We start from the raw sequence: 72089 nt of genomic DNA on the forward strand, positions 1-72089 counted from the left end.
ACTAATGAAATAACACTTATTATATGGGTATAAGTGCTTTACACATTATTGCACATTTTTTCATTTAATCATCACAATGACTCAATGAGATGATACTATTTTCTTCATTACAGATTAAGAAATTGTGGTTCAAAGGGGAAAAGGAATTTATCCAAAGTCAGATAATGACCAGATTACATAGTTACTTGGTGTGTCAGGCTTAGGCATTCAATCTCTACCAGTCCTAGCGGCAAACCAGAACCTTCTTTTCAGGGATGCTAGTGCTGTCTTCACCAACGAATGGTCCACAAGTCCCTCTGGAGGGCATCATTAGAGAGTGGCTGAGCAGGTGCGATATAATAGGTTCACTTCAATATTTTTACATCCTCAAGCCTTAAGCTTTTTTTCTCTATTGTATGCCAGAGAAGTTCTAGCAACTCAGCCATACTGGCTATCAGCTACCATGAGTCAAAGCTTCATTTAGCAACCTAGCAAATTGTTGGCATCATTACCAAGTGCTTGAGGTCGCACATTAAATCCCAAATCCCAGAGGTGTGCACCCATATTGATGAATTTGGTCCAACCCAACAGTGTATTTTATTCTCCTTGCTCTAATGCCCTTGGAGTCCATTTCCATGCAAGGTCCTCAGGATTGCCACTACAAATTACTAAGATCCTACAATTTCTTCAATGTTTATGTCATTCTCTCTTGGAGCGGACCTTCTCTATCTGGACCATACTGGGATCTACTATGGATCTGGAAGTGAGGAGGAGAGGTGGAGCAGAATATGAGGAGATTCAGTACCCCCTCTTGAAGGGAAATGCTATATGCGGAGTCTTTATAAAATTTTATAAGGAAAAATCTGTTCCCTTAGAGAAGTGAAAGACTGCTTCCATTGTCAGAAAAGATTGAGAGAGATTTTAGGGTTTTAGAGTTTTCAGCATCGCCTGTTTCTGCCCAGATGTTCCCATGCTAAGTTTCAGAGTCCCATTCCTTCCCAAACAAGCCCTTACCTTAGCATAACTTAAACAGATTGCTTATTTAACTGTTTTTGCAACTCTGCAACCTATACAATCACGTCCTGGGCATGTTTCCTAGCCATGTCTTCCTTACAGCTACATGAGACAAGAATTTTAAGGATATCAGAGAAACATACTGATTCTCCCCCCAAAACCTTGATTTGGGAGTGTAGGGCTTTAAGTTTATTATTACTTTTTAAAGCTTTCTAAGGCAGTCAGAAGTAGCTATATAACCCCCACAAATTTATCATCAGTGAAGCAGCAATAATAAATGTCCAGCTACTTGAGCTCTCAAATCTTGTTCTCCGCTTGCACTTCATCCCATGCTGCTAAGTTGATCATCTGAGTTAACCATGACATGCCATATGGTGCATTCCTCTTGTTAAAAAGATTGTCTGGGGCTCAAATTTCTAAACCTGTTTATATTTTTATCAAAGTCTATTATAATTTTATTGATTAAAATTCTGCAATATTGATAGATTAATACAATCTTGGATGGGGAAGTTGGGGAAAGGAAATACATATTCTAAAGCTCTAGGAAATATAAATTTTAAAATGAGATTTTTATCAAGTTAAAACCTTGAATTAAATGATCTGAATACAATGTGACCTTTCGACTTTAACTTCCTGTATGGAAAAAAGCTCAGAAGAATATTTGCATGTAGGTAATTACTTGAAAATAATGTTTTGGCAAGCATAAATGAATATAGAAAACTTAAAAGGTTTCGCATTGCACTTAAAATGCTCGTGTTTAAGGGAGTTAAGAGATACTAGCTGGGAAAAAATAACCTGTTTTGAATTTGATTCATGTTTGGAGAACACTTCAAAAGGTCTCCCTCTGTAATCCAACAAAGCCACTTGTAGCAATAGCAGTTATACCATTTTATTGCAAGTACCTCTTAAAGTCTCACCTAAATATAGACCCATGCTGTTTTTCCTTCACCCTTGACTGATAACACTTCTTTTGTGAGGTGGAGAGAAAGAATAATTTGGAAAAGGTTAAAGAGAGAATGTATATCTGGGTAGCCAAGATATACAAGATCTCAGGCAGTTGAGCGTGAACTTTTCTTTCATATTTCCACTTCATACTTCCCAGTTACAAATATAAAGATTACTTTACACCTATAAACAAATAAAGTAATGTCTGCAAAAAGACTAGATCATTGGGAAACTCATGAATTACATTTTGTTTTGTCCTCTGATATTTCAATATTTGTGACATTACTTAAAACACTGACATCCTACCCAGCCATAAAATAAAAACACCGAATATAAAAAATTTATATAAGAAATTCTGGCAAAACTATTCTCAGTTTTTTCTCCCTGTTTTTAAGATAACTAAGCCCTAAACCTTTCAAAATCAATCTAAAATCTTCACATATTCCAACTGCCTCAACACTTCTAAAATTGTATCCTTTATTATTTTAGTTTATCTACAAACATTCTAACACATTATTTTCGAACCTCACTTCTTTTTATGACTTTCTGTGAAAATCTTGGTTAAGAAAGGATAGCAGAAACAGCTAAAATTTAAGAGGTTTTTTAAAAAATCAAAGTGTACTTTCATAGTGGAAATGCACTTATCCAAAGCATTCAATTTGATGAGGTTTGACAAATGTGTGTGCACATAGAACCCACACTGCTATTAAGATACAGCATATTTCCATGACCCAGAAAGCTCTTTTCTGCCTTCCCTGTCAATTGTGCTGTCCACCCCCACAAGAAGCAGTTGTTCTGATTTCCATCATCATAAATTAGTTTCGCCTGTGACAGAACTCCATATTAATGGACTCATACAGTACATTTTCGTGTCTGTACTTTTTTTCCATAATGTGTTTGAAATTCATGTATAGTTTTTCAAGTGTCAGTAGCTCATTCCTTTTCATTGCCGAGTAATTTTCAATTGTATGAATATTCCACTGTGTATTTACCCACTTTTCTGTTGTAGAATGTTTGGGTTGTTTCCAATTCCATCTTGTTATTGAGAATGAAACTATGACTACAAATATCTTTTGGACATTTGCATGGGTATGCTGGAGCTGGCTCTCACTCCTCACTAGAGCTGATAATGTGTGTCTCTTCCTAATTCTGTTCAGTGACATTATGTTATTAGCTCACAATTGGCCTTAGTGGGAGTATTTACTCCACAGAAATTGGCAATGCTACAAATGAAGGCTTTAAAATATTTTACTTTTATTAATTAATTAACTTATTTTAGAACTGGTGGCTAGACATTTGCCAGCGTTCTACTGGGTATATATTTTCTTTCTCTTGGGTAGACATCTAGGAGTGGAATTGCTGAGTCACATATTCAACTTTATAAGTAGATAGTTTTCCAAACTGCATGTATCATTTTATACTCTATTCAACAAAGTATGAGAGTTGTGATTGCTCCACATGTTCATGAACATTTGGTGGTGGTCTTCAGTTGTAGTGGTATCTCACTGTGGTTTAATTTACCTTCACCAGTGACTATTGCATTGCGCATTTTTTCTGTGCATATTGGCTAGTGTGTATCTTGTTTTGTCAACTTTCTGTTCAAGTCCTTTGCTCATTAATGTTATTGTGTTGTTTGTTTATTGAGTTGTAGGACTTCTATATATATACGTATTTGGATACAAGTCCTTACCAGGTATATGTCCTGTGAATATTTTTTCATCTTTTCATATTTTAACAGGATGTTTTGATTATAGTAAGTATTGGAATCAAGTAATATAAGCCCTTATATTTTGTTCTATTACAAACTTGTTTAAACTATTCTAGACAGTTTGTATTTTCTTATATAGTTTAGAATCAACTGGGAATTTGATTGGGTTTGCATTGAGTGTATAGATTAATATGGGGAGATTTGACACCAGCATTCTGCATCTGCTTGACATTTGCATCTTTCAGTCTATGAACATGGGTTCATGGATTAAATCTGGTTTTTAAGACCTGTTGTAATTTCTCTCAGCAGTGTTTCATAGTTTTTAGTCAATTCTTTTGTTAAGGTTTATCCCTAAATATTTTATGGTTTTTAATGTCTGCTGTTCTAGAGATGTCCCTTCTTTGAGTTCTGATATTTGTAAATTGTATTCTCTCTCTTTTTTCTTAATCAGTCTGGGTTGAGGTTTATCAAGTTAATTAATGTTTTTAAAAAGTCATCTGTTTTCATTGATTTTCTGTGTCCCTTTTCTTTTTTTAAAAAAATGATGACTGCTTTTATCTTTATTTCATTCAAATTAATTTCAGTTTAATTTACTTCTGTTTTCTATCTTGTTAAGGTAAAAAAAAACCATTAATTTTAAATCTGCTTTTCTTTTTTGCTAACATAAGCATTTGAAGATATATATTTTACTTTAAGCACTGCGTTAGCTACATCTAAAAATATTCTCTACTCTTTCTTTCTGAATTATTCTTTGACCCATAATTATTTAGAAGTGGTTGCTTAATTTCTGAACATGTAAGGGTTTTTGTCTATGTCTTTTATTTATTTCTAATTTAATTTCATGTTAGTCAGATAATATACTCTGTAATATTTTAATCCTTTGAAATTTATTCAACCTTGTTTTATGACCAGTACATTGTCCAGGTGTTGAATATAGTGTTCTATAAATATCAATTAGATTAAGTTGGTTGAGTGTGGTCCAAATTTGTGCTGTTACTATTGTTTTTCCTCTGTAGTTCTAACAGATACTGAGGGAAGAGTGTTACACTATCCAACCACAATTATAGATTTGCCTATTTTTCCTTTATTTCTGCCAACTGTTGTTTCATTTATTTTTAAAGTTCTATTATAAAGTGCATACACTTAATGCATTAATTGTTTTATCATAATGAAACGTCTCTCTTTAGTTCTTTTAATAGTCCTTATTCTGAAGTGGTATACTTTGTCTAATATTTATATAGCTATTCCATTCCAGCTTTCTTATGATGAATGTTTGCACAGTATATCTTTTTCCCCCCATCCTTTTACTTTTAACCTACCTATGTCTTCATATTTGAAGAGAATCTCCTGAAAATAGCATATAGTTGGGTCTTGCCTCTCTGCCTTTGGATTGGTTGCTTAGTATCTTTACATTTAACACAATTTTTGCTATGGTTAGGTTTTTTGTTTTTTTTTTTTAAGTTTTATTTTGTCAATATACATTGTGGCTGATTATTGCTCCCCATCACCAAAACCTCCCTCCCTTCTCCCTCCCCCCTCCTCCCCAACAATGTCCTTTCTGTTTGCTTGTCGTATCAACTTCAAGTAGTTGTGGTTGTTATATCATCTTCCCCCACCCCGTGCTATGGTTAGGTTTAAGTCTACCATCTTACTATTTGTTTTCTAATTGGCCCATCTATCCCTTTTCTTTTTCCATCTTTTCTTGCCTTCTTTTTAACTAAGCAAATGTTTCTTAGTATACTTTACCTTTTTTGGCTTATTATCTGATCGTTTCATTTCTGTAGTGGTTTCTGTAGATATTACAATATACATTCTTAACCTATCATAGTACACCTTAAATCGATAGTATACCACTTCATATATATGTATAAACCATATATAAATATACTTCCATTTACCCTCTCCTCTCCTTTTGTGCAATTTGTCATATGTCATTCTTCTACACATTATAAATCCCACAGCACATTGTTATTACTTATACTTCAAGCAGTCTGTTGCTTTTTAAAAGAAATCAAGGTTGTAAAAAAAAATACGTAGTACTCTTTACTCATTCATGTAGATTTGTGTTTCCACCTGGTATAATTTCCCTTCAACCTAAATAAGTTTAATTAACTTTTCTTGTAGTGCAGGTCATCACTTTTGGTATCCAAAAATATCTTTATTTGCCTTAAATTTTGAAGAAAATTTTAGTTTGATTTAGAATTCTAATGTAATAGTTTATTTCTTAGCATTTTAAGACTGCCATTCTATTGTTTTCTGGCTTGTATTGTTTCTGACGAGAATCCAGTGGTTATTCTATTGTTACTCTTTTGTATGTATTATGTCTTTTTCTTCTGGATATTTTTAAAATTTTATTTTTAATATGGTTTAAAGCAATGATGCTATCATATGCCTAGATGTGGTTTTCTTTGTGCGTAGGCTGTTTGTGGTTCATTTCTTCATCATGGCCAGAATCAGAATTTGATTTTCAAAACCAAGTTTTTAAAAGTTTACTTCCTGCTGAGGAAATAAATGAATGTCCTCAGGGGCATTAGTTATTTGGTGCTGAAGAATATTCTCTGTGGGGTTTATTTTTCATTAAATTTGGGGAATTTTTGGACTACTATATCTTTTAACATCTTTATTTTACTAAAATCACTCTTTTCCTTCTGGGACTTCAATTCCACATCTGTTAGAGGACTTTATAATACTCCACAGGTCATTGAAGCTGTGTTCTTTTTTTATTTTTATTTTTTGGTTGGTCAGTCTTTCTTTTTTTTCTTTTGTGCTTTGGTTTGGGTAGTTTCTATTCACCTTTCTTCAAGATTTTTTCTTTTGCAGTTTCCAAATTGTTCTTCTGCCCAATTCAGCAATTAAAAAAAAATTTTCAGATACTGTACTTTTTAGTCCTATAATTTTTATTTGCTTCCCTCTTTATCTTCTAGTTTTCATTTATTTGCTGAGATTCCCCATCTATTCACTCATTTATTCATATTTGTCTTCAAATTTTTGATCATATTTATAATAGCTCCCTGAAGTCTTTGTCTACTAATTCCACCATTGAGTGTCATCTCCGGATCTGTTTCTATTGACTTTTTTTCCTCCTTGGTTATATATAATAAATTATATATATACACACACACATTATGCTTCATATGCCTCATAATATTTCATTTTTATGAATGACAATGAAATGCTATATTGTTGAGATTTTGGATTTATTTGTCTTCCTATAAGGAATGCTGAGTTTTATTCTGGCAGAGAATTAATTTACTGGCAGTTCAGCTTGATTCTGCTGAGGCTTGGCTTTATGATTTGCTAGAGTAGTTCTAGAGCATCTCTTATGCTAGGGCTAGAGTAGTCCTACTCCTAAATCATGACTTTTCTGGGGCCTCATTTCTAGGTTGTTGGCATTCTACTATCTCCCAGCACTATGTGTTCTGTGGTATTTCCATTTAGGTCACATCCTTGAAGTAGTTGCTCTTTTACTAGGCCTCTCTGAGTTTTACCATATGCATGCACAGATATTGAGTCAAAGACTCAGTAGGACACTTATGCAGATTTCTGATGCTCCTTTTCTACTAAGCTCCTTTAGAACTGGTAATGGAGCAAATTCCAGCTGCTTCAGTAGTCCCAAACTTCAATCTCTATTTTATATGCTAGCAAGACTGCTGCTTTCTGTTAAGGCCCCGCTTTCTTGGGCCACAATTTGGAAATTTCTCTCAAGCAGTAAACTAGACTAAATATGATGTTCACCTATACTTCATGTGTCTCAAACACCATAGTCTTGAGCTGTTTTTGACCAAGGCCTGAATGAAAGAGTTGCTCCATATATTTTGTTTAGTTTCATAGTTATTAATAGTGAAAGAATAACTCAAATGCCTATTTCCTTCCATCATTGCCAGAACCAGAAGTCAAGATTTTCAAAACTCAGTTCATTTCTTGCTCAGTAAATAATTGAATGTCCTCTAAGACATTAGTTATTTAGTGACTAAATAATATCCTCCAGTCATAAAGATGTATTTATCGAGCAGTTTCTTGTGCCAGGTTTTATACTAAATTCATTACATACATTTTTTCATTTACATATATTTCTCATCTTGCAAATAAATCAACGAAGTATAGGTATTCGTATTAGCTCCATTTTAGAGATGAGAAAAATCAAATTTAAAGTGTAACAAAGCCTTGCCCAAGAATTCATATTTAATGAATGATAGAGTCAGGAATTGAAACCAGGTTAGTAACCATGGAGCCAAACTCTTAAAAACCATGCTGGCTTGATTATTCTTTTCCTAAACAAACTGCTTATATAACTAAAGCTGCTCTTCCAATGAAAATGGTTTATTTACTTTCCACAATGGAAAATACAATAATATATAGGGGCTCATTACCTTTAAAAAGCCTGGTAGATGTAATGGTTCTAAAACATTTTTATAATCCCTCCATGTACACAAGAATGGGGAAGCTGCATTTGATTAAAAAAATAATAATAAATTGATTTCCTTAAACTTGAATAGGAAAGAAGATGAGTGCGGTTTATTATTTGTCAGAAAAAGAAGCACAACTATGTACTTTTTAAATTAATACTTTATTTTTAGAGCAGTTTTAGATGCACAGCAAAATTGAGCAAAAGTAGAGTTCCCACATACTCCCTTTCCCCAGCACACACAGGCTCCCCCATTCCAGCACCATCCCAGCCCCAGAGTAACATAGTTGTTACAGTCATTGACACCATTATCAACCAAAGCCCATAGTTCAATTAGGTTACAATTATAGTTCAATTAGCCTTTGTGTTGTATTAGCCTTTCTGTTGTATGTGGGTTTTGACAAATATATAGTGACAAGTATCCATCATTATACTAGTGAAATTATTTAAATTAGTAAAAAAATAAGAACATGTACTCAATGCCTAAGCACATAGAAGGCTAATTTTTACCTTCCACTGAGAGCATTATGGGAACTCAATTATTGAACAAAATAGTGAAAGTGACTACAGTTTTTGACAAAGCCTATCAGAAAACTGAGGAAATTTTGTAAGAACACACTAAATATTAAACAGGTTGTCAGTGATAGATGCATCATTACTATTTTGTGCTTTGGCTTTAAGTAACTTTCCCTATTACTAAAAAGGAGGAAACAAGCAGAAAATAGGCTTTCTTTACTGCTGAGCCCAATGTCTTCTCATTTTGACAAATCGTTTTATGAACCTTCCCTCAAGACCCACCCCTCTATTCTTTTCCTTCCCAGTACACACTATTACCATTAACACCAATTCACCATGTTAAAATATTAGAATCATTTCTTCCTCCCTCTTTTTCACCCTCTGCGTATGAATTGGTTACTGAGTCCTGCAGACTTTATCTTCAATCCAGCTTTCTTATCCCTCTCTTATGCTACTGCCTTAATTCAAGTTATCAACTGTTGTCACTACTATAATAGACAATTAGCCACTTTTCCCATCAGCAATTTCTTCCCATTCCAGTTTCTCTTCCAGACTAGTGTTCATGAGGATGTTGGTTCAGCTTATTTGGTCAGGTGATGAAAACCGTTGGTCTTCAAGACAGAAGCTTATTTCTGTTCCACGTAAATTCCCTGCTTATATGGAACTTCCCTCTGCAAAGTTGCCAGAGAATTGAAGTCTTTCTGTCCTGTGGATCTACTACCCCCTGGATTATCCCCACCTTCATCATCTGAGAGGGCTCACTACTTGCCCTTATTCTAATCTGTGGAAAAGGAGAAAAGTGAAAGGGAAGAGTACACCCTTTCCCTTTAAAGGCATGAGCCATAAGCAGCACACATCACTCTACTCAAATCACAGAGGTTAGTCTACAGTGAGAGCTGAGAAACAAACTTTTATTCTGCATGACCATGGTCCTAGCTAACCTCATGAGTTCTATTACTAAAACAGAAAGGAGGAAAAGAGAAATCAAATGCAAGTAGTATCTCTGTCATAACACTCTTGCTGTTAATGGATATATATCTTAGTCTACATACTAAGTAAAATATTGCAGTCTATTATTTAAATTAGATGCCTAGCCTCCAGCTGGTTGAGTTGGTGGAATATTCCGCCTCACTCACTCTTAGCATCCACTTCCCTGACTGAAATTGTGTCAAGTGTTTAAAGTCTTAACATAGTACGAAGGTTTGGAGAGGTCTCTTAAGTCATCAGTCATGAGGCTATATGGATTTCTGCTGAGATTGTTGCCCCAGCCTGTAGAGATCCTTCAGTGTGATACTGTTTCTCCTTGTTCTTCTTGGCATGCAGTATCTTCATTGAAGCTGGAGCCCCAAGCCTAGGATCCAGCATCTCAGGTGCAATATATGCCCTTGATCTGTGCTGCTCTCAAACCATCAGCCTCACTCTAGTTCTCAATCTGGGAGAGAAATGCCTTTTCAGCCTGGGATATCTCCTTCTCTCTCTCTCTCTCTTTCTCTCTTTCTCTCTCTCTCTGCCTCATTTTTTAAGAGGTACTACCTCAATCCTTATCCTCTCAGTGGATTTAGGATTTTGAAAACAAAAGCCATGAAGCCATGCTAAAAACCTTCCTTAAGGCAAAGAGGAGGTGAACTGTTTAATGGCATAAATAGAGTAAGGGAAAAGGGAAAATAATGGGTGAAAACACAAATCAATAGCTAAAAGAAAAATTCCACCAGAGCGGAGTCATTTCCCAAGATCAACATGGATCGTATCCTTTCACTGACTGTCGTCCCACTGTCCCCCCATTCCACCTTCCCAGCACCTTGGCATCCTAGAGAACATCCTGACCCCCTTCTCCCAGTATCATAACTCATCAGCAGGGGCATGCCGTTTGCAAGGTGGATTTGAAAAATGCATTGACAGCCTCATCTCAGGCCAAGATTGAAACTTCTCTATTTTGTCTTGAAACATTTTTGTACCTTTTACACTTTCGACTTCTTCTGCTGATATCTTCCACATGGCTTTCCTTCCAACCTTTCATCATGAGTATTCCTGTTCATACTTCAAGCCTAGCTAAAATCCCTGTTTCCTCTAGGAAGTTTCCCCTAGCACCCTCAGGTATCCTGGAGTACTTATGTACCTGAGCCTCTACAGTGCATTCATGCACAACAGAAGACTCTCGGTAACTGAGACGCCCATCCCAGACCACCTCTGTCCTTTGGTCAAAGCTTCTCTTAGAATACACATTGTTAAACATCTGTTTCATGCACTGGACTGTAATCCCTTCAAGAGCAAGATGTTATCTTACCACAGATGTATTCTTGCCTAACAATATGCTTGGCACATGCAAGGTGCTGAAAGATCCTGCATTAATTTCCTAGGGCTGCTGTAACAAATGATCACAAACTGGTGACAACAGAAATTTATTCTCCCATAGTTCAGAAGGCCAAAAGTCCTTAAGGGACTCCCTCTGCAGGCTTGAGGGGAAAACCCTTGCTTGCCTCTTCCAGCTTCTTCTGACAGCTCCTGGTGTTCCTTGGCTGTGGAACATACATACCTTCAATCTCTGCCTGCATCTTCACATAGCCTTCTCCTCTTCTATCTTTCTCTATCTTCTATTCAGCCTATTATAAGGACACTTATCATTGGATTTATGGCTTACCTGGGTAACCCAGGATGATTTCTTCTTAAGAGCCTTATTTACATCTACAAAGAGCCTTTCTCCAAATAAAGCCACATTCACTGCTTCTGTGTAGCTATATCTTTTGGGGGTTCACTTAAAATACTTTTTAAATGGATGAGAAAATGAATAAAAAGAAAAAATGAGCTCTATGTATACAGGATTTGCATGCACAAAGGATGGAGACAAGAAATACTGCTTTTTCAGAACATCTTTGTTACCTTCTATTTGTAAGTTCACTTTGTAGACAGTACATCATGCTTGCTGCTCTATACAAGACGACAGAAATTTTGTTACGTTAAATTATCCCACAGTTCAAAAAATGAAAGGTGTTAAATTAAAAGACACAATTTAAACATCTATACAATCATTTTAATTATACTGCTTTCTTTTCTGACATGACTTTTTTTCCCCTCAAAAAAAGTATGTTTTAAAAATCTATTTCATACATGGCCTCCTTTCTCTCTCCTAGAGTAAGACATAATTTGAAAGGTGACCATACAAATAAAACAAGAGTTTTCAAATAGGCATTTCTACATAGTCACCTTACCCTTGGTCCTTCAAAACAAAGTCCACTTTAAGAAACAGGGCTGGTAAGACTGGCAGCTGTTTCTTCTTGTGGAGAGTTATATTTGTATATTTTCACAAACAGAACAGGTTGGGAAGTTACAGACATAGCAAAATATAATAAAAAGACCCAGATTCATTTTCTGTTTGGTTTTATATAGTCATTTTCTCTTTCCACTTTCAATATGACTGAAAGATTTAATTTAAGTAATGCCACAGGAATGTGGTTTCAAGGAAGAAAAATGTTCAAAAATTTACCTCCCTCTTTCTCCCTTAAAAAAAGAATAATTTGCTATAAGATATATTGAAAGACTTTCAAGATCTTTTCTTCTTTTTGCTCATATTTTTGTTCTTTTTTATGTAAGCAAATATATATTGAAATTTAGATATAGTTCTGAAAAGAAGACTCAAAGCAAAATACAATGGTTCTTTTAATGTATTTCAAGACAATAGCACTATTTTGTTATAAAAACAATAAATTTAACATGTGTATATCTTCCTTTTGCCTGATTCAATATTTTGTTTTTCAATGATGTCATTTGTCCTGAGATGCACGTTGAATTTTTCTTATGAGTCTTTGTAAAGAACAAATTGGAAACATGGGGCATCTACTTCCAAGCCTTGACTTTGGGGAGACATGGGCAGCTGGGGCATAGAGTGTAGCAGTCAGTACTTAAGAAGGCAACAGACTGGGAAAAGGGGGTATATATAATCTTCATGGGCATACTTCTGTTCTGAGCAGGACTGATAGGCCCCAAATTACCTTCTCTCCTTTCCTGTATCCCCTTAAAGCTGCACATAGTCCCTATATTAGTCTGTTTTCTGTTGCTTAAAACAGTATACCTGACACTGGGTAACTTACAAAGAAATAGAATTTATTTCCTACAGTTTTGGAGGCTGGGCAGTCCACAGTCCAAGGGGTGCATCTGGTGAGAGTCATCTTCACGGTGGCGACTCACTCACAGCAATGCAGGGTCTCACATGGCAAAAATGGCAAGAGCTCTCAAGTTTTCCATATAAAGCCACCAGTCCACACCCATGATAACTCATTACCACATTAATGATTAATCCATTCATGAGAGCACCATCCTCACGATCCAATCACCTCTTAAAGGCCCAACCTTTCAAATATCATAATAGGATTTCTCACCTTCCTAACACTGTTACAGTGGGGATTGTGTTTCCAACACAAAAACCCTGTGGGATACATTTGACCCACAGCACTCCCTTTACAACAATCCTTTTTTTGTAACAGTCTGTCTTCTTTTTCTTCAAGTCTACCATGGTTCGACTGTTAAACCCAAGATTGACAACCAGTATGTTGCCACTTCTTCCCCTAGGGCCTGTGGCAGACATCACTAACTGATCACAATATTCTTTATTGCTAATTCCAGATTTGGTCTCAAACACAAGGCTTCAGGTGGCCATTTGCTTACTCAGAAATTGTACAAGAGATAAAATTTTTGCCATTTTTTCCCTAATTCATGAGATGGGGTCCTTATTGCTTGCCTAGCTCTTGCTAAACTCCTTCCCCAGGGAGGCTGTATCTTGCTTCCTGTATTCTCGCACTACTGATAGGAGTCCTGCCAAGAATCACAGTGCCACCACCTGCAGGGCTCTGAATAGTCCTGCTGCGTGGTTCCCCCTCTACACTGGCCTGCTTGCTGGATTGGAGTCCCTGGTACAGAGGCCTGCCTGGATCAGATCTGAGATTACCACACCTTTCATTACTGTATCTTGGATTCCATTGTGTGGTAAGCCTCTGCATCTGAATGCCTTTTCATTGCCCTTGACCTCTCTGCCTGGCTTCCACTATATTTCCAGTGACTGGGATTCCTGAGATCCAGAAACATTTTGTTCCAAGAAAGCTCCTGCTAAAACACCCAAAGATCAGTCCCAGTTGTTTCACTTATAATATGCATTTTTGTTAGGATTAAATGCAGTAATTCTTATGAGGCAGTTAGCATGGTTTCTGGCACCTAAGAAGCAGTCAGTAAATATTAGCTGCTATAAGTTCTGTTATCATACACATAATCATCACTTCTATTAGGATCTCCATCTTAATCCAAGAAAGAATTTTCCTGCAATAATTGGGAACACGCCTCAGCAAGTCTCGACCTTCTGGACTAGAAACAACAGACCTGACAAGTGTTCAGATTGGAGCCCATAACAAATAAAATGATGGTTGGCATTTACTGGGCTCTTTCTATGTGCCAAGAACTTTCCACGCATTATCTTACTTTACCCCCACAATAACCCAATTGGGTGGGAACTCTAACTCCTATTTTATTGATGAGAAAATGGAGGATAAAGAATCCCATACCCAACAAAAACAACAGATAGTGAAACTGACATCAAACTCATTTTTACCTCAAAATCCCATTCTTTTGGCTTTGTACATCTTACTTCACCACAAACAGCCTGCATCCTGAAAGCAGAGCTTAATTTCTGGGATTGCTGATAATCAGGTTTTATCTTGTGGCTTGGATGCTGCCTGCTTAGCATTACGTTAGGTAATTCCTGAAACCTTCCTTTTATATTCTTATCTTTTGATTCCTTTCTTCTCCTCTTTTAATCAGCCAGACTCCCAGTTCTGGTGTTCTTAGCCATTCTGATTCCAGTTTGCAAAATCATCCTTAAAGATCCAAACCAAGTTTAAATTCTCTATTCATCCTTCTTAGACTATTTCAGCCCACCTTCAAACTATTTTACTCCCTCTTCCAGATTCCTTTTACTCTCATATTAGTCTGCATTCAGTGCCACATAATTATTCTTCTTAATCATTCCCTAATTTTCTCAATTGATTACTCACTCATTCATTCATTCATGTAACTACTCTATGTTTGTGTATATATTATAAATCAGACACTGAGTTAGGCAAGGTTTATGAAGATATATAAAGAAATAAGCCATTAGAAATACCTTAAGGTAATTTTAGTAGGGAAAATAAGATATGCACACCAATATTTATAGTACTGTGTTTAATAAGAAAAGCATAATGAGAAATAAATAGAGCTAAAAGAATTCAGACAAGGGAAGAATTACTTCTACCTAGAAGGGAATGAAGAAGAGATAATGATTCCACTTAACTAAGGTAAAAGATTTTGACAGGTGTATTGAGAAAAAGAACAGTCTGATAGGCACTGCTTAAACACAGTGCCTTTGTGAGGGCACTGTCAAGAAATAGCAAGTATCTGTGGTTTGTCTGCATCTTGGAGTATATAAAGGAGAATTATTGTGGGAAAAGGGCATATGGTAGAGGTCTTTAGCTACCATGTCATGGTATCACTGGGTAAATGCAGGATCATTGGAAGTTTTTGAAATGATATAATCAGAACTGAGTATTGCATCTCTCTCCCTAAATAACAGCAAGTCTGCTGAAGTTAAAATCATGTTTTCATATTTCTTTCACATTTTCTTTTATCTTTGTTTTTTTTGTGTGTGTGTGTGTGTGCCACTATAACAGAATACCTGAGACCGGGAAATTTATAAAGAACCGAGATTTAATTCTTACATTTCTGGAGGCTGAGAAGTCCAAGGTCAAGGGGCCTGCACCTGGTGAGGGCTTTCTTGCTATGTCATGCCACGGTGGAAGGCAAAGGGGCAAGAAAGCATGCATGTGAGAGAGAGCAAAAGGGGGCCAAACTCACTTTTATAGCAACCCACTCTCGAGATAAGGAACACACTCCTGATGTAATGACATTAATTTATTCATGTGTGCAGAGCCCTCAAGACCTAATCGCCTCTTAAAGGTCCCACCTCTCATCACTGTTGCATTGGGGATTAGGTTTCCAACACATGAACTTTGGGGGACACATTAAAACCATAGCATTTAGAACTCAGCACAAACGAACACAAAAGAGTATGTAATAAATAGCCAAATGACCAATAAGAAGCAAATTATATTATATGATAGTTTTGCTATATATTTTGCTATTTACCAACTTTGATGTTTTTCAAATTAGAATTATTTTAAATTGCAAACTATAGAGTCTAATTAGATGGCATAATATTTAAGGAAAACAGCCCTTTGTCTCAGGATCAGTCTATTGTTCCAAAGATAATACTACAGGTATTAATTTAATCTTTGAAAATATTTATTATAAAAAGAGAAGCTCTAGATAAAATACATACATGTATTAAAACCTGACTTTAATATTCATAGTATTAATATCATAATATTCACTAATTTCATTTTTTTCTATTATGGATTTTAAAAATTTGTTAGCAGAAAATTTTCCCTCAGATCTTGTCAAGTACCTGGAAAATCTTTTCATAAAAAGACTTTTTTTTCTTTTTAAAAGTGTGATTCAATCAGTTTACATACTCATTTTAAATGTTAGGAAAAAAGTTATCAGTTGGAGAGGATGTTTTAACAAAGCCAAATCAACAGAGCTGGCAGTTTGGACAGTGCCAGAAAGTCCAAGAAAACCAGCAACTAACTCACATGCTGAACTCCTGGCACGAATGACTGTAGAAGCATCCAGGCTATCCAAAAGCCAGGCAAACAAATAAAGTCTTTTTCTATTTCCTCTGAGGATTCCCTCAGTGGAACTACGTACATCTTCCTGAAGCCAAGATTAAGGAGCTGAAAGACAGAAAAGATTTGATGATTATTTCCACAAACCAGTTTCTTTGCAGAAGTCACCTTTGCTTGAGTGGGAAGGCTCCTTTAATTGCAGATTTTGTTGAGAAGTGAATGGTGTAAAGGGCATGTACTTGATCTGTGATCTTATGTGTACCAAATCCAGGGCTGAAGTCAGGAGAAAGGTCTCAGCCTCTGATCTCTCTGATTGAGAGGTAGAATTCTGGGGGAAATGTTTGCCACATGTAGAAGGAGGTGATGTGTTTATAGTTTATCCTGCCTGAAGTAAAAATGAACCTTCTTGGACTAAATTCCTTATTACGGGTTAGCTATAAACTATGCTTTAGGTAAAATGACTTTCTGCCCAGATAATACTCAAGGAGTAACATGTAATTATAGAGATGTTTGGAGCATTTATTTATAACTATGGAACTTTTCTTCATAAAAACTCAAAGTTCTCTCAAGAGATTCAACCTCTTGGGGAATATTTGGATCTACCTTATTTTGGCAGCAAGACATAGCAGGTTGTGCTATTTGCAAATACATTCATTTGTAGGGTGGAACTATGTATTTATTTTTAAAATTTCATCAATATTTCTTGCTTCTTTTCATCTGTCAAACTATCTTTGTTGCTTGTACAGGACAGTACTGTGTGTACAGTTTTCTATAATTGAAAAATTGTTTGGTCTGTTCTTTTGGAAAAATAATTACAGAGTGTCCAATACAGATATTAACATTGGCGGCATCTCATCCTGCAGCAATGCGGGGTCAGGAGAGATTTGTTTGAGTTGTACTCATTACATAAAAGACTGTTTAGTTTTTTTTTTTCTAAGCTCAGGAAGGACTATAGCTGTAAAGTGAGTCAACATCCTGCAGCTTCCCACAATGTATCAGGCGAAGATGTTATATTTTCTTTCTTGTATGTGTTACTGTCTATAGTGTCTCCCTTTTTTCTAAATCTGCTCTTCCCAGATGGAGTTGGTCTAGAAGTTGTTTGTACTGAGTGGTTTTGAGGGGGGTTAAGAATAGCAAGTCCAAGTACATTATTATTATTTTCAGCCTTCTGTCCAAAAAATGCTATGCACTGTATGCATTTATGTTTATGAAGCAAAAATGGTAATTCCGGGTAGAACTACACTGTGGAGGGTGGGAAACATGCTTTGGTCAGACTCACGGACTGTCTATAACATACCACACAAACACAAGAGAATAAGGAAGCAATTTTAAAATTCTCTGACTTTAATGATCTGGCTGACCCAAATGGCATGTGCACACTGTTTCAAGGTTTTGGCCTTATTTCCTACCACTGTAAAGAATCAGAAAACATTTTAATATAATTGATTTATCCTGTCCACCTATTTTGACTCCACACTTTGGTAGGAGATTGGTATTATGGGGAGGTACCTTTCATTTAGATCAAGAAAAGCAAAGACTTGAAGAATTGACTGAATAATAATAATTGTAGGATCATGAATTCGTGGCAAACACAGAAAAATCTCTTTAAAGTTTTTGTGGTGTGGGATGGCATGTGTCTAGGGATGAGCTCCCAGAAGCAGATCTTGGGGAAAGGATTTGAGTGCAAATAGCTTACTGAGAGGTGATCAGAGGAAGCAGAGATAGGAGGGTGAGAAATTTAGACAGTAAAGGCAAGAGAGCCAACAGTAATGGGTATGTTATCGAGCAAGGTACTGGTATAAGTAATGGGCTCAATCCCTCTGAAGATTTCTGGAAAACAGTATAGAACAGACACTGTGTTGTCCAACCCAAGGAGCAAGGGAGCTGGGGGTTATTCACAAGCTCTCATCCTTCATTGGTGGAGAACTGCCCTTGGGGACATTAAATCCTCAGGACTTCCAGCTTGCCTTGAGCAAGGACAGAATGTGCTCCTGAAGCCCAAAAGAACCCCACAGAGAGAGTTTCATTGCCTTTGGTTTGTACAGAAATCAGAACAGTTATTTGTTAAGAGCAAACAGTGTCTGCTGCAGAATGCTAGCAACTTATTTATCCAAAGAAGATTTTAAAAAGCAAGTGGATATACTGATATAAATGAATGAATGAATGAATTTAAATTTCGTTGAGGGATGTTATATTTACATGTTTTCAACTCACTTCTTACAAAGGGGAAAAGAGTAACTTTACAGTGTGGAAGCCTTGCAAACCACCTTAATCTAGTGACCAAAGCTAACACAACTCGTTATGAGACAAATCAAAACCATATGCCACCTGATAGATGCAATGAGAACATAGAATCACTTCTATGATATTGCTGCCAAAGAAGCATACCCTAACTCTTATGCTGAAGGAACTTCAGACAAACTGAACTTGAGGGACATTCTACTATCTGTAACCTGATCTGTAACCTTTAAAAGTGTTAAGGTCATTAAAAGAGAAAATCTATTTTTCTTATCCTCACAACACTGCTGACAGCAAATGTATGGGGTTTTCCCACACCAACCAATTTCTCCAATTCTCAGCAGACACCAACTGAGTGTCCCACAATCTAACTCAATTCTGATGTGCCCCAGAATTAGCACAGACCCCACAGGTTAAAGGCTCAGTCCCACAAGCCTGCCCTCCACCCCCCCCCCACCTAAGATGCTAATCACAAGTAGTGGGTTCCCAGGTTACCCAAAGATCTGTCTGACTTCACTGCAAATCAGAAGTTCCCACCACCCCCTCCTCAGGTTCAATAATTTGCTAGAACATCTCACAGAACCCAGGAAACAGTACATTTACTATTATCGATTTATTACAAAGGATACTTTAAAGGATCCAAATGAATGGTCAGATGAGGATTTACACTGCGCGAGGTCCAGAAAGGTCCAGAGCACAGGAGTTTCTGTCCCCATGGAGTTTGAGGTGTGCCACCCAAACTCCTGGTGCATGGATGTGTTCTCTTAATTCACCAACCTGGAAGCTCTCTGAATTCCATTGTTTAGGACTTTTATGGAGGGTCCATTATATAGACATGGTTGATTAAATCGTTGGCCATTGGTGATTGAACTAAAGCTCTAGCCCCTCTCCCCTCCCTGGAGGTTCAGGGCTGGGGCTCAAATTTCCAACCCTCTATTCACATGGTTGGTTCCTCTGGTAACCAGCCCTGATCCTCCAAGAGTACCTTATTAGCCTAAACTTAGGTATGGTTGAAAGAGGTTTATTACGGGTGGTGGGGGGCTGATAGCCTCAACCATACCCACCTGACATCTGCAACCAGCCCAGCAATGACCACTGAGTCACCACAGGAAGCTCCTGAGCCCCTGAGCTGGGGTGGTAGGGGGTTGAGGGCCTCAGCCACTCCCCCCTGACATTGCAACCAGCCCAATGATGACCACCAAGCTGCTGCTGCTGGCAGTGCCCTGGGTCCTAAGCCAGAGCGTTTGGCTGCTCAGGGCCTCAGCCATACCCCCCACCCCCACCCCAACATCTGTAACCAGCCCAGTGATGATCACTGAGTTACCAAAGGAAATGCCCCAGGCTCCCGAGCAGGGGCAATGGACAGCTGAAGGCTTCAGCCACACCCCCCTGACATGTGCATCCAGCCCAGTGACGATCCAGTTGCCACTGGAAGTCCCCTCATCTCCCCTGCCAGAATGAGAAGGGAAGACCCTCTTTCCCTCTTTTCCTACCCTGTTTCCCCTCTCCCTTCCCTTCTTCTTCTCCCCCCCAACTACTCTGCAACTATATCTTAGAATGAGGTATGGAGCCAAGGGAAGCCAAACCCAGCCGCAACCAGGTAAAGAACACACCCAAAACACCATTTTCACACAGGCAGCCCACCATAGCCACCACAATTGCCATGGCTGCTGCAAAAGTGGCTAGTTTCTATAGCAGCAGTCACAGCCACTGTGCAGATGGCACTCCAGACTATCAACTGCATTAACCCAAGGAGAGGCACCCGTGGAGACCAAAAAAAAAAAAAAAAAAAAAAAATGAAGAGGTCTTCTCTCCACAAAGCACACTCCAGAGTAATAGAAGAAGCATCTGCTTTATGATAATAGGGGAGGACTTGATCACACCTGTCTCAGTACTGGACAGATCATCCAGGCAACAAACCAACAGAGGAGCAGTTAATCTATCAGATGGAGAGAACGAATCTATGGTTATCTCTAATGGGGGGAGAGGAAGGGAGAAAGGGAGAGATTGGATAACGGGCATAAAGAATAAGTATGATTTGTAACAATGAATATGCTAATAAAAAAAGAAAGAAAGAAGCTTATTATGGATAACAAAAGATGCTCCTCTCTCCCCTATCACTCAGGAAATTCCAAGGGTTTTAGAAGCTCTGTGCCAGGAACTAGGGACAGAGACCAAATATATATTTCTTATTATGTCACAGTCATGAAAGTCAAGAAAAGCCTAAAGAACTGTTCCAGAACAAATGTGTCTTAAGAGACATGACAACTCAATGTAACATGTGATCTGGAGTAGATACATTTTCTATAAGAAAACCACTATTGGTACAATTGGAAGACTTGAATGGAGTCTGGAGATTAGACATGGTGATATATCAGTGTTAATTTCCTTATATTGATACTGCATGTGAGTATACAGGAGAGTGTTCTTGATAGTAGGGATGACACACTCAAGTATTCAGGGATGATGGCATTTTAGCACCTTACTCTGAAATGATTCAGTGTAAAACAGTCTTTCGTGTACCATTTATGTAACTTTTCTGCAAATTTGGGATTGTTTCAAATTAAAGTTTTTTTAAAAAGTAAATAATTAAAGAATCAAGGCATAATTTTGTAAAATTTATCTACTTCCTTTTCTTCTTAAAGAGTCTCCCTTACTAAAAAAATAAACAAATAAATAAAAAAAGAAAGATACAACAATCACAATAACACGTTGAGCTTTCAAGAGAAAAGAACAGAACTGAGGTAACAAGAGGTGGGAAAGGGGAAGGTGGGGGAAGGGAGGAATTGGTAAAGGACCATGAAAATCGATTACACTGTATAATGAAGAATATACTAATTATCCTGATGTGAACATCACAAATTGCACACAGGTAATGATATTCAATGCTGTACCCCACAGATATGTACAGTCAACTATGTTCCAATAAAAAATAAATTAATTAAAAAAAAAAGTCTCCCCTTGATAGTGGGTAGTCCTGTTACCAAATTAGGCTCTTGGGTTCCAAAGTTATAGAAATGAACAATGTACCCAGCAGTAAAGCAAGCAATGCTTTATTAAAAGAGAAGATAGACTTATGCACGAGAGGCATAGCTACAGGAAAGCTAGCCCCCCAGGGGAGCTCTTCAGGGTCTTTTAGGGAAAGGAGTAAAGGAGTGCAGGCCAGTGTCACCAGAGGTCATGCATTCTGTTCCTGGTTGAATCATGGGCTCAGTTAAGGCTTTGGTCCTCGCACCTGCTCAGCAGGTCCAAGATAGTGGTGGTTGTATCATCACCCCAGGAGCGTCATTATATTGGTCACCTTGAAGTTTTGTGTGCACGTGGGAATTCCTAAAGGGAGTCTTAAGGTTAACCTGTAACTTAATTTTTACAAGTACAGTAAACAGGCCTTGGGAAGTGGTTTTACAACTCAGTAAATATCTGTTTCCCTCTTATCTCAGTTTATTTTATCAGGGCAGGGCATGGAGTAATCATGTGCCCTGGGGGGGTCTCATGACTGAGGAAAAGTAACAAAATGTCCTCTGCAGGAAAATGAAGTCAGTTTGGTTCACAGATCTAGCCCTCTTCTGTCTCAGTCCCACACAGAGCATCACTTCATCACTAGGTGAGGACCACCACAGATCCAAATTGGGCAATAGGTATCAGAGATCCACCTGAAGTCTACTGTGACTGAGCAGCATTTTCACTTTGAATAGCTACAGGAAAATTGCCTTATGTCACTATCCATGGGGAGAATGAATCCCCTTACCAAGTGTTTGTCTATAACAGGTGGGAAATTTCATGGCTATTCTTAAAGTAAGTTGAAGGGAAGGTAGGGATTGACAGGGACACTGTGGTACATCTCTCAATTTATAGGTGCAGGAATTTTTGTCAACATCTTTTGTTAATAAATAGCAGCTGTCCTTTTATATGAAGGACATGAGTATGAAAGGGTCTTTTAAAAATACAACTTATGACATCTAGAAATTCTCTAAATTTTATCAGAGAAACAATAATTTTGTCAGTGCCTGTCATGGTCCTCTTGCACAGATGTCTTAAGATTGAGCCAGATAGAGCAGGAAAGCTCTGTTGAAGAAAATGAGAGAATTTTGACATATGAAATGGAGATTGTTGAGCTCTTTTACCTGCCCATAATCCTGCCAACTGGGCCAATTGTTGAGCTGGGTCTGGGTCTGGAGCTCACAGACCTCTCAAGCCCATTCACAGACTGGGTCACAAACCCTTCACATACAGGTCTATGAGCTATGTAACCAGCAAAAAGGTCCTTGGATGCCATAGGTTGGAGAGCATGGCCAGTGCAGCAGACGCCTGAGGCAGTCAACACTGGCCAAGCTGTGCTGTGCAGGTGCACTAATTCCACCCACACACAACTTCTTTACAAAGAATGCACTGCACTACACCCAACTGAACCTAAGGCAAGGGGGCCTGATTAAATTATTCTATTTTCCCAACAGAGATGTTTGGGGGAAGTTAAAATAATCAGGAAGCACTGATCCTCCTTTAAGAACCCTCTTCTCTAAATCCACTGCCAGTGAAAGGAAGTTGTTGAAAGGGAGCGGGGAGAGGAAGGAGGGAGGGAGATTTCGGTAATGGGCCACAATAATCAACCACATTGTATATTGACAAAATAAAATTAAATTAAAAAATAAAATAAAATAAAATAAATCCACTGCCCGTCAAAAGACTCAGTGTTTCTCTCAGGTGAGCATGGGGGCCAGAGTAGAGCCCAGGACAGGTGTAGCACTCCAGGCCAATCGGTCTACTTCTCCACTGCCCCCCACACCCCCAACTTATTATAGAATCCTGAGGCTGAGTCTATAAAGCTCAAAGCTAGTGGAAAGGACAGAGCATGCATTCATGTTGCAAAGAAGCCAAGAGTGTGGTGTCCTGCTTCAACTAGAGATTCAGAACATGGATGTTAAACATCTCTGTCACTAGTATGGGTCCTAAAAATAACATAAACCAGCAGCTTACTACAGTTTTAAGGGGGCTGTATTGCAAAAAACCTCAAGCCCTGCACAGAGGACACTGGGATTCCTCAATCCAAAAGCAGCCTCCAGGAACCAATAGTACGTGGACTATTAGGGTAGAATGGCTCTCCCACAGAAAAGTCCTTCACTATTCTCAGGAATGATCCTGAAAGACTCGATAAGGGAACCACTTCTAGCAGGTAGAACCTGAGGCAGCCAGATTGGCTCAGCAAAGAACTCAAGTCTACTCGAATTAAAATTGCCTCAGTATTTTTAATGATGAGAACACAGGCAGAAAGAAGATAACATCTTACCCAAGACCACAAAACTACTAGAATTGGGCCATATACACGAGAAGCCTAGTTCTAGAAACCCCACATCTGTGGCACTTACTGGTTCTATTTTGCCCATTAAGATGAATCTAGAAGATGAATCCTGGTTCTACTGCTCATAAGATGTATAACATCTACTACTTATAAGATATATAACAATGTATTAAAAAGTTACTTAACCTCTCTGTGCAAGGTGTGCGGAGATTTGGAAAATTGTGTGTTTGAGAGCGTTGTGGAGTCTGGTTTAGGCATCCAGATAGGTCAGTTGGATACTGAATGACATTAACTTTCATATTTTAAGAGAACATATGCTACCCACATTAGTAAGAAAAAGAACCTAGGAATTATTTTGGTGAACAGGTAATAGTATTTTTAATTAGCCCAATAATCTTAAGGAGATGAATATTTCTAAAATATTTTAAATTAGTAGGCTGCTTTAAATTTCTAAAAGATTTTCCTTGAATTGTCATTTAATTACTAATACACTTACTCTATCTTAGTCCGGAGACTATGTATTATCAAGATTAACAATCAAATGCTATTATTCCAAATTATCCTAAAGGTTTGCTCATTACGTGCTCAACAGGTGATCACCAATTTATTCTTTTTCTTGATCTCACTGGAATTTTAAAATGTGTTATGATATCGTCTGGAGCAGCGTTTGCAAGACTATGTTTCATATAAAAAGCAAAGTATTGTCAAAACAAATTTGGAAAACAATAGAATAAACAAAATTAACTGGTTCTTAATTATTTGACTTTCTGGGCCTTTAATATGCTAATATTCATTGTGAAACTCCAAAAGGGGATAATTAGCAGCCTTAGAAATTATGTGACAATTATTTACTTGGTGTACCACCTCATCACATCTTCAGGAAAACCAGCATTCTGTGGAATACTGGAGTGGTAAAACTATTTGGAATCATCCAGGTGTCACATGATGCAGGTCAAAGAGCAGCTGCAGCAGTAGCACACTGGCAGCCATGTGCATAGCTGATTGGTGACAAGGAATTCCTTTCACTGGAAACTCTCCTTTAGGATGGCTTGCAGAACAATAATTAATTTTATTATAGCTTGGATTCTTCCTTTAAACCTTTTTTTTCAATAGAAATAAATATTGTCTACAGGTGCTTATTTTTATAATAACCACCTCTTTTATTTACAGGTGTTTCCTAGCTTGGCAATTATACGTTTCTCTTAGTCACAAAGGTTCACGACTACTACTAGGAAAACAGAAGGTACTTTCTGTCTTCAGCCATGCAGCTCCAAGTTCAAGAGAGGTGCGTACATTGAGCCTTATTTTCTTCTGCAAGAAAAAAATGTGAAATGTGCAATTGGAGGCTGTGAGGAGTGCAGGTGTTGTGAAGTTTCCAAAGCTGTCAGAATGCCAAACTTGAGAGCTTTTAAAAATACTGAGTTCTGAGCCTTGTGAAAGACCTTCTAAGTCAAAATATACAGGAGTGGGCTTGCAATGTTTATCTTTAAAAATCTTCCCAGGTGACTATGATGCAGTTAGCTGGCAGATTGGCAAACTGTAGTGCCCAGTGGAGATTTGTTAAAGCTTGACACCTGTGTTCCATAACCTCCTTGAGATTCAGGTGGCTTTTCAATCAAATTTACTTCAAGAGTTTTAAATTGTTTTTCTTTTGAGAATAATATGATAGTCCAAAACTGATTTTTTTTTCTCTCTCCTTATCGGTTTCTTTTATCTGACTGTAAATGATATGTTGAAGTTTCCTCAGAGTTTTGGTCAATTACATGTTGCACACTGCATACTCTTTTAGGAAATCTCATCTACTCTCCTGGTTTCAACCACCACCTCTGTGCAAATGATGTCCTCCCCAAACTTCAAATTTCTATATCCAATTGTAGGGAAAGTGAAGATAAATGGTCAGGGTCCCTTGGGGGTTCGGAGTCTTGCGCATGTGCACTCAGGTGTTACTGGGTTGTCTGACTGGTCACCCTGGTGACCTGGGTTATCGATTTAAGTATAAAGGACGAGTGGCTCTGATCCAGGGTTCTCCCCCCCCCCAGCATGTCCCCAGGGGGCTACTGGGAGGCCACCACTGCTACTGCTGCTGGAGGCTCTTGCTGCCGGGGGCCCCTAGAATGCCCTGAGAGGCCACTGCCACTGGATCTGTAAGCTGCTACTGCTGCTGAGGAAGTTGAGGACTGAGCTCATGTTATCTGCCAAGGGCTCCCGAGATCTTTCCCAATTACCTAGCTCATGGACCTGCGTGTGGGGGGTCTGGTGACCCAGCCAGATATGTGAGTATCTGTGACCCAGTCTGTACAAGGGGTTTGAAGGGTCTCTGTGGGCCCTAACCCTAGCAATACAATTGGCTACATCAGCATGATTCCAACAATTGCCTTAACCAATGTCCCATGGACAAGTCAAATGCAACTTGCCATCCTCTCCCCCCAAGTTCTACTCCCCATTTTGTGTTTTCTCTCTCCTGATTGATGGCATTGCCATCCACCTAATTATTCAAATCTGAGTCGTATGAGTCATTATTTTATTCTTCCATAAAGGTCAACTCTATATTCTAATTAATATCAAGTTTAAGTCCTAAAAATTTATGGTATCTCTACCTTGATTCTGCACTACTTGGTCCCCAGTTTCCAGAATCTAGAATTCAGGCAAGTAACAAATATTGGAATGCTCTTCTTGTATAATATTTGAAATCTTTTGATGACATTTATGAAAAAATACTCACTGAGATAGAAACATTTGATTTACAACCGAACTTTCAAACCTCAACCCATTTGTAAATAGAAGACTGGCTATGCTAGTAATTAATCCAAAAAAATCAATAAATGCTTTTTATTTCACTATAAATATTGCTGCATGGAAAAAATGGTTTTATAACTAAATTAAGAATGAAGAGGTAGAGAGTCCCTTCTATGGATATTCTGACAGGAACTCCAGACTTTTTCAGGAGCTTTAGAAGTTTATGGTTTTGCAAAACATATCATTTCATTAGGGCATTTGTTTCCCTCTTGCTTTTTTATTTCTTGGTTCTTTTTTCCACTGCATTTTGTGTTTAATGGATTAAATGGCTGATTTCTTTGCTGTGTTACTTGGACTGAGGTCTAGTTACTGCACATTAGAACTCAGCTGTATCTAGCATGGGGTGAGTAAGGGGATTGGCTGCAAAGGGGCCCCATGAAACTTTCTAAGGTGAAGGAAATGGTGTATCTAGATTGTGGTGGTGGTTCTAGGACCATATGCATTTGTCAAAACCCATCAAACCGTACTTTATTGCATGGAAATTATGCCTTAATGAACCTGACTTTTTCAAAAGTTTCACATGGGGTAAAAAGTCTCTTGTGGGCAGGCCACTTACCTGGGCAACACCTGGTGACCAGGAGAGGGAAACAGGCACAGGAGTGGGGCTACTCAGATGAATAGTGGTGGGGTACTGACCGCCGCATGCCCCGTGGAAGGCTGACTGCTGTGGGCCTTGGATCTGAGAACTAACAGCGACAGGAGGCGACCCTAGATACCTGCCCGCTGGGCAGATGGGCCTCCTGAAACCCCTGCAGGGCGGCGCTAGAGCGGGGCGCCAGGCAGCCTCCCTCCCGCTTTCACAGTTGCTTTAATAGAAGTACCTCTTACGCTGAAGCATTGTCAGCCATGCTTGGAGTTTATGAATGGATTGAAAAGAGGAAGAAATGGAAGTCAGCAAGAGAGAGACAGAACATAAGAAAGAGATTCTTTGAAAAGAACCTATTTCCGAAAAGTCCGAGGGAGTAAATGTGAGAATCAGGATTGCAATGGACTGAAGAGCATATAGAAGACAGGAAAGGAAGTGTATAGACTGTTCCCAGTACTCGTTCCCAAAGAACAGTACAGTTTGGTCATTTTCCTGCAAAGGGGGAAAATGCGTTGCATGCAGAGCACAGCAGCTTTTGCCTATTTTTAAATTGTTTCTTGATGCACACAAGCCAGTCACACTAATCAGGTGTTTGTAATTAGATGAGAATGCCCATTTTGGGAGAGGGGACCCACAAAGTAGAATTCTGTATGTATATATTTTAATCCCATTTGCATTGTATCTCTGAAGAGTAATTGTTATGGAAAGATGCTCTATCACAAGAGTGAATAAGTTTTTACTTAATACAGTGCGACCACTGAAGAAAAACAAGCTTAAAGAGAGTAAAAAATGTTTAATTCTTTTGAAGGGTTTGCCTCCAAAATGCTTCTCTGTAGGTTGTATTTTCAAAAAAATCCCATCTAGTTGTCTTCGTCTGCAACATCATAGGATATTTCCAAATCCACCCAGAAAGTGAAGTTCTGGACTTGGATGCTTTAAATTGTAAAATAAAAAGAGGTCAGCTGCTTGTAGGGGAAGATTGGAAGTAAACAAGCCACCTAGCAGGGTTCAGAGCCACAAGATCAGAGGTTGAGAAGCATCTTTTAATTTGTAAAGAATCAAAGTGGATACAGGGAGGAACTCCTAAGAATAAATGGGAGAAACCAAATCAAGTCTGTAAATTGCCATTCTTTTTTCCTTCTCATCTTTCCCAATACACTCGTTCTGTCCCCAACCATTTATGTATTTTTGTTTATCATCTGTTTGCAAAGTTAATATCTAGTTGCAGCATTTTTCTGCAACCCAGAAGCACAATGAGTAGGAGACAGACAAATCCTTGCCATTCTACTTGTTTCTTCCTTGATGATTTATTTATTCATTTATAAAATATTTTCTCATTATCTCAGATAAGCCAGGTGCTGTTCTGTGTGCTCATGATATACACAAGCAAACAAATTCTGGTGCTATGAAAAAAAAACAGAGACAAGTAAGGGGTATTAGGAATCTTAACCCTAGCTCTCAGCAGGCATTTTTTTTTATAAATGGAAACTAAGAGGTAACAAATTATTCACTTAACCATCCCTACCCCCTGCTAGGAAAATCTAATTTTTGGTCCTTCCTCCCTTCCCCTGGCACTTTGTAGACATTTCCATAATAGCTCTCATGGAATTGTGCTGAATGATTTATTTCTGTCTCCATCTGTCTCACCAGACCAAAAGCACCTCAAGTATCAGGACCATCTTTTTTCTCCTTCATATTTCTTAATTTCTAGCACAAAGCCTGCACTTGATAAGTGCTCAGTACATATTCATTAAATAAGTGAATGGAGAATGTATACACATTCAATGGGAATTTAATGTATGCAAGTTTCCTATGGTCTTATAATTAATATAACTTTATATAAATTAAATTCATAACTCGTCATAAAATAGAATGTCGGTAGCTGCCTCTCTTAGGTGGACTACAGCAGTTCATCATGGAACAGACTCTGAGGCAGTGAGAGGTGGTGGAGAAGAACACAGTCTCTGAGCTTCTTGCCTGCTGTGGCTTGTGCCTATTTCCCATCTGGAAACCAGAGATGACAATAACACTGCCTACCTAGTTAAATGAGCTAACACGTGTAACACTTTAATGTTTTAAATAGTTTACTGACATTGAGTAAGATCTCAAAGAGTGCAACTATTATTGTCATCATTCATAAAGACTCATTGCAATAAATTAGGTGCCTGGATCACTGGGGATGAAATAGGGGTAAAAAATTGTTGTCACTGCTCATGGAGCTGACAGTCTAATGGGGAAAGCAAAGAATAATAAAATAGTCCCCAAATAAAGAAACAATGCAGTTGTGATCATTGCTGTGAAAGAGAGATACTAGTACTTCGAGACTACTCATGGGGGATTTACTGATTGGTAGGGTCAGGGATGAATGGAGATCACAGATGGGAGTAGGAGTTGGCTACTGAGAATGTGAAGAACAGCATTACAGATGGAAAGAGCAGATGTCCAAAGGCCCCAAGGCAGTAGGGGCTTCTCCTGTTTAAAGAAGGGGAAAATGGCCAGTATGTCTGGGTACAAGTGAGAGGAACATGGTTCCAGGTAAGGTTGTGTAAAAACACAGCAGCCAGCTCATGTAGAGCTCCACCATCCTGTTAATCATTTGGCACAACGGAACCTGTGTATAGTGTTGGGGATGAGGTATGGGAGCAACGTGCTCAGAGTTTCGCTTTGGAAATCATTCAGGTTGCAGTGGAGAAAAGGATGAAGGGGGCACAGAGTGAATGCAGGTAGATCCCACTAGAAGGAGGGGTAATGGTGGCTTGGGCTCGAGTGTTCATGGTAGAAATGGAGGTAAGTGATGGATTGAAGATGGGTAGTGATGGAGAGAGAACTATCAAAGACTAGGACCAGGTTGCTGGCTTGCATCATGGTTAGAAAGGGCTTCACTCACTGAGACAGGACACACGGAAGAGAGTTGATTTTGGATTTGTTGAACATAAGGTGCCTTTGAGACATCCAAGAGAAAAATGTCCTGTGGTCATTTGGGCGTATGGGTTCATGGTGCAGAAAACAGTCATATAAACATGAGGCATTCAGGCCTCCATTGCCCTGAGGGAAAAATGTAAGGGAGTATTTTGTGGTCTGACAATACTCCCCAGAATGCAGAGCTAGTCCCTGGGAAAGAGATGGACCAACTGGCTTAATGAGTCATACTTTTTCCCTTTTCAGCAATTTCTATTTTGAGCCCCCAGTCCACTGGGTGGCCCAAACTTAACCACAGTCTGAGATCTACAAATTTCTCCAGAGCTGTGTCTAAATGGGGGGCTTGAGTAGTGCTGGGTCCCTTGCAGGAGGCATAAGATCTTCAATGTCATCTGTCTGCACAGTTATCTAGTCCTCTGGCATCAGTCCACACAGGTTTGCAATGAGATGTCTCTTGTCCTGTCCACATGACCCTTTTAGGTATAGCAACTCTTTATTTTGTCCTCATCACGCTAGAGAGACACGAATTATTCTGCTGCTGCTGTCACGGTCTGAAGCACAGGAATCTAAGTCTCTTTTGGGCTCTGTAGACCTGAACTCAGCATGCAGCCCTTCCCTCTTGCCACCTCATCAGGGCTCTTCTAAGGGAGAGTGTAGTCCCTGCCCTCTGCTCCCAGATACCTCAAATTTCTGGAATCTTCCCACCTCAGCAGGGCCCTAAATCAGGAAGTGGGAGACAGGTTCTCGTTCAGTCTCTCCAAAGCCTCTGGAGGATTCTGTCATCTCTCAGGGACTCTAACTCATAAAATGGGTGGGAACAAGACTCACCTCTGATTCCCACTCATGATTCTCCTCTCCTTGATCCAACTCCACACCTCTGGCTTGGGTTTAGAAAATCAAAGCAAGGAAGATTCCTCTTTTTCCTTCTACCATATGTTTGCTTGTTTGCTTTCTTTCTCCAGAGAAACAAGTTTAAAAGAGCCTTTCTCCTCAAACAGAAGTAAAAGAGGGGAGATTTGAAAGAGAGAATTAATGATTTAAAAATATCTTCATGCTACATACAGCCAAGATAGAAAGTTCCCTTCTTCCTCTTCTAGATGATTTTACAATTAGATTACATTGTGTACATTATAATGAAAAATATGTCACATAATTAACCTTATGGCCAGAAAGAGACGTGTTTACATATCCTTACAACTGTTCCATTATTTGCATAAATCTCGGTTGGAATGAAGGTCCATTGCATCTGCTATTTTTCTTCTGCTTCCCTAACTGAATTTAATTGGGGTCCTGTGAGGCAAAACTAATCGAAACGGCAAAATTCCCTGAAATTAGTGACACTGAAATCACTGTTTCCTTGCCCAGCAAAGCCCACAAGATAAGACTCTCTTCCAACCATATTTTATGATATATTGTTTTTAAGTTTCCAAGAACCACCAGGAGCTATTTATTGGTTTCAGTATTAATATGGGGGTGAGGTTTGAGTGTAATACAATAATTCCCCTCCTTATCTGCAGTTCCACTTTCCACGGTGTCAGTTACCCATGGTCTACTGCTGTCTGAAAACAGGCGAACAAAGCACAATAGAACATTTGCAGGGAGTGATTCTGAAATAAGGCTACTGGCCTATCCATAGGTCACTATAGTCAGTGCTCTAATCTATATCAGAAAGGGGCATGATGCCTTTAAAATAATTCAACTAGGGAGTTTCAAGATGGCGGCGGCTGCGGCGGCTGGCGCGGAGTAGCTTAGGTGGAAAAGGTGGCCACTGGGCCTCAGGCAGCCGGGAATCTTGTGGACCTTCCTCTGGCCATCTCTTAAGGGAGGACTGCTGCTGCTGGCCGGTCGTGGGGGCTCAACGCCACTTTGCCCCCGGCAGGAGAGGCTGCCTCATTTACAGGCAACAGCTTTGAAGTGTGGAGCAGGAAAAGAACTGATTCTTAGCTGCAAAAGTGAGTCTTGAAACAGGGAACACGGCGCCAGGGCTGCTGTGGATGCAGCCAGGATCCCGGAGGCTGGGGCCGCACTGAAGGCGGCCAGCTGCCCTATTCAGGATTCGAGGTTTCAGGCCGGCATTAAAGAAGATTCCTGGGAGCGCCCGAGCGGCGCCACGACTGAACAGCCCGAGGCGGCAGCGCCGAGAACACGGAAGGCAACAAACCAGAGACAGAGCGAGCGCCCGACCTGGCACAGCACTGTGAGTGATCCCTGGCACAGCTCTGTTCGGGGGGTGAATGCCCACGCGGCTTCCGCCTGCACCACCAGGCCACTCACTGCCCCGGTGCTGCCTCCATTTTCCCGGGTGCGGGCAGCTCCGCCCTGCTCGGCCATCACTGAGCCCATTTGCTTGGCCTGGCGCGGGGCTTTCCGGACCCTGCGGGCCGACCTCCTCTCCCACTCCCTCCGCGGTTCTCTGGCAGGACTGGGGGTGTGGGGCGTCCCGACCAGTTTTGGGAGGGCTAGGAAGTACGGGCGGGCCGACTGTCACTCCACCACACCCTGGACTCCGGCCCCGGTAAACTTCCTGTTACTGGGAGGCAGATACCATCTCTGCGACCACCAGTTTGGAAAAAAGCCTAACGAATTTCTGGTTGGGAATAGTGCAGTAGGAGAGTTCCCAGGTCCGCTTGAACCTGCCGGAGAGCAGGCTGCAGGCGGGCACTAGACTCGGTTTATACCGGGGGGATACAAAGGTGAACAAGACCCGAGAAAGATCTACACAGTGCTACAAAGGCACCCAGAGAGACCGGTCGTCTGTGCCTAGCAGAAACCTGGTAGACTTCCTGGGCGAGGCGGTGCTGAGCAGGGTCTTGAAGGCCCAGCTGATAGACGAGGGGTGCAGAAGACACGCCCCAGCCCAGCACAGTGTGCACAGAGGGGGGAGACGTGCGGCTAGGGAGGCGGAGTCTCGACAGAAACCACACACCCGGTGGGGTCGCCACTGCACGATCTAACAGCCTGGGCCAGAGCACACGGAACAGGGAGAAGTCCTGTACAGAAAGTGAAAGCTCAACAGAGATCACACACCCTGTGGTACGTGATCCACCAGCCCAGCAGAGTACAAGCTGACCAGAAAGGTGATCCCCGGAGAAGCCCAAGACCCGAGGCAACCACACACACAAGACACTAGAGGCCAACTGAGCAGTCACGGCGGGAGCCATACCAAATTGGCAACCACAGCAACATCCTAGTTAGTCATTAGTCTTAAACCGGTGGACTGTGAAACCCCCTGCAACAATGAATAAACACCAAAAAAAAGACACCAGAAATACAAAAAATCAAGAAAGTACACCACCAAAAGTTAATAAATCTCATACTCTAGATCCTATAGAACAAGAAGCCCTTGAAATAACTGACAAGGAATTTCGAGTGATAATTCTAAGGAAACTGAATGAGATACAAGAAAACTCAGCTAGACATCATGATGAAATGAGGAAAAGTATACAGGATCTGAAAGAGGAAATATACAAGGAAATCAATGTCCTGAAAAAAAATGTAGCAGAACTTGCTGAACTGAAGAAGTTATTCAGCGAAATAAAAAACACAACGGAGAGTTTAACCAGCAGGCTTGTCGAAGTTGAAGAGAGAACCTCTGAACTTGAAGATGGGCTGTTTGAAATAACACAAGCAGACAAAAAGAAAGAAAAAAGAATCAAGGACATGGAAGAAAATCTGAGAGAGATATCAGACAACCTCAAGCGCTCAAATATCCGAGTCATGGGTATTCCAGAAGGGGAGGAAAATGGAGATTCCATTGAAAACATATTCAACAAAATAGTGGCAGAAAACTTCCCAGGTATAGGAAAAATCACAGATCTTCAGATCCAGGAAGCTCAACGATCTCCAAACGTATTCAACCCAAAAAGGCCTTCTCCAAGACATGTCATAGTCAAATTGGCAAAACTCAGAGACAAAGAGAGAATCTTAAAAGCTGCAAGAGAGAAGCGTCAAATCACCTATAAGGGAGCCCCAATCAGGTTAACATCAGACTTTTCATCACAAACCCTAAAAGCTAGAAAAGAATGGGATGATATTTTCAAAATACTAAAAGACAAAGATTGCCAGCCAAGAATACTCTACCCTGCAAGGCTATCCTTCCGAAATGAGGGGCAAATAGTATATTTCTCAGACAAACAAAAACTGCGGGAGTTCACTACCACAAGACCACCCTTACAAGAAATCCTCAAGGGAGTACTGGGTTTGGTTCCTGAAAAATAACTACCACTGCCATAAAAACCTAAGAAAAATCTAAACCCACTAGTACAATAAAAATGGCATTCATGAAGAGAAAACAAGCTAACAAAAACACTATCTACAACCTAAGGAACCAACAAACAAAGAAACCAAACAGTAAATCAGAAAGCAAGGAACAAAAGACACCTAAGACAACCAAACAACCAATAAAATGCTAGGAATAAATCAACACCTTTCAATAACAACTCTTAATGTTAAAGGCTTAAATTCCCCAATTAAAAGACACAGACTGGCTGACTGGATCAAAAAGCAGGACCCAACTATATGCTGCCTACAAGAGACCCACCTCACCCATAAAGATTCACACAGACTAAGAGTGAAAGGATGGAAAAAGATTTACCATGCAAACAGAAAAGAAAAACGAGCTGGAGTGGCTATTCTTATATCTGACAAAATAGACTTTAAACTAAAAACCATAAAAAGAGACAATGAGGGACACTACTTAATGATAAAAGGACTGATCCATCAAGAAGACATAACAATCATAAATATGTACGCACCCAATGTTGGAGCAGCCAGATTTATAAAACAAACTCTATTAGACCTAAAGAAGGAAATAGACACTAATACCATAATAGCAGGGGACCTGAACACTCCACTGTCAATATTAGACAGATCATCTAGGCAAAGAATCAGTAGAGAAACACAAGATCTAAACAAGACTCTAGACCAATTGGAATTGGCAGATATCTACAGAACATTCCACCCAACAACCTCAGAATATTCATTCTTCTCATCAGCACATGGATCATTCTCCAGGATAGATCACATATTAGGTCACAAATCAAGTCTCAGTAAATTCAAAAAAATTGGAATTATCCCATGTATCTTCTCAGACCACAATGGATTAAAACTAGAAATTAATAACAAACAAAACTCTGGAAACTGTACAAACACATGGAAATTAAACAGCATTCTACTTAATGACATATGGGTCCAAGAAGAAATCAAGCAGGAAATCAAAAAGTTTATTGAAACTAATGAAAACAATGATACATCATACCAAAACCTGTGGGATACTGCAAAAGCAGTATTGAGGGGAAAATTTATTGCATTAAATGCTCACTTCAGAAGAATGGAAAGATGGCAAGTGAACAACCTAACACTTCACCTTAAAGAACTAGAAAAACAAGAACAATCCAATCCTAAAGTTAGCAGACAGAAAGAAATCATTAAGATCAGAGCAGAACTGAATGAAATTGAAAACCAAAAAACAATTCAAAAGATCAACGAATCAAAAAGTTGGTTTTTTGAAAAGATAAATAAAATTGACAAACCATTAGCATGGCTAACAAAAAAAAGAAGAGAGAAGACTCAAATAACAAAAATTAGAAATGAAAAAGGCGATATTACAACTGATTCATCTGAAATACAAGGAATCATTCGAGACTACTATAAACAACTGTACGCCAACAAATTTGAAAATCTGGAGGAAATGGATAAATTTCTGGACACACACAAGCTCCCAAAACTGAACCGTGAAGACGTAGAAAATCTGAACAGACCAATAACAATAAAGGAGATTGAAGCTGTTATCAGAAGGCTCCCAACAAAGAAAAGCCCAGGACCAGATGGATTCACAGCAGAATTTTACCAAACATTCAAAGAGGAATTGACACCGATTCTTTACAAACTATTCCAAAAGATTGAAACGGACGCAAATCTCCCAAACTCATTCTATGAAGCAAACATCATCCTGATACCAAAACCAGGTAAAGATATAACCAAAAAAGAAAACTACAGGCCGATATCCTTGATGAATATAGATGCAAAAATCCTCACTAAAATACTAGCAAACAGAATACAGCAACACATACGAAAAATTATTCATCACAATCAAGTGGGATTCATCCCAGGGATGCAAGGTTGGTTCAACATACGCAAATCAATAAATGTGATACACCATATTAATAAACTCAAACACAAGGACCATATGATCATCTCTATAGATGCTGAAAAAGCATTTGATAAAGTTCAGCACTCATTCATGACAAAGACCCTCTATAAGTTAGGTATAGAGGGAAAGTATCTCAACATAATTAAAGCCATATATGCCAAACCCACTGCCAATATCATCCTGAATGGGGAAAAGCTGAAAGCTTTTCCTTTAAGAACAGGCACTAGACAAGGATGCCCACTCTCACCACTCCTATTCAACATAGTGTTGGAAGTACTAGCCAGAGCAATCAGAGAAGAGAAGGAAATAAAGGGCATCCAGATTGGAAAAGATGAAGTCAAACTGTCCCTGTTTGCAGATGACATGATCCTATATATCGAACAGCCTAAAACCTCTACAAAAAAACTCTTGGAATTGATAAATGATTTCAGCACAGTAGCAGGATACAAAATCAACACACAAAAATCAGTAGCATTTCTTTTCTCCAATAGTGAACATGCAGAAGGAGAAATCAAGAAAGCCTGCCCATTTACAATAGCCACCAAAAAAATAAAATACTTAGGAATTGAGTTAACCAAGGAGGTGAAAAATCTCTATAATGAGAACTACAAACCACTGCTGAGAGAAATTAGAGAGGATACAAGAAGATGGAAAGATATTCCATGCTCTTGGATTGGAAGAATCAACATAGTGAAAATGTCCATACTACCCAAAGTGATATACAAATTCAATGCAATCCCCATCAAAATTCCAAAGACATTTTTCTCAGAAATGGAAAAAACTATTCAGACATTTATATGGAACAATAAAAGACCACGAATAGCCAAAGCAATGCTCAGCAAAAAAAATAAAGCTGGAGGCATAACACTACCTGACTTTAAGCTATACTACAAAGCTATAATAACCAAAACAGTATGGTACTGGCATAAAGACAGACACACTGACCAATGGAATAGAATAGAGAATCCAGAAATCAACCCACACACTTACTGCCATCTGATCTTTGACAAAGGCACCAAGCCTATTCACTGGGGAAGGGACTGCCTCTTCAGCAAGTGGTGCTGGGATAACTGGATATCGATATGCAGGAGAATGAAACTAGATCCATACCTCTCACCGTATACTAAAATCAACTCAAAATGGATTAAGGATTTAAATATACACCCTGAGACAATAAAACTTCTTAAAGAAAACATAGGGGAAACACTTCAGGAAATAGGACTGGGCACAGACTTCATGAATATGACCCCAAAAGCACGGGCAACCAAAGGAAAAATAAACAAATGGGATTATATCAAACTAAAAAGCTTCTGCACAGCAAAAGAAACAATTAAAAGAGTTAAAAGACAACCAACAGAGTGGGAGAAAATATTTGCAAAATATACATCTGACAAAGGATTAATATCCAGAATATATAAGGAACTCAAACAACTTTACAAGAAGAAAACAAGCAACCCAATTAAAAAATGGGCAAAAGAGCTAAGTAGGCATTTCTCTAAGGAAGATATCCAAATGGCCAACAGACATATGAAAAAATGCTCAACATCACTCAGCATCCGGGAAATGCAAATCAAAACCACATTGAGATACCATCTAACCCCAGTTAGGATGGCTAAAATCCAAAAGACTATGAACGATAAATGCTGGCGAGGCTGCGGAGAAAAAGGAACTCTCATACATTGTTGGTGGGACTGCAAAATGGTGCAGCCTCTATGGAAAATGGTATGGAGGTTCCTTAAACAATTGCAAATAGATCTACCATACGACCCAGCCATCCCACTGTTGGGAATATACCCAGAGGAATGGAAATCATCAAGTCGAAGGTATACCTGTTCCCCAATGTTCATCGCAGCACTCTTTACAATAGCCAAGAGTTGGAACCAGCCCAAATGCCCATCATCAGATGAGTGGATACGGAAAATGTGGTACATCTACACAATGGAATACTACTCAGCTATAAAAACGAATGAAATACTGCCATTTGCAACAACATGGATGGACCTTGAGAGAATTATATTAAGTGAAACAAGTCAGGCACAGAAAGAGAAATACCACATGTTCTCACTTATTGGAGGGAGCTAAAAAATTAATATATAAATTCACACACACACATACACACATACACACACAAACCGGGGGGCGGGGAGGAAGAAGATATAACAACCACAATTATTTGAAGTTGATACAACAAACAAACAGAAAGGACATTGTTGGGGGGGAGGGGGGAGGGAGAAGGGAGGGAGGTTTTGGTGATGGGGAGCATTAATCAGCTACAATGTATATCGACAAAATAAAATTTAAAAAAAAAAAAAAATAAAATAAAATAATTCAACTATTAAACTTAGCTAAAATGATCCAGTGCCCAACCATGGAAAAGAAAAGATATTTAACTTTGACTGACTAAGATCAGAGACATATCTAATTCTTCATTTTAAGGCTTGTTACCTTTTCCTTTTATTAGGCCAAATATATATATTTTTTAGCCAATAAGAAACACGTTTTAATTTTTTTAAGTCAGAAATGTTTCCACAAAAAGAAAGATAACATTAACTATGTAGCATTCCATGGAAAATAAACTGTGGGCTATTTAAACCTTCCCCTGAGTCTTGGCCAGCCACAAAGCCAGCCCTGGCAAATAGATAGAACATACATTTCCAAGTTTGCCAAATAAAGACAGATGTTGCCTGAAGTTTTAAAGTCCACTTATGGCTATATTTATAAAGTGAAAACAAAAACAAAACCAATCCAACCTGAGCTTGACAACTGTGGTTATCAGATTCAAAGATAAGATTTGCATATTCTTTTCTTAAATGCACTTACTATAACTTTTAACTATTTTATTTAGGTCGTCTTACTATTTTTTGTTTCTATAATTAAAATATAAGCTCCATGCTACAGTGTATTAGTCTGTTTTCTGCTGTTTATAACAGAATACCTGAAACTGGGTAATTTATAAAAAAATAGAATTTATTTCTTACAGTTTTGGTGGCTGTGAAGTCCATGACCGAGGGGGTCCATCTGGTGAGGGACTTCTTCTGGGTGGGAACTCTCTATGGGGTCCTGTGGTAATACAGGGTATCACATGCAGAGAATGCCAAGAGCTCTCTCATGTGCTCTATATAAAGCCACTAGTCCACACCCATGATAACTCATTACTCCATGAATTAATTAATCCATTCATGACAGCACAGTCCTCAACATCCAATCACCTCTTTTTTTTTTTTTTTTTTTTTGTCTTTTTCGTGACCGGCACTCAGCCAGTGAGTGCACCGGCCATTCCTATATAGGATCTGAACCCGTGGTGAGAGCGTCGCTGCACTCCCAGCGCCGCACTCTCCCGAGTGCGCCACGGGCTCAGCCCCCAATCACCTCTTAAAGGGCCTGCCTTTCAAATACTATAATCTGATTTCTTACCCTCTTGTCATTGTTACAGTGGGGATCAAGTTTCCAACACACAAACTTTTGGGGGACAAATTTGACTCATAGCAGACAGTGTCTGTCTAGTTCAATGTTTTATCAGTATTAACAGAATAGCTGGCACATGACAAAGGCCTTTTATGCTCTACTTTTATCCTTATTTTGTTGGACTGCCATTTTTACAGTGCTTCGAAAAAGTTACAGTCCAAGTAAGACAGGATAGGGCTAGGCCTATGAACCAAACTGACTTCATTTTCCCTGCAGAGGACAGTTTGTTTCTTTTCTACTTCTCAGTCATGAGACCCCCAGGGCACATGATTGCCCCATGGCCCTGGTGGAAGTGACAAAAAGAGACCAGTTAGGCATAATTGCCCTGATAAAATAAACTGAGATAAGAGAGAAACAGATATTTACTGAGTTGCAATACCTTCTCCCCAAGACTTGTTAAAATATAACTGATAGCTTTATTTAAAACTTATTGTTATCTATCCATTCTTTTTTTCCCCATACTTGTAAAAATTAAGTTACAGATTAACCTTGAGACCCCTTTGGGAGCTGCACGCAGGATGTTCCTGGTGTTGACCCCTCTTGCAACCATCCTTGCACATACCGTAAAGATACCAGAAATCATCAAGACAAGATGCCGACGTCAGTTGAAGAACTGCTGGCCTTTAAAAACCTTCCCCCAATTACTCTCTGGGGGAGATAGCTTCTCTACTGCTGACTCCCTTGTGCATAAGTCTATCTCTTTTTATAGAGCATTGCTCGCCTTAAATTCTGCTGGGTACTTTGTTCATTTCTATGACATTGAGAACTGAGAGACTAATTCAGTAATGCAAGGAATTTCAAATTTGTATATATTGACATAAAATCAGCATTTTCCCCTTCTCTGCCAAAAAATCATCCAAAAGCAACAAGGTAAATGGAAAGCAATATCACAAGGGAGGAAATTGAGAGAAGATAACACAGTGAGAGAACTATCTGGTGATAGGATCCAATTACTATAGACATTAGAAAAAAACTGAAAATTTTATGCTTTGCAAAATTGATATGAACACCTTAAAAACAAAAAACAATATCCCTTATTTGTAAAGATGTAGGAGGCAGGGGTGGACTGAGCTGGAAGCTGAAGACCCCATCTACTTTACCTAATCCCAGAAACAGAGTAAGTATGGCAGAATGAAATGTCACATAGACAAGCCATGTTTCCAGAAAGCAGTGTTTCTCTGTGGCAGTAAAAAAGAAAACAATATTTGAATTTGGGGGCTAGGGGAATGCCACCTATCTCAACTGTTTGTAAAATAGTAAAGGCTACATAAACTCATAAATTTCTAGATCATAAGAAAAATTCAAAATAGCCTAGAACAAGGCCCTGGTCCCTATTTCTACCATAAATTTCCTTCAAAAAGTTGGTTCAGAAAACTAACAAACAAATAAAAACCTTTAATAATGAATAACTGAAAAGGATCAGCATGGAATCTGTACAAAGATTCTAAAAAAAAAAAGAAAGAAAAAACAAAGAAAGTTATGGATGAAGAACACTCATCAGAAAACTGTTGCCGTGGAACAGATAAATATTGGGAACAAATATTTTGCCATGAAATTAAACAAATATAACAAGATAATTGCCTTTGTGAAGTGAGATACAAAATATACATGCAAAAATGCATGGAAGAGATGGAGGAATGGCATAAGGAAATGAAACGTAGCTAGCAGAGTTCAGGAAAAAAGTGGAAGAAAAAAATAATCAAAATTATGGCAACACTGAATAGACCTTAAAATAAAAGAGATACTGTAGAAAACACAGTAAGTGACAGAGAAGATAAAATTGAGAGAAGTAAGCAAATTGAACCATAAATGAAGAGTTTAAAAGGAATAGAGAAACTATGATAGATATAGAAAGTAGGTAACAGAGCCTAAAAATACACATAATCATGGTTATCAAGAAAGAAAATGAAGTATGGAACAGAAAAAAATCTTTAAGAAAAAAAAATATTTTTTATGTCAAAAGAAACTTGACCTAAGTATTGAAAAGGCACTTCATGCGTCATAAAAAGTTGATCAAAAATTGTCAACCCTGACTGCATTTTAAAACTAAAGAATCTTTTGAGTATCCAGGCAAAAGAAGACTATTTAACTTTTATATATATAAAACATATATATATATATAACATATATATATGTTAAAGTATATATAAGTATATATATAAAATCAGGCAGATCTCAGCCTTTTTTTTTTTTTTTCAAAGTAATCAACAAACTTTATTTCTCAGTGAAAGAAATCTTGAAAATTGATTCTCAAGGGGTGGTTTACTTGAAGAGCTTCTAGAATTTCTTCTCATAATATATTTCTATGATTAGTAATAGCATCATCACTATTCTACAACTTTCAAACTTACAACTTTCATATATAAAATCTCATTTGATACTTGAAACAACTCAGTAAGACACGCAGGACAGAACCCCCTGAGACATTTGACAGGTGAAGAAACTGAGGCTGAGAAATTGGTTTTTTTTCAAGGGCATGTGCCCTATCTCCTAGTTGGATGTTCTCTCCAGTAAACCATGTGAAAAATTCTCAATTATCAGGGTCTAAACATTCAACTTTTAAATTACATAGATGCTTTCCTTTTCCTTCTTGCTCTGTGTCTTTCAATTATTATTCATGTTCAGGAAGGAAGACTTAGGAGATAAATGCATCCAATCCTACCTCTGCTTAGCTGACATCTGATGGAAAACAGAAATCTGTTTTCTTACCCACAGCAGCAGAAGTGAAATAAGCTGGTTTAAATTACTTGGTAAAAAATCTACATTTCCCTATCACCTACTATCAAAATATTAGCAAAATATGTAACTACTCTATATCCTAAGACAAAATATAAGTCTTATTAAATCCAAAGCTCACGATGACAACCTAGACTATGAAGGTTAAAAATCACACTGCCAAGACTCAAGTCTTTGTTCCATAGTTTCTCAGCTGTGTGATCTGAGGGAGGATGGGGCATGGCCTTCTGGTAAGGAGCTTGGTGCTGATTCCTTCTGTTGGGTTTTTCCACCAGCTTCGGGGTGTTCAAGAACGGCAGCTTGGAGATCATCGCCAACAATCAGGGAAACCATGTCACACCATCTTATACGAACTTCACCCCTGAAGGGGAGCATCTGATAGGCCTGATCTCAGCCTTCTTGATAACAAAATTACATGTCAAATGATAACATAGCAATAACTACAAAATTCTCAAAGAAAGAAAATATGATCTGAAGATTTTCTACATATCCAAACTGTAGTTTATATATATAAAAAAGGTAAACTGTTTTGAAAATGCAAAATTGTGAGAAACACATTCTTCAAGGAGTCCCTTACGATCTTGAAAAATTAATACATATATCACAAACTACAGCCAATCTAAAGACAGTTGGGAACACAAAAACAAAAAGAATTGTGGTGAGCATTGACTAAACTAATAAGTTAGGACTAAATTAAGACTAAATGAATTAAAAATAAAATAAATGTGGAGACTAGGAAGAGTCATAGAATGTAAATATGGTATGTTCTGATAATGTAGAAATAAGATAACTAAAAAATTAAGTGGCAAGAAAAGGGAAAAAGATGTGCAGCAGAGTAAAGTAAGTATTGGGACTTCAACACATATAGTTTTTGTATATCAAAGAATAACATTTAAACTAGTAATTCAAGTAACAGAAGTAACAGAGATGAAGAATACCTTTGACAGGCTCACCAGTAGACTCAATACAGCTGAGAAAAGAAGCAGTGAATCTAAAGATAGGCCCATTAAATTTTCCCAAACTGAGACAAAAAATAAGAGTGATAAAACAGAACAGAATACTCAGAGTTATAGGACAATATAAAAAAGTGTAACATGCATGTAATCAAAATCTCAGACAAAGAGAGAATGAGAAAAAGAAGAGAAAATGGCCAAGAATTTTTCAAAAACAAAAAGAAAATAATGAGATACCAAACCACAAGCCCAAGAAGCTGAGAGGACATCAAGCAGGATAAATAACCAATCAGAAAATACACCTAGAAACATTATATTTAAACTGTTAAAACCAAAGATAAAGTGAAAATCTTGAAGGCAGCAAGATGCAAAAAAGACACATTATAAACATAGGAACAAAGATAAGAATTACAGCAAACTTATTACAAGCCATGCAAGCCAAAAGACAATGAAGTGACATTTTAAAGTATTAAAACAAACAAAAAAAAACCCCTGCTAATCCAGAATTTTTTACCCAATTAGAAAAGAAAATCTTTCAAAAATGAAAGAACAATATAAATATTTTTAGGTTAAAAACAAAAACTAAAAGGAATCATTTGCGGCAGATGTGCAACACAATTAATGTTACAGTGAGTTCTTCAGAAAAGGAAAACGATACGTGAAGAAATTTTAAATCTATACAAAGAAATAAAGAATGCTGGAAATGTCATGAAAAGAAAATGAATATATTTCTTACATTATTATTTTTAATGGCTCTAAAATGTAGCAGACTGTCTAAAGTGAAAAGAGTAGCAATGTATTATATTTATAGAATATATAATAGTAAAATGTATTATTAAAAATAGCACAAAAGATAGGAGAGGGGATTTGGGAATACACTGTTGTAAGGTCCTTATGTTACACGTGATGCTATATAATATTATGAATTAGGTAGACTACAATCAAGCAAAGATGTATTTGTAAGTCCTAGAACAAGTATTAAACTTTTTTAAAAAAATGTAAATAATAAGCCAATACTTTAGATAAAATTGAATGATAAAAATATACTCAACCTAAAAGAAGGCAGAAAAAGAGGGGAAAAGAAACAAACAACAAATAGAACAAATAGAAAACTGCTAGCAAGATGATAGATTATATTTCAACCATATAAATAATTATATTAAATGTAAATTGAACAAACACATCAATTAAAAGACAGAAATTGTCAGATTGGATAAAAAGCAAGGCACAACTGTATGCTGTCAACATGAAATGTACTTTAAATATAAAGACATAGATAAGTTAAAGGTAAAAGGGTAGAAAAGATATGCCATGCTGACAGTAATAAAAAATGGCTGATTGGTTATATTAATATCAGAAAATATAGAACAAGGAATATCACCAGGAATAAAGAGAAACATTACATAACAACAGTGAGGTTAATTCACCAAGAAGACATAACAATTAATGACTTTGTACCTAACACTAGAGCTTCAAAATATAAGTAAAAACTTTTAGAACTGAAAGGAGAAATAGAAAGTCCCCAGTTATAGATGGAGGCTCCAATACTTCAACATTTCAATCAATAAAACAAGGTGTAGAAACACAGTTGATACTTGAACAATATGGGTTTGAACTGCACAGGTCCACTTACATGTGGATTTTTTTTTCAATAAGTATATTGGAAAATTGGAGATTTTTGGTAATTTGAAAAAAATTGCAGGTGAACCGCATAGCCTAGGGATATCAAAAAAAATAAGAAAAATTTAGGTATGTCATGAATGCATAAAACGTATATAGATACTAGTCTATTTTATCCTTTAGTACCATAAAATATACACAAATCTATTATAAAAAGTTAAAATTTATCAAAACCCTTTGCAGTCGGGAGAAATGTAAATAAAGGTAAAGATTCAGCATTAAATCATAACTGCATGAAATTAACTGTGGTACATACTGTACTGATGTAATAATTTTGCAGCCACCTCCTGTTGCTATTGCAGTGAGCTCAAGTGTTGTAAGTATCCACTTAAAATGCTGTGTGATGTTAATCATCTTCGCCTGAGCAGTTTGTCTCTTCAGTAAATTGCATTACTGCAGTAAAAAGAGATCTATTGTGGTTCTTAGTGCAATACCTTGAACTAACCTTGAACTAACACCATGGGACCCATACGAAGTGCCACTAGTAATTCTGGAAGTGCTCCCAAGAAGCAGAGAAAAGTTATGATATTATAAGAAGAAATTGAATTGCTTGGTATGTACCAAAAATTGAGGTCTACAGCTGGACTCTTTATGTTATCGATAAGGTTTCCAGTCAACAATGGGCTATTACTAGTAGTTATGTTTTAGGGAAGTCAAAAGTTATACGTGGATTATTGACCTGCGCAGAGGGTCAACACCCCTAACCTGCACATTGTTCAAAGGTCAACTATATGTGTATTCCAAGCTACCATGTGTATAAAATCTGTAAATGGAAAATCCATTGCTTAAGCAGACATTCATCTGGGGCACCAAAAGCTGCTTTCCAATTTTTTGCAACCATTTTCTGTCTCTACAAGTGATTCTGTCTAAATCAGCTCACTTACTTGACTTGGGGTTCCTAAAATGGGAGAATATGAATATGAAGCTGTTGGCAGCCAACTCTTGAGAGCTTGTCTGCCATAGAAAAGAATGAGTCCATACTACAGAGGAAAGCAGAGCCAAGGAATGGGTATCTTGTTATCAGAAGAAAGCTCTGTAACAGTGTTTAATTCCTGTTTCATTTTCAATCACTTATTTCTATACGCTGATCACTGTTCTAGACACTAGAGATACAATAGTGAACAGAAGTAATCTCGTCCCTGCTCTCATGGAGCTCATACTCTATTGAGGGGTGAGGCAGAAGCAAACCTATAAACAAATGTTTGCAAGTGTGCCTGCATTGTAATTCCAGGTGGTGGTAAATACCATGAAGAAAAATAAAGTGTGTGTGTGTGTGTGTGTGTGTGTGTGTGTGTGTGTGTGTGTGTGTGTGTGTGTGTGTGTGTGTGTGCTGTTAAAGAATGACTCTGATGGAGATATACTCTTTTATAGGATGGTCAGGAGAAGGTTAAAGAGGAAGTAGAGCCAAACGACTCGCGGCATTGTGGGTCACTGTAAAGACAGAATTGCTCAATTCCATCTTAAGAGAGCTATTTGGAGGGTTTTAAGCAAAGAACTGTAATGTTCTGGTATTTTACAAAATCTGTCATAAAGTATAAATCTATCTGCTATAAAATATAAAAAGGCATTCGGTGAAAAGTTTTCTTCCTATTCCTAAACCCCTTCTACTCACTCCTACCAGAAACCACTGTTAATAATTTCCTGTAAATTGTGCTAGATCTTTTTTATGCATATACAAGTATAAACAAAACTTTATTATTCTTATCCCTCCTTTTTATACAAATGGTAGCATCCTATGCAAGATTATGCCATCCCATGCATTTCTAATTGAAAAATGTATATCTTGTTATATGTATATATATACACACACACACATATATATGATACCTTGAAAATCTCCCTATCAGTACACAAAGAATTAGAGGTGAACAGTATCCCAAGGAATGAAGGCATGTAGCTTATTTAACCAATATCCTATTGATGAGCATTTGCAAATAGTGCTGCATCATAAACTTGTACGTGCATCATTTCAAATGTGTGCAAGTACATCTTTAAGATAAATTCACAGAAATAAAATTGCTTAATCAAGGGCCGAGCCCGTGGCGCACTTGGGAGAGTGCGTCGCTGGGAGCGCGGCGACGCTCCCGCCGCGGGTTCGGATCCTATATAGGAATGGCCGGTGCACTCACTGGCTGAGTGCCGGTCACGAAAAAAAGACAAAAAAAAAAAATTGCTTAATCAAAGGGCATCTTCATTTGAGATTTTGCAAGGTTCTGCCAAATTGCCCTTCACAGGAGTTTGGACTCTACCAACAGTGGATGAGGTTGACTATTTTCTCACAGCCTCCCCCACCTCTGCTGTTTTAATGGTAATAGATTTTACTCTGTACTAGGAGCTGTTATAAGCATGTTACATACATTTATACATTTAATCCTTAAAGTAATCTCATTATGTGGTGAGTATAATTATGATCCCCATTTTACAAATGAAGGAACTAGGGACAGAGAAGTCAAGAAATGTGTTCAAAGTCACTCTTCTAGTAGGACTGGAGCCCATGTAGTCTGGCTTCAGGCACAGGCTCCAAACTAGTACTCCACCGAGTCTCTTTAATCCACTTTTGGACTTTCGCCAATAAAAGAGGTCAAAATACAATTTTTGATTTCTTTTATGAGTGGGAGATAACACCTGTTTTCCATGGTTAAGACTCAAATTATAATTTACTTTTCTCCAAACTGTTTGTTCATGTCATTTACCAAAGTTATGTGATTATGTTTTTCATATTAATTTGTAGAAGCTCTTTATAATGGAAACAGCAGCCTTTTGGCCCTTATTTTTTAATTCACTTAGTGTACTTTTTTTCTCTCACGTATAAGCCTTTGATTTATATGTTGTCAGTACAGGATCAGATCAGATCAAGGTCAGATCTTTTGAGATAGCAGGGGAAAACCTGCATGTTTATGTACTATTGGGAATGATTCACTAGAGTGGGAAATTTTTGCATTAGGAAAGAGGTTAGAATTGCTGGAGTGATGCCTTGGGCCTCCCACGTATAAGCCTTTGATTTATATGTTGTCATTACAGGGTCAGATCAGATCAAGGTCAGATCTCTTTTGAGATAGCAGGGGGAAACCTGCGTGTTTTGTACTATTGGGAATGATTCACTAGAGTCGGAAATTTTTGCATTAGGAAACAGGTTAGGATTGCTGGAGTGATGCATTTGTCAAGTAAGAGTGGGTGGATCCTAGTGAGCATTAGACAGGATCACACAGAGTCTATCTATAGTGACATAGGAAACAAAGAGTACATGAGCACACATGCTAGTATATGGGCTGGTGAGGTTCTGGAAGTCTGTGCCAGATTTCTTCTAAGGGCTTTTTTTTTTCTTAGTGAATTAACAAAGCAGGTCATCAGCTGAGAGTATAGATCAAGGAGGGGAAGACATGAAATAATAGCTAGCAGAGAGAGAATGAATGGACTAGAGAAACACAGTATGACTGTGAGGCTGCACTAGCAGTCCTCTTGAGGTTTGTGGTCATGAATATAAAGCAAGATCAGACAGTGTGTTTTTCTCTAGCCACATTTAATTGAACATATCCAGGGGCAGAATAGACAGATGAATTTAATGAGAGTTGGGGATTCTCATAGCAAGTTCACCAGGTGAGAGAAGGGCAGGTATATCCATGTTGATTATAATAATGGACCATGGGATTTAAGCTGTGTAAGGAGGAACAATGTGAAGGTGGATTTAAAGGATTCTTGAAATTGGACTATTGAAGAAAATGAGCTGGAAACTTAAGGGGTGATAGAGTGGAATGCATGAAGTAAGTCTTAGGGAGGGACTGCAGTTATTGATAATGAATAATAATAAGGCCTGTATCATGACCATGGGAATGTCTGAGGTAGTTTGTAGGACAATCTCTTTGGATTTTTTTTCTTCAAGCCTCATTAAGAAGAGAAAAACAAATCAAACAGGACAGATGATAGTAAAAGAAACATATCAACAAAAATCTGGCATACAGAAAGCAAATGGATCAGAGGAAAGAAAATGGAATATAGAATATGCAGCACAAAAAGAAACCAAATAAGGAGGGGAGGGGAAGTGTGACTTACAAGAGGCATACCTAAAAAATAGGGATAGCAAAATGTTGGAAGTAAAAGGTTGAAAAATATATACAATGTCAACCTAACTCAAAGAAAGATGGTATAGCAGTACTAACATCAAAGTAGCCTTTAAGTTGAAATCTATTCCTAGAGATAGAGAAGGACATTTTATAAAAGTAAAAGGCCCTACCTATCAGGCAGGTGCAACAATTCTAAAATATGTATTGACCTATTAACTTAACCTGAAATAATACAAAATTTTAAATGACATTACTTCAAAGATATGTAAATAAATTTGTATTCTTGGTGGGAGATTTTAAGACAATTCTTTCAGTAGCTGATAGAAGAAATAGATAAAAAATAAAGATTTGGAATATTTGAACAGTATAATTAACAAACTTGGCCTAAATGATACATATAAAACACTGTACCCAGTAACTCTAGAAGAGACAACTTTATCAAGTGCACATAGATCATTTATCAAAATTATCCAAATGCAGGACATAAAGCAATTCTCAACAAATTTCAGAGGATTATATCAGAGTGTGATTTCTGATCATGGTGAAAATTAGCTAGAAATAAAAACAAAAGAAAACTTGAAAACATCCGTATGTTTGAAAATTAAGCACTATACTTCTAAATAATCCATCAATCAAAAAAAATAAACAAAAATCAGAAAAAATTGTGAACTAAAAAAATGATTAAAATGCTATTTATCAAAACTTGTGATACTTACATAAGGCTGTGTTTAGATAGAAATTTATAGCCTTAAGTACATATGGTTGAAGTAAGAAAGGCTGAAAATTTATGACCTAATCATCCATTTCAAGAAGATGGGAAATGAACATAAAATTGAATCAAAAGAAAGTAGAAGGAAGGAAATAATAAAGATAAAAACAGAAATCAATGAAATAGAAGGCACGCATAAGATACAACTGATCAACAATCAAAATTCGTTCTTCATGTTGAATTACAAGGCTGACTTGTTGCTCTAGGACAACAATCTCTTAAACTTTGTAAGTGCTTAGAACGCCAAATATACTGCTTCCTTAATTCAAAACATGAGTAATTCAGGTAAAATTATCTTTACAATTTCTATACTTAATATTAATTTTTTCCAAGTTTAAAATATGCATACTCACTAAGAAAACAATTATGCACCCCAAATAATTTTGAATATTGAGAATATGAAAATATTCTTAGGCTTCTTCAGCATGCTGATTTGCTTTTTGTTTGTTTTTTAAGTACCAGCAATATCAGTCAGGTTGCTACTAGATCTTGTTTGAGACTGGTGGGACATGGTGAACCCTTTTATAGTTGCTATATCAATGGCTCCAAACATAAAGGAGAAGTTGGTTATTGTACCTGTTCTCTCAAATTTGAATTATTTTATTCCCAATTTTCAAATAAACTTAAAGTCTGTAACTCTCATACAATAACTACACACTTGATTGAAGTTTGCATTCATTGGCTCTTAAGATATAAAATTGTCTTCCCCTCCACTGACTAAAGACCTTTAACAGAATTCTTAATTCTTTCCCTTTTTTCCCTGACTTGTTGGAGCACACAGCTCTTAGTAATATTAGAAGAGCTGATTGGATTCTGCAAATCTCAAGGCTATATCTGAATCTATTCACACCATATTGCTACTGATAATTTGTTCAATGTGAGGAAATGGAATGCATCGTGCACAATTGGTGTATCACATAACTGTATTTTATCCTGTTTGAAACATGTCATATTTCTAGCATGTCATGACCCTAACTTTTTTAGCTCTTACTCCTCTAGGACAACAAAGACTGCAAAAAATGAAACCAAAGGAGGGCCTCTCAAGCACTGACCTCAGAGCTGATCCCAGAAGTTGGGTGTCCACACCATGAAAAAATAAAAACACCCTGTCATTGTTGACACTAATTATGTCCTTCACTTGCATCTTCTCAGAAGAAAAGCCAAGAATGAAATTCCCATGAAAGACAAGCTCCTTCTCATCACTGGGGGTGGCCTCTTCAGTACAGGGTTGCAGTCCAGTTCCAGTGTAGTGTGGGATTGTACACGTGGCCAATGCCTGTGCTATTCCTAGTGCATGGAGAAAGAAGGGAACATCTCCTGTGGCATCTACCATCTATGACTCAGCAGCAAGAAGAATATACAAAAAATAGGCAAGAGGAGACTCAACGACATTACTCAGAATTTTCTTCCATTACATATAAATACATATGTCATCATTTAACAGAGTATTATATACAACCAGATTTGTAGATTATTAACTGTTTAAACATTACATTTAGTCAGTTGGACTGCTGATTGGTAAAATGTGGTATTGGTCAGCCACCAGCAGGGTGAGTCTGATTTATACTTAGAAGGCCCATTTAACTCTCACACATTCTGCTTTATCAGCTTCATTAGTAACATGATTGATATTTAGACTTCCATACCAGGGCAAGCTTCGTGTGTTTATTGACCTAAGCAGTCAGACACACAGGGTCTTGTACTTAAAAAATAACTGGATTTGGTTAAATGCCATGCTGTCATTGACTTGAAATTCTTAATGGTCATTAAATGAAGGGACTCACATTTTCACTTTGCAGTGGGTCCTGCAGATTTTGAAGGCAGTTCTACTTATATCACTCACTTACTTTTAGTTCTCAGCTGGTTCTACTTAGCTGGGGAAAAGAGATGCTATTTATTGAATAGTTCCTCAAAATTCCAATATACTACATCACACAGAGAGTGACATCATGTAATGACAAAAGGCACAATCTATGGAATTTATGAAGAAGATATATGCATAAAATTGATTTAGATCATGCAATGTAGAAATTAAATACATTATATTGAACAATTAGTAAAATAAAGAAAATGTGGTAAAAATATGATTATAAGTAAAGGCTTTAATATACTTCTTTTAGAATAGGATGGTTACAATAGCCAAAAACATTAAAACAAAACATGGAGGAATTGAATATCCCTCCCATAGAGATTTATATTTTTCTATATGTCTATGGAACATTTACAAAAATCAGTTGTTTGCTTAATCTCAAAGAAAATTTTTAAAACCTAAAAAACTGAGGGATTTTATAGCTTACATTTAATTAGCATAATCCAATAAAATTTGAAAAAATAAATGAAAGAGGCTCCCACCAAAATCTTAACTATGTGGACATAAAGAAAGATACATGCTCCTGGAAAATTTTTGAAATTAAAGAGTAAAACCTGGAAATTACATCAAGAAAGCAGTAAAGAGGAGCACCTGAATTTTGAAAACCAACAGGAATCAGAGGATTTATTCCCCCAAAAGGAATAAAGTACTCAAGAAATTTAGAGGAAAAAAACCCAACAAAACACAAAATAGTGTAAAGTTACTAGCTGATGGAATTTATAAAAATAAAAAGAGGAAAATAATAAAACAGAATAAAATCCTAAAAAGGACCAGAAAAGTATACATGCAGTGCTTTTTAAAAAGATTAACGAGAGATCTAACTCATTCTCAGGTGATCATGATTAAGAAAGAGTGAGGAAAAAAATAAATCATATTAAGAATAAAACATCAGCCATAGCCACAGGTACAGGAGAGGTTAAATCTACAGCAACAAAATGGAAAATCTACAAAAAATCAGTTGTTTACTAGCTGAATACAAATTACCAAATTTACCCCAAAATAAATGTAAAACCTAAAATTATCAATTACCTGAGAGACCTTAGAAAGGCTGTATACACCATTGAAAAAGCCAGCAAGGGACAGGCCCGTGGTGCACTCGGGAGAGTGCGGCGCTTGGGAGTGCAGCTGCGCTCCCGCCGCGGGTTCGGATCCCATGTAGGGATGGATGGCTGGGGGCTCACTGGCTGAGCGTGGTGCGGATGGCACCAAGCCAAGGGTTGTGATCCCCTTACCGGTCACAAAAAAAGAAAAAAAAAAAAAAAAAGCCAGCAAGAACAGAGAAGCTCAAAGCAGAATTTTAGCTAACTCTTAAGAACAGAAAGTTTCAATTTTATTTAAAATCTATCAAGTTGTAGAAATAGTTGGAATGCTCCCCAGTTCACTTTTTGAAGACATCCTAATGTTAACACCAAAATCTTAAAAATTAGTTTAAAATATATATAGCCCTATAATACAAGAATATGACATAACTTCTATAAGCTTTGGAAAAGAAGGCTTTAAGAAAAACATTACGTCCAAGTTTTGACTCTATACCTAGAAAATCTAAAAAATGTAGAAAAAAATAAAAATGAATAAGGAAAATACTCCCGAATCAACACCTTCTTTTCTAGTAATAAACAACTAGAGATGGAAATGGGAAACATATTCCATCCCCAATATCAATAAAACCTATAGAAACACAGAAATAAATATGGTAATACAGGCACAATAAAATAAAATTATATTAAAGTACATAAAACAAGACATAAACAAGTAGAAATAATATTCTTAGATATAAATATCAAATTTAATAAAAATATATTAACTCTATGTTTGTTTATGGATTTTATGCAACTCCAATTAGAATCCAAATTGTTTTATAGGTTGTGAGAGTGGGGAAAATAGTTACCATGATCTTAAATTTCTACAGAAGAATAACTATTTGAGAACAGCCAAGAAAAGTTTCTGAAAGAACAAAGTTAGGATTCATTGGTCTTATCAGATATAGGATGTACTATAAAACTATAATAATCAGACTGGTGGAATAGAATAAATATTCCAGATATAAATCTCCGTATACATAAAAAAATTTAATATATGCCAAAGGTGGTCATTTAATTCTTTAGGAAAGATATGATTTTAATAGATGATTTTGGGACAAGTAGGCATATGTCTTGAAAAAAATTGGATATTTATCCAATTTAAAATTTAAAAATTGAAATGAATTAAATAATTGAATGGGGAAAAAATAATACAGATCTTACAGGAAAATTCAAGAGACCTAATATTGATCTACAGTTGATGGAGTGCTTATACACTAGGAGATGAAAAAGGAACAAAAACCAACCTATTTTTAATAAAAATGAGCAATTGATTTGGAAAAAATAATTACAACACAAATTAAGATAAAATCTCGGTAGTGATAATAAAAATAGGGCAGTAAAAGGGTTAAATAGAAAAAAATGGGCAGAAATACGTATATTAACCAACAGCAACCAAAGGCCCTCACAAATATGAAAAGATTCTTAAACTTACTAGTAGTTAGGAAAGCACAGATGAAAGTAGCAATAATTATTATTGCATTCTTATCAGACTGACAAAGAACTGGTGGAAATGTGCATTGCCAGTGCTTTTCTGAAAGCAATCTGCAAACATCTGCTGAAATTTAAAAATTAGTGTATACTCTTTGGTTTAATATCAGTCCTAGGAATGTAACCCATATAAACCAAGCCTGTCAGACGTAATGATATTTGTATAAGGAAGTCGACTGTGGCTGTATTGAGAGTGGGAAAGGTGCGGCCGTGGGCGCCGGGCGCGGGGCTGGGCGGCGGTTGGAGGTAGCGGGGCTGGGCGGCGGTTGGAGGTGGCGGCGGTTGGAGGTAACGGAGCAGCGCGAGCACGTCGTGGCGCCGGGAGCGGCGGGCGGCGGCGGCGGCGGCGAGGACGCGGACGCTGGCAGGGGCCGGGCCGGCGGGAGGAGGGGGAGCGACGGCAGAGCCCTCGGGGGTCTGCGGACGCGGCGTCGGTGGCCGGCAGCTGCACACTTATCAGAGGGAGCCTCATCCAGGCGGCCTGAAGGTGACTCCACAGCTCTCTCTGCCTCCCTCGACCCGCCCGAGGGTTTCTGGGCCTTGCTCCTTATGCTGGCCTGTGTGGGGATCCGAACCCTTGACCTGGGTGTTACAACACTGTGAAACACTCATTAGAAGATCTGCTGATATCATCCGTTGACCATATCTTCTCTTCTGTAATTTCCATCTGTCTGTCTGTGCTGCAATATGGGTAATTTCTTTGGATCTGTGTTCCAGTTGGCTAATTCCTTCTTCAGGAAAAAGAATGTGTGAAAACTCAACCCCATCCGTGAATTTGTTAAAACACAGGAGGAGTAATTCTGCCTAAGGTCACCAAAGAAGAAGAAAGATGTTGCAGATAAAGATTGAGTCCTATTACATAATGCACTCCAGTGCCTACTGGTGGTGGGCCCCAGGTGCTTGGTGTGAAGGAGCAAGAAGCAGCAGGTCCACACACAGGGATGGTGCTGGAGTTTGCAGCCACAGCAGGTGTGGTGAGGCCAGGTAAGCTGCAGGAACCCTTATGGGTGGTGGAAATAGATGGGTCCCCTATCGCATGTTTCTTCCTCATGGTAGTGGCTCTTCTTTGTGTAAGGGCTTTTTCTGTTCAGGTGTGCCCAAGGTGGTCTGATGGAAAGCAGGAGCACAAGGGCATCCAACCTTGGGTATGGTGCCAGTGTGTGGGCAGGTGTTCCCCAGACACCTGGAATGTAGGTGACTGAAAGTGTGCTCAAATACAGGAGTGCTGCTGGCCCCTCCTGTCCCAGCAAATGTCCTGTGGCCAGATGGGTCCCAGGTTACCTGACCAAAGCCAGAAACAGAAGTGGTGCTGGGTGTTCCACTCAGTCCTGCTCCAAAGTTGAGTTCTCCGGATGTGGAACTGGGGCCTGGGTCAGACATGCTGACCCCAAAGCTTCCACCACCCATATGTGTTGCAGGTCCCATGAATGCCAGTGGGCCCCAAGTGGTGTTGGCCAACAGTGAGGTACTGTTTCCAGTGCTGGGCATCCCAGTGGCACCTCCAAAGCCAAAAATCATGTCTTTGCTAATGGGGAAAGCACTTGGGGTGTTACCAAAGGCCAGGTGGGTGTTGGCTAGTGGGCCAAATGCAGACTATGGTGGTGTCGAACCTACAACTCAGGCTGCATGATGCTGCCACCAGGCAGCTGGGCTGCAGGGGAAGTCAGGCCTGTAGCTTGTGCTGGAGCTGGGGGATTCCCCCAAAGGAAAGTTGCTGTAAGACTCCTGCCCACCAGGGACCCCAAGCATGGGCTGAGGGGCGGCTGCTGGATTTAAATGTTGGTTGGATGTTACGTTTGGTCCCCTCACTGACTGTGCAAGCCAAACGGTAGCAACTTGGGCTGAGGCAGTGCAGCCATGGGGTGGTATGTTCCCAGAGCCAGGAAGCACCATGTAAAATGGGATGTAGATCTCCCTGGAGATGGGGGGAGACTGGAAGAGTACAGCCTTGGAAGAAGGGGTGGTATCCATAATATCGGGGTCAAAGGCAGCCTTGGATGATATTATTGCAGAGGAGCTGCCTACTAGACTGGAGTTGGTGGTGGTGGTGGTGGTGGTGGGAGTAACTGGGATCTGCAAAGTGTGAGTGGGCAGGAGCAGGGAGTCTGTGGTCTCTGCAGCAGCGAGGGAGGGGCTGGGCTGAGGGTACTGCAGTCTGGCCTGGCCTCTGTCTCATCCCACAAGGCCTCCTCATCCTCCACCACCCTGCTGTTCTCTTGACACTCAGTGCTCTCCAAAGTGCCCTGGTCTTCTTCCTCAGTAGCTCTGCCAGGAATCTTAGGAAGTGGGAGCAGCTCACTTGCATTTCCCAGCAGCAGCAGTGGCAGTGGCAGTGGCATCGGCATCCCAGGTTTCCTTTTGCAGGACCTACTCCTGGCAGCTGTGGGTGGAATGCAGCTATCCGATGGACTGTCCAGAGGCTTTTTGCACTGCAGCTACTTCCCTGGTATCAGCGAACCTGGAGAGCTGGGCCGATGGTCTTCCTCCTGCACTTCCTCGGCCTTCTTCTCTGGCAGCAAGGAGCAGCCTGGGGTTGGGTCAGGGAGCACTGCCTCATCTGGATCAGGCTTCCCTGGAGGCTGGACACCTCCAGCAGGGCTGCGTGAGATGGGACAGTGTGGCCTTCGGAGAGGGAGCTGGTGGGAGACAGCTGGGCCTTGTCCCTCAAGTTGTTTCCTGAGTGCTTGGGATAGATGCCTCCTTCCAGAGGACCAGGACTGCAAATGAAGGAAGGGGGGGTCTCCCTTGTCCTCCAGGGACCTAGATACGGAGGAAACATCCCCGTTATTAGGGGGGGCCTGTTCTTAGCGTGCTGCTCTTCTGTCTGTATGTGATCCTCCTCTTCCTTTTTCTGACCTTTTCTGGACTCTTCTTGCGCCCTGGCCTCAGTCTCCTTTGGGCAGTGAAGGGGCAGGTGACTCGATGTTACCAGCTTTGTAGATGAGACTACTTGCTCAGGTGGTGAAGGTAGAAGAGTAAACTTGCACTGGGAAGGAGGGATCCTTATGGAACTCAAGTGTCTGAACTTCAGGAAGTTGTAAGCAGACAGCTCGGGCTTCTTTGGAGCCTCCCCCCAGGATGTCTGGGGAGGGATCCCCACAGAGGAGGACATAGCCTGCCTGATAGGGTAGTGCCTCTAGGGAGTGATGTAATTAATAGCTGGCTGGTAAAGGTACATAATTCCAATTCCAGTTGAATGGGCTGCCACTAGGGCAGAGGACACATGCAGGAACAGCAGGGTGATCCTGGCTGGGTGGGGTAGCACTGCAAGCAGGAGCACAAGTGGCCGAGGATGGCTAAGCTGGGCTGATGGTGGGAAGGGGGACCAAGCTTCCTGAAAAATTTCCCATTTAGGGCAGGCCATGCACACTAGGACCCCAAGAGAGGTAGGAACAGAGAGAACTCTCCTTAGCTTCCACCTCTTAGGACCAAGCAGGCACTCTTCAGTTAGGTGCTGCTCAGCTCAGCACTTGATGTCCCAGTGGAATGTGTGACAGAGAAAAGGCATGCCAGGGAGGGCATGTGGGCCCAGAGCAGGGTGTCAACTGGAGGTGCCAAAGGGCAAAGGGTGAGTTCGCACCAACCGTCCCTAGCTGGATGTTAACACTTGGGGACTTCTGGAGTTTGGCACCAGATGGGCCACCATTTGGGGACTGTGGAGACCCAATCTGCCAGGGCTCATCCAGCCCTGGCACAGACTCTGCAGGCTCCTCAGCGCCTGGAGTGGGGAGCTAGATTGGGCACCCAGTGGCTGTGTGGGGACTATCGCTCTCCCCCAGGTCCTGGAGGCAGAACCTGCTCAAAGCTGAGCTCAGGAGTGACCCAGATCTGGTGAGCTTCCTCCAACAATCCCCCAGCCCCACTCCCAGAGTCTCTGCTCTGCCTGGAGTCAACCTTGCCTTTGCCATGGCTGCCCTGACCAGGAATGTCCCCAGGAGGGTGGAGAAGCTTTCCTAGGAAGTTGTGGTGTCCTGACCTGATTGGATGCTGCACCCCTTATATTTCTTCTTGGCAGGCAGGTTCACTGTACTTCATGTTGCACATGTGGAAAAACAACATTTAAGCCTTAGAAAGTTGGGTCACACAGATGGTGGTGGCCCAGCTAGGCTTTGGACCCTCCGTGATACCAGAGCTCTTACTTTGGTCTGTGGTGCCTCCTTACCATATATGCATCAGGTATTACCGACCTTTTCTGTAGTCCTTAGGGTACTTAGCATGGGGGCATATCTACAATGAGCACATGCACTGCCCAGGAGGAGGTCTTCTTTGGTTCAACTTGTTACCAGGGGTTAGGGTCCCGTCTGCCTCAGTCCTTTCCCCAAGTCATGAAGAATCAGAGACCTGAGTCAAAAACAACAGCAAAGCTTTAATGAGCACAAAGGAAGATAGACTTCAAGGGAGAAGTAGGCCAATTCCCTGAGCAGAGAATGGTGCTTACACATAAGCTTAGGGATTTTTTTATCTTACTAATTTTGTGTATGCATTAGCTAACTTGATTGCCATTTTGATTGACAGTTCAGGGTTATATAACCTTTTCCCTACTGTGCCTGGCCTCACCCATAATTTATAGTGATATGGAGTTTTGGATTGTATATTTATAAGCACTAAGGAGCATTAGTATATTCAAAGGTTACCTAAGGTTTCACGTTGTCCCTTCTGCACATGTTTTTATACCTGGAAAGTCCCTAGCAGGCCCTTGTGGTCAAATTGTGGCTTTTTCTTTATTCAGTTGCCCACAGAAGGGGTGGATTCTGGGTGGGGTTTCCACTAAGTTACCCAAAGGGGACAGACCTGGGTATAATAATGGAGAAGTTTAGTTTTCCATTTCCCTCTACCTGCTCATGGCTAACTAGCTGTTTAAAATATTTCCCCTTTAAATATATGGACCCCCAGTTCACTGGGAAATGGGCTGTCATTCATTCTGGCTACTTCCTGCTGGGTTGGGGCAGTGAAAGGACATTAGGAGTCCACCACTTGCTGTCTGTCAAGCAAAAGGGATGGAGGTGGTTGTCAGTGTCCTTCCAAAGGGCCCACATATTTGTCCTCAGTGTGTCTGGGCAAAAGGGCGTATTTCTGTTCCAGTGGCTGATATCCTGTTGAAACATGATGTTGGCCTGTATCTGCTGAAGCCTGCCGCTTCATTGACACCCTCAGCTCCAGTCCAGTGATGTTGATCCATTGTGTTGGGGCCGACTGGAGAGGGCCTCCTCAGTCCTGGGTCAGTATTTGGACTGTGATCAGTGGCCCCCACTCCCTTCAGTCCAAGGGACAGAGAGTGGCCCAATGCACTACCTGCTGGCATCTGTAGCAAGGTGCCTTAGGAGGTTTGTCCCAATTTGGACACTTCTGTGCCGAATGGCCCGATTGTCGGCAAATGTGGCATTTATCTTTATTGGACTTGGCAGCCTGGGTATCTTTGGAGGCGGTTTGGCCCTGTAGGGCTGACAGTAATTGAGTGTGTCTGGTTTCTTTCATTTTTTCTTTTTCCTTCACCCATAATTCTTCCTCTTGGTCTTGGTTATGAAAGACCTTTGAGCCAGTGACTATGATCTCATCTAGGGTAACCCCTGGCTCCTGAGTTAATCTTTGAAGTTTTCAGCATATATCAGGAGCTGATTGAGTTAAAAATTTGTCTTTTAAGATAACCTGGCCTTCGCAGGTCTCAAGGTCCAAATTGGTGTGTTTAATGAAGGCTTCCCCATAGCCTATTTTAGAAGGCTGTGGGATTTTCATTTGCTTCCTGAGTGATGGTGGTTATCTTTGAGTAATTAATGGCCTTGTGTCTACTCCCTTTTAGTCCTGTCTTTAAGCAAATAATATAGTGGTCTCTTTCCCATTGATGCTCTGGCTTATTGTAATCTCATCGAAGGTCACTGTTGGGAACTGCTGTGACCCCTATGGGATATTTGGGGTTGGAGAGATGGAGGCTATCTGCAAATTTTTGAGCTTCCCTTTGAACACTTTCAAGCTCTGTGTCAGATAAAGCTTGACTTACTATGACCCTGAGGTCCTTCCATGTCAAGTCATATGCCAGAGTAACATGTTGGAAGGCCTCTATATATCTATCTGGGTTGTCTGTAAAACTACTCATTTCTATCTTAATCTGTTTAAGTTCCACTAGGGAAAAAGATCTATGTACCAGTTGGGGCCCAATCTCTGGCTGCCTCCACTAGCGGACAAATCTTGGAAGGTGGCAGTGGAGGATTTCCCTGGGGAGCACCCCCATAAGGTGGTGGGGAATTTTATGGGACTGTGGGGAAAGGGAATATAAAGGTTATGGCTGGAGAGCGGCCAGGTAAAGCATTTGTCTCTGGTGTCTATGGGGGATATTGCAAGCTGGCCAGCGACCTCCATGTGGGGGGATCTGGTTTGGTTTACTGAATGCTTCAGACCTGTGTGTGAATACAGGGATGCCCTGAAAATTCCAAAAGAATTGTTGGTTGGAAGTAAAAAGTGGAAAAGAGAAAGTGAACAGGTTATAACAGCAGTGGCTTGGCCCCTTCTCTACAAACCCGGGTGGAACTGGAGAAGGCTAGGGAGGCTTTAACTTTGGAGAGGGATGTCACAGCTGCCTGCTCCGCTAATGCTGACTTACTGTCAAAAAAAGTCCAACAGTAAGAACACCTTGAGGCAATGGCTTGTAGGGTGGCCAAAATTCAGGACTGAAAGCTGCCTCATGCAAAAGTTAGAACAATAATCTCTCAAGAGGATTGGAATCCCAATGATGAGACCCACGAAACAATGGTTCATTGGACATTATCATTGAGGAAGATGAGGAGGACCCATTACAGGCACGTCCTCTAATCCAAACAAAGACCCAGGCTACTAGGGGGCCAGGAGACAATAGAAAAGAAATTTCTGCTAGCCAAAAGCAAGTGTAAGGGAATATTTCTTTGCTGAACTGGTGGAGCTTACCAGCAGATTTAAACAGAAGAGTAGTGAGGAGATGGCTGTTTGGGTGCTCCATTAGTGGAACACGGGGGAGATGGTGTTATGCTAAATGGCCAAGAAATGTCTAAGATTGCATTTGTGACTGCTCAGCCTGCACTTTGGCAGAGGCTGTACCTTGCCAAGGTGGAGGAAATTGAGCTCAGATAGCCAATCTAAGGGCTGGCATTCGAATGGCCTGAGCAAATGAGAAGGATGTGCCATCTCCACCCCTAGGGTGGATCTCCATGAAGAATTACAAGAAGTTGTGAGAGAGTTAGGGATAAAACATGTCCTCTATGCCCCAAATTGTAGAGGACCAGATACAGAACTGTTCTCACCTGGAATGAAAGATCACATCCTTCAGTCTGCTCCTGGTGCTTGATATGGGACTTCGGTCTCCATATTAGCACCTATGGTAACTCAACCCACACAGAGAGTAGCACTGTGGCAGACCTGGGTGAAATGGACCAGTTTATCCATAAAGGCAATAGAAAGGTAGACAAAGGAAAAAAAGAATGCCAAAGAAGGAGATGTTAACAAAAAGGACCCAACTATGGTGTCCCATAAACAGCTATGGAAAGGTCTAGTTTTGGCTCCTACCCCTAAAGAAGATAATGCTAAGAAACCCAATTCTGTTTTGTTGAGTCTGTGGAAGGTTCTTCCCAAGGATAAACAATTCACCCCATTGAAGAGCAAAGGGGGAGATATGGAGACACAGCGCAATGCACCTCCACCCCCCAATGATTTCCAGAGGTGGATTCCCCCCAACTCCTGGAAACTAGGGGGTGGACCAACATTGCCCTCTGGTGGGTGCGGTAGGGTTGACCGGAGACTCCATGGGGAAGTTACTATACACTGGTCCTGCACTGACAGTGGCCTGGTAAATTACATATTGCACCTATTTAAGTTTAGGGGAGAGATTCGAGCCATAGATAGATATGGGGTCAAACAATGAACGTAAAACAAATCAGCTTGTATTTGCAAATTGGGTGACTGTTCACTCACCTTTTCTTTGTATATCTCTCTCTCATCCCTGAATATATACTGGGGTTGGATGTGTTACCAGACCTTGACCTTACAATTACCACGGGTGAGTTTAGGCTGTGCATTCAAGCAATCAAGCCTATTTTGGCAGAACATGCAAAATGGGACCCTGTGTGGCTACCCATGCCTCTCTGGGTTGTTAATATAAATTAATACAAGCTGCCAGGGGGCATGATGAGATCACCACTACAATTAAAGAACTAGAAAGGGCTGGGGTAATAAGACTAGACCAGATCTCTTATGATGGCCTGGTGTGGCTGCTTAGGAAACCTAATGGCACCTGGTGTGTGACTGTGGACTACAGGGAATTAAACATGGTCACTCCACTCATACATGCTGCTGTGCCTAATGCAGCTTCTCTTCTGGAACAGATTTCCTCATCTCTTAAGATGTATCACCATGTATTGGACTTGGCTAATGCTTTCTTTAGTATTCCCTTAGAAAAACCATCACAGAGTGTTTGCCTTTATGTGGAATGGGCAGCAATGGACGTTCCAAGTGTAACCACAAGGGTACCTCTGTAGCCCCACCATCTGTCATGGTATGGTAGCTAGAGATTTAGAAAAATGTAAGACAAGTGAGTCCCTAAAAATGTATCATTATATTGATAATGTCATGTTAACCAGTGATGACTTTCCTTTTCTCTCCTGAGCAGCAGTGTCTTTACAGCACACTTGAAGACCTGAGGATGGGAGGTAAATGACAACAAAATACAAGGGCCTGGGCAATTGGTAGCATTCCTGGGCATTATCTGGTTGGATAGGGCAAAAGTCACTCCAGAGGCCATGGTTGATAAAGCATAGGCCTCTCCTGCACCCCAGACTATGAACGATTTGTGGACACTCGCAGGGTTGTTGGGCCACTGGTGCCATTTACTCCTCACTTTGCACAAATCTGGAGCCCCCTGTATGCTGTGGTAACAAAGATGCTAGATGGCATTGGGATACTCCCCACCAAGAGACATTTGATAAAGCTAAACTGGTTGTTAAACATGTATGGGCCTTAGGAGTATTGATGCCAGACATAGGCTGTGAACTGGATGTTAGTGCTTATCCAGAGGGGTTTGGCTGGGGCCTGTGGCAGAGGCAGAATGGGAAACACATCCCATTAGGATTCTAGTCACTCCTTTGGAAAGGTGCAGAAATCAGGTACGGTCCCATTGAAAAACAGTTCTTAGCTGTCTGTCTAGCACTGCAGCAGACTAAGGTCCTAACAATCAACTTGCTGCTGTTGGAAATATGCACTTCCTTGCCAGTGGGCAGATGGATGAAAGATATGTTTCTGAAACTGAATGGGGCCTGTGCCCAAGTAAACACCTTACAAAAATGGCATGCTTACTTACGACAGAGAAGCTCCTATAACACTAGCCATTGTCCCAAGAACTGCATGTGCTTTGGGGGCCAGTTACATATGGGATTCGAACTGTATTCCAACAGTGCACGACACTGCTCAGCCCCTTCCACAAGTACAGGAGGCGTGGGCCGTCCTCCCTCTGACACCTGGTGCATGATGGTAGCAGTAGGAGAATCTGCCCACATGGTGTTCCTCTGCTGCCTGTCTGGACTTTGACATTATTGGGCCCAAGGGAGCAACTAAGCAGAGTAATCAATGGGCTGAGCTATGAGCCATGTGGATCACATTAACCCATAAACCTATGCTGCTTAACACAGCCCCTGGCAGCTGGGATATCTGGAAAGCGTTGATAACTTGGATGCCACAGTGCCCCCAAGAAAGCTGGACAATAGTTGGTAAGACTCTGTGGGATGCTGAATTGTGGAGAAACATATGGAAAATCTGAACCCAGCTAACAGCCAGGTGTCTGTACGGCATGTGCTCATTCCCCAACCACCTTGCCAGGCCATCATGAGGCTAATGCCTTGGCTGGAGCCTGAGCTGTTTTACTAGGAGACTTGATAACACGCACCCTCTGAAGTGGCTGGTTGGGTTCACTGTAAGTCTGGCCATTGAGACCCCAAAACAACATGGGAGATAGTTAAGAGACTACATTTGCCCATAACATATTCAGACCTTTAGGCTGCAGACAGATTGTCCACAGTTTCACTTGAGATGACACTAGAGTGTAACTATAAGACATATGCCAGGGCATATTGGGCATTGTGTCCATCCTATTGCTCAGTGGCAGATAGACTACATCGGCCCCCTGCCGGTATCGGAGGGACACAAGTACATTCTGACTTGTGCAGAGACTGCCACTGGACTTGTTCAGTCATTTGCCTATAAAAGGATGAATCAAGCTGCTACAATAAAGGGACTCACCAAGTTAGAAAGCATGTATGGGAGCACAGCCAAAATAGAGAAGGGACTCATTTCACCAGACATGGTGTACAGAAGTGACATGTTATGGATTTACGTCTGTGTTATAACCATACCACTAATGGCCTCATTGAATGGATGAACGGCATGATCAATACCACACTAAAAATTTTGTCACCAGAGAGGGCCTTGAAGGGATGATCCCCTCAACTGATTGAAGCCATCAGATTAATAAATGCTGCCCCCACTTGGGACACAGGCCTATATACTACCGGCTTGCAGAACACACATCAATTACCAGAGCTCTGAAGCCACAAGAACAAGAGGAGGACTGCAGCCCACCCAGAGGGATGAGGGACTTGTTCTGCATTTGCCACAGGACCTCCCACATGGTAACACTTCAATAGACTGGAAACTAAAGTGGAATCCCTCTCCCAGGTGGCTTGGTATTCTCATTCTGTGGGGGGATGGTCTTACCTCTGGCATCACACTCAGCCCCACCTTTCTATCTAGGAGAGGAGCCTACTTTAACTACTGTTGCTTTTCCTGAGGCCCTAAAACAGGTGGCAAAAGTTGATGTACTATGAGTGCCTGCAGAAGCTCCTCTATATGACACGTTGAGACCCTCTAGCAATGTCAAAGGTTGGAATGTACGGTATGTCCACCTGGAAAAATGCCTAAACCTGGGGTGGTTTTAGCTAATGATGATCAAACAGCAACTGTGTTACTGTTAAAAGAAGACTTGCCTTATCTAGTGCCTTTGAAACATTTGTTTTATTGCCCTTAGCTTCCTCGTTCTCAGGTTCCTGCCTACAGAGCTGGGGAATGAGTTTCTGTCCTGGACTGCTGCCTTTGCTGAAGCGCACAACCACTTGGACTGCTGCGCATGTGGATTGCTGCTGATGTCCAGTGCCGAGGGGATGCCACGGAAGGGGTTGCCTCCCAACAAGAAGGAATGGGAACTCTGGGTGGGACCTATGACCATAGATGACAACGACCTGCTGGGCCCTCTAAATACAACCTGGAGGCCCACTCTGTTATGTGAGTTTAATGACACTAAGCACTAGGTGTTCTCATCAGTGAGGCACTACTCCAGTGACTCCAGTATACCCACTGCTTATCACATCTGGGGTGGTCAGGGATGGCTTTGCACAGAATGTGGGATATTAGGCTCTGTAGACCTTTTTGTATCATACGCAACACACACATAGACCTATGGGGTGGTTACCACCCCCACCTGCAATATCATATGCCAGGTATTGGACACTGAGTGAATAGGGAGGGAAAACAAGGCATTTAGGGCAGATGTCTTTTTGGCACCCAAAAATGACATTTGGATATTTGGGACAAACCTATGGCCACTTTTGCCCATGGATGGACTAGACAAGGTACTTTAGGATTTGCATCTCCACCAGGGAGGATATACAATACTCTGCCTGGAGTGCCTTATAATCTTCGGGCTCTGAAGACCGGATGGTGCTGAAGCTTGCCTGTGGGAATGGCCAGTAGCTGGTTTCTCTCCCCAGTTACCAGACATTGTTACAAAATTAGAAGTCCGGGCATTAGCCATATTTACTGCCACTGCCCTGAATGACTCCCACCAGAGCATTTTTTTAAAAAATTAAACCGAAAAAGAACCCAGATGAGAAAAGTGCTGTTGCAAAATAGAATGGCTTTAGATATATTAACTGCTACTCACAGAGGAACATTCACTTTAATTGGAAAGGAATGTTGTACTTACAGACCTTCTTATGAGGCAAACATTACTGATCTGTTGTCCTATTTGAAAAAGGCCATTGACCAAGTAGATCCTTTACCCTGTGGCTCACCTCTGTCCCAGTGGGGGACAGTAGTAGTAGGCAATTTTCTTTGCTTGGTGAGAATTCTAAACTCATGTTGATGCCTTTACTGCTGCTGTGATTTAGGAATGCAAATCTCCTCCCGGTATCTTGGCTCTAGGGCATTTGCGGAAGAATGACGGATAAGATTGTGAGGGCCATCAAGATGTCGGGAGTGGGGTGTGAAACTGAACATCTTGAAAGCAGAATAACTAAGCGGTAAAATAGCACACCAGATTTATCAAATCTTGTCTTAAACTTGACCATTAGTGTACTTGCTACACAAACATCATTGCAATTTTCTTTTATGACTTTTTCCTGCTTTAATGAGAAATAAAATCCATATCAGACTGGTAATACTGAGCCCCAAGTTTTGGTTCCAATTTTGTGATTTGGGATAAGTCACGTATACTATGCAAACCTTCTATTATAAAAATTAACTTTTATTTCTAATATTGTAAAGGATAATATTTAAGAATAAGTTTTGGTAAATTAAATTTTTGAGGGTTTAAAAAAAGTCCTGCATAAGAATTTTCTCTTGTCTAAAGTATTTACATTAATTCATAAATTTAGAGGGTAGATCATGACTTGAGTTGTCAATGCTGGTAGCTTTTACTGTATCAAAATGTCTCTCAACATAAAGATCATGAAGAAGGTGTTCAATTCAGATTGACATGAGCTGACACCTAGGCATGGGGACTTGGGCATCACTAATGTTTGTTCATGAGTGTAAGCTGTCTCACAGAACTGCTGAACAACTCCCTGGTATTCAGATGGAGTTTGAAGTCAACTGCTCAGAAGATATGTTCCAGAAAGTTCCATGTGTTTGTATATCAGAGGATCTATGTGTTTCTATGAACTTTGGTGTGAAACGCTCAACTGACAGAGCCTCAAAAATTGGTGTGTGGTCTGTGGAGGACAAAAGGGCAAGGTGGGACGCACAGCTAATGGACCAATAAAGCTGCATATTTTCCTTCGGTTGCTTGCAACTGTGCAGCCACGTGGCTGCCTTCCCCCCAATGAGTGTATGTGGGAATGATGTGTACCTCTTTAGGAACAAAGCAGTTAAGAAACAGGTGTACTTTCTCTATGTTCTCTTTTCTCAAATACAGAATAAAGAGGAGAGCAAGCACCTAGGTAAGGACAGGATCACTGAAGGCTATTAACCAGGAAACCCTAATATGACTTTTTTTTGAGTCAGAAATAATACTATCACATGAAGCCACTGAAATATGGAGGGTTGGTGATTATTCCAAAATATTACTTAACCTTCCTAATACAGAATTTGGCTTTTTTTGCTGATGGCACTTGCTCAAGATGTTTAAGGACAGTGAAGAATAATGCTGTAAATTTGTTTGTGGTCTCTTAGTCTAAAGTATTCTCATTTGTGCTTTACAGAACCCTGTAAATTAGTTTGGAGGGGCAAATCTGTGAGAATTTTTCTGCAGAAGCTGAGGCTTCAGAAACTTCCTCTAGGGCACACCGCTAATAAGTGTCAGAACACAGTGGAGACTTCCAATGCAGGCAGCCAAAGTTAATACCCGTTCAAATTCTGTTCTGCCCCCTAAAACCTGGAGTAAGTAGCTCCAATGTATCCATGATGGGTACAAATGCAATCTTAAGATCCAGCTGCATTTTTCATTCAAAGATTTTATGGAAGTTTATTATATGTACAGGAAAGTAAACATGTCATAAATGTACCACTTCAAACATTTTCAGAAATTAAGTATACCTGTGTAAGCAGCACCTAAACAAAGACACACACTGTTCCCAGCACCCCAATATTCCCTTTATACTCCCATTTATTAATGCCCCTCAAGAGTAACCACTTACAACTTCTAACTTTTAATCTATAGATTGTACTACATTCTATTTTATGTGAGAATAAAACAGTATGTACTCTTAAAAAAATAGTGGAAAAAGAATAAATGAATAAATGGAAGCATAACGAATAACCACCAATTAGAGAACTGTGGTATAAATTATGCTGTATTCACACTGTGGTATTTATTAAAAAGAATAAATCAGAGTTGAACAGTTGACTTTAAGTGATATCCAGGAGATATTTATTATTGAGTAAAATTATAAGATGGGTGGTTATACTGGTATTCATTTTATAATTTTGTAATTTTTGTAAAAGAAAAAAATACACATTCTATAATAGACAAATGTTTGTATAGGATTTTATGAGCATATAGAAATGAAGAACATGTACATACCAAGTTGTTATGAATGAGAGACTATATGGGGAGAATGAGTGTGAAGGGAGTGGAAAGGGAGAACCAAAAACTGTAGGCTAGTGTCTAAGATACACATAATTGTCTCTGCAATGTTAACGTGTTCAGCTGGAAGATCCTCAATATTCCAGAATATTGTGTCTCATATTCCTTCTGAGATATAAACTCCTCACTAATCTTTTTCTAAAAAGCCATGCCTTAGCACAATTGCCCTAAATCAGAAGATGATTTGGACCTGACGCAGCTTTTAAAGTTTCCTGATGCCACCTCTAAAACTTCTAATGCATCAGTAGGGGCAGAAATATTTCTCTGTGGATTAAAAATTATCCATTGGTGGCTCTGAGCTACTATTTCCCATAATTTCATTCATCTGATTCAAAACTATACCGTCTGGGGTAATGAAATCAACTAAGTTTTGGGAGACACTGTGTGCGAAGAACTAGGAATCCTGCAATGGCAATGTATACCAACCTCTAGAAGCAATAAAGCACCTGCGGGCCATAGTCTCAATTAGTGCTTGGTCTGCTTAATAAATGTTTGACCTATTAGGGTCCAAAATGTCCAGAATGCTGGGTTAACTAATTAATCTTGTTCAATGCAATGTGTAATGAGAAATCTTTGCTGACTCCTCCTTCCTACCAGTTTCTTCTTAGCAACAACAGCACAGGGTCTTGCATTAAGGTCCTGGCCTTCGTCTCTATTTTACCTTATCACCAGATTCAGAGGCACAAACACACCATCAACAGACTGTACCTGAGATCCAGCCTCTTCCTCCTGTTGCCTGTGCACCCATGACTGGCACCATGGTGGTTCTCCAGGCACTTGGGTCTTCTAGTTCAAGACTTATGTGCTAGCACTCCTGGTGACCAGAGATCCAGAAAGATTTATGGGCATAAGTACAGACTGCAAAGGTGTGTGTGTGTGTGTGTGTGTGTGTGTGTGTGTGTGTGTGTGTGTGTGTGTGTGTGTGTGTGTGTGTGTGTGAGAGAGAGAGAGAGAGAGAGAAAGCTCATATCCATGGTCACTGATGCTTGCTCAAAATAACCATGTTCCTGCTACACTAAGGTATAAACTCCCCAAAGCAGCTGTAGAAATTTATGTTCAGAACTGACAGCTTTCATTTATATAGACTCATCCACTATCTTATTTCAGACCAGAGTTCCTACTTTTATTTACAAACTCTTTTCTACACATATACCCATGTATGAGTCTGTTTTCTATTGCCTATAACATAATACTTGAAATTGGGTAATTTATAAAGAAAATGAAATTTATTTCTCACAGTTTTGGAGTCTGGGAAGTCCAAGGTATGGGGAACACATCTGGTGAGGGCCTTCTTGGTGGTGGCTGTCTACAGGATCCTGTGGCAACTCAGGGTATCACATGGTGAGAATGACATGAGCAAGAGAGTTAACCTTCTCACTTGTTCTCCTTATAAAGTGATCGGAACCAGGCTCATGACAACCCATTAAGCCATCAATCCCTTACTGCATGAATGGATTAATCTATTCACAAGAGCACAGTCCTCATGATCCAATCATCTCTCAAATGTCTCACCTTTCAAATGCTGTAATCAGATTTCCTATCCTCTTAACACTGCCACAGTGGGGATCAAGTTTCTAACACATGAACTTTTGTGGGATAACGTCTCCAATTAATTCCCTGGATTTTCCTCTTTTTCCTATTGTTTTTGTCCTTTTAAAGTTCCTATTACAGTTTCAGTTCCACTGGTATAAATCTTTTCTTTCCGTACTTTTAACATTCTTGCTTCCATTTGCTTCCATCACATTTATTTTACCTCCTGCCGATCCTCCATCCAATTTTACTATCTGGCTTCTCTATTCCTACCTCTAGGTTTCTAGTTGCTTATGGAAAATGTAATGCAAAAGTGCAGATTGATGTCACTACAACTCATGAGTCGATCTTAGGCACATTTCCAGTGTTGGACTGAAGTTGAGATCTTGGCAAAAAAATGTGTATCCAAGCTGAGGTTAAAGAGTAGAAACCAAGAACCTTGTGCAGGAAGCTAGACTGTGGAGGAGAGAATAGAACAGGCAAGAGTGAAGAGATCACATGGAAAGAGAGACAGAGAGGCTGCCTCTGACATCCCAGTTTTATTGTATTGCTCTACTTGAGTTCCCTTGAGGTAGTTTGAAAGAATTTTTGTTCCCTGAAAACAAATGATTCCTTACTAAATATGGTGTATGCTTCCAGATAGTTTGGTTTCCACCCCTGCTAGACTGGTGATGCCCAAGTTCACCCTGCTGACTACCATGTTCTCAAATAACTCATGCATTTGCTGTGTAATGTAGATTTTTTGATGTGTGAGTATTCCTCATAGATCGCAAGTTTCAGATTGTATCCTTTATTTTGTTTTATATCCTTGGAACCCAGAACTCTGTGATCATGTTCATAGCAGATGATGTCTAGATACTTGTTGAATGAATAAACAAATAGCCAAATGACTCATTCTTTATTGGTCTTTAGAAAGATGATACTAGCAAGAAGTTCTGGAGGCTTTGGGCACTTAGAAACAATAAACAATGAGAGACAGGGAAGTCCAGATTGAAAAAAAAAATGCTGGGGGTGCTTCCTCTTAAAGGGGGACCAGGAGAAGGGGCCACAGAACGAGATGCTCCTGAAGCCAGAACCAGAGGCAGGCAGGGGTAGTCTTCCAGCACTCCGGGTGTCCTCCTTCCATCTCCCCTCCTGACCTCCCATTGACATTCAGAGGGTACCAAAATAAAACCCAGCAGAAAGATCTTATATTTACATTTTAAAGATGGGGAAATACATTCGCAGAGTCAAACGTTGTTTTACCAGTAACCTTACTACTGCAATTTAAAAGCCATCACATTAGTTTATTTTAATTTTGTTGGCTTTGTTTATTTCTGGAGCTGTGGTTTCTCTTTAGAATAGCTCCAGGGTGGAAACATGCGAATACTCCTGAGTTATTAAAACCACCACCACAGTCTTCACATTCAAATGTGGCAAATATAAAAGGTGACTTCTATTTCATCAAGCTGTGAAAATAATATTTAGGGGGAGAAAATAAAAGGAAAGAAGCCTCTACACACTTGTAAGAAATACCTAAAATCAATCCAACCCATTGCTCTTAAAATTGTCGGCATCTAGAGAAACATCATGGGGCCACACCTTCATCTGGCTAAATATATGGTTTTAAGACACTAAGCTACTCATTTACAGGTTTCTGCTTAAATTTTCAACCACGTTTTAAGCACAAAACTTTGTGGTTTGGGAGTTAACAAGTTGCCACAAAAAAAAAAAAAAAAAAATTGCTCCTTAGGGTGTTCCTCTTGAGATTCTTGGAAACATCAGGTTGTAGTGATCCCCCCACCCACAAAGTGACCCTTTGGGTTTGAAAGGCATTGGTTTGCTAATGGTT

This window comes from Cynocephalus volans, chromosome 9 (genome assembly GCF_027409185.1).
Source record: "Cynocephalus volans isolate mCynVol1 chromosome 9, mCynVol1.pri, whole genome shotgun sequence".
Taxonomy (NCBI): Eukaryota; Metazoa; Chordata; class Mammalia; order Dermoptera; family Cynocephalidae; genus Cynocephalus; species Cynocephalus volans.